General features: G+C 39.1%; 3 protein-coding genes and 1 long non-coding RNA gene across 5 annotated transcripts; 2 read left to right on the top strand and 2 right to left on the bottom strand.

Moving 5' to 3' along the window:
• Positions 1 to 32,167: 32,167 nt before the first annotated feature.
• LOC144702669 (uncharacterized) lies at positions 32,168 to 33,575 on the bottom strand. Its single transcript, XR_013581322.1, has 3 exons — positions 33,138 to 33,575; positions 32,922 to 32,986; positions 32,168 to 32,439 (listed from the first exon to the last, which is right to left on the bottom strand). It is a non-coding gene; the product is annotated as an uncharacterized LOC144702669 (long non-coding RNA).
• Positions 33,576 to 34,024: 449 nt separating this feature from the next.
• LOC144702558 (pathogenesis-related protein 1A-like) lies at positions 34,025 to 34,588 on the bottom strand. Its single transcript, XM_078574606.1, has 2 exons — positions 34,217 to 34,588; positions 34,025 to 34,054 (listed from the first exon to the last, which is right to left on the bottom strand). Exons 1-2 carry the CDS (start codon positions 34,586 to 34,588, stop codon positions 34,025 to 34,027), a joined length of 402 nt encoding a protein of 133 aa, XP_078430732.1.
• A 14,466-nt stretch (positions 34,589 to 49,054) lies between these two features.
• Positions 49,055 to 49,797, top strand: LOC144702368 (uncharacterized). Its single transcript, XM_078574388.1, has one exon. It carries the CDS (start codon positions 49,162 to 49,164, stop codon positions 49,573 to 49,575), a length of 414 nt encoding a protein of 137 aa, XP_078430514.1. The 5' UTR covers positions 49,055 to 49,161; the 3' UTR covers positions 49,576 to 49,797.
• A 5,373-nt stretch (positions 49,798 to 55,170) lies between these two features.
• Positions 55,171 to 59,791, top strand: LOC144702367 (70 kDa peptidyl-prolyl isomerase-like). Of its 2 annotated transcripts, XM_078574386.1 has the most exons (14): positions 55,171 to 55,432; positions 55,516 to 55,602; positions 55,703 to 55,957; positions 56,047 to 56,124; positions 56,243 to 56,323; positions 56,908 to 57,102; positions 57,195 to 57,284; positions 57,362 to 57,537; positions 57,622 to 57,744; positions 57,818 to 57,964; positions 58,060 to 58,187; positions 58,314 to 58,434; positions 58,526 to 58,655; positions 58,996 to 59,791. In XM_078574386.1, exons 1-13 carry the CDS (start codon positions 55,213 to 55,215, stop codon positions 58,637 to 58,639), a joined length of 1,815 nt encoding a protein of 604 aa, XP_078430512.1. In that variant the 5' UTR covers positions 55,171 to 55,212; the 3' UTR covers positions 58,640 to 58,655; positions 58,996 to 59,791. The 2 variants fall into 2 exon arrangements, with proteins under 2 accessions (XP_078430512.1, XP_078430511.1); XM_078574385.1 differs by lacking the exon at positions 58,996 to 59,791 and having other exon boundaries at positions 58,526 to 58,807.
• Positions 59,792 to 72,089: the final 12,298 nt, after the last annotated feature.

The following is a 72,089-nucleotide window of genomic DNA, read 5'->3' as shown; positions in this document are numbered from 1 at the left end:
AATTTACCAATCTGAAACGTTGTATAAATATATAATTTTTTAATTAGATTTTGAATTATACGCAATGCCGTATCGCTTCCTGATTGGCTGGTAAAATTTTAGACTCATTTTGGCGGGTTCTTCCTCGGTGCGCCACATACCCACTGTCCAAAATAAGAGGGAAAAAAATACACACAATACATTGCAATTTGTACTTACCTGCCGTTTTAACCACTGCCATCCAGTTAGATATTTCCATGTTGTTTCCTATGCATGCATCTTTGTATGCACAATGTGGGCGGTGCACTTGCCGCCCAAAAGAAGGACTTCCGCTGACCGCATTAAAGTCGCCTGATTCCAGTCCGATGGCCAAGGATTTGCCACATGGCATTGCTAACTCGATTTCTTCACATATTTAGCTAAACTCCCAACATAAATTCGCCGACGCCAACTGATGCCACCCAAAAATAATTGGAGATAACCTCGCTGATTTCTCTCTCCTTGATATTTCTCTAAACAAATAGAATAATTATAGAAAATTTCCAATTAATTCAGTGAAACCCATGCAAATGCTTTTATGAGGTTTTTACGCCTACAAAGCGAGACCATGATCTTTTTTAAGGGCATAGTTGCAACCTACATTTAGAAATAGTCCCTAAAACTATAGAAATTACTTTAAAGTCCTATTTTACATATAATATATCCTTTTCTATTTAAAAGTTCATTTCTTCAGCGAATCAATTTCCTACAAAATAAATAAAATTCCAGAAAACTCAAGAAAATTCAGTAATTCATCCCCACATTATTTAACATTAAAATTAATTTTTAAACATGCCATTTCCATTTAAATCGAGTTATTTCAAGCTTAAATAAATTTCATAAAATTCATAAATTCACAGAAAATTTAGGCAAAACTAAGAATTTACTTGGAATATTAATTAACATGTAAATATATCATAACAACTTTATTTTAAACTGTTTAATGTATAAAATTGTTCTAGTTAGTTGAATTAGCACAGGGTTTAGGGTTTTATCAATAGCTGCCGCCCTCGCTATTCAATCTAACTCACCGACTACAAATGGATTAATTGTTATCCTCAGAGCGATAACAAGACATCATGATATTGTCTTACCCGGAATCTAAGAATCAACCATGTTTCAAGTAAAAAATGTCATCTCATCACAGCAACAGACTTCCATCTACAATGCTGGTCAAGCAATGAAGATCAAGCTGACTAAATATTCAACCATCCTCACTCGCAACACAGGCCTTCACCATGGCTGCGCTCGTTGATCCATCCATGAAGGTATGGTTAATTGATCGTGAATATCGAGATGAAGTCATCAGTTATGTGCATAATTTATTATCTACACATGAGGGCGGAAATGATCAAAACATGGCTGATTCAGCTCCTTCTGAGTTTATTCGTCCTGCCTGGACAACCACAACTTTTTTCAGCGAAGCACTTGATGAGTGGTTGCCACAGAATGATCATTCACCGACGACTGACCAAGTGCACGAGCTAGTTGTCTATATTAGCTCACCTCCTATCAAGGGGATGGAATCGTTACATTGGGAAGGTCATAGATGAGCACTCGTATCCAGGCTTAGCAGTAATTGCGAAAGAGTTCTTATCAGTCTCGGCGACAAGTGCACCCTCAGAGAGATTTTTCTTCGCCGGTTGTGCCGTCATCAACTAGAAGCGAACAAGTTGATAGTGGAAAGCATCGAGCTACTCATGATACTAAAGTGCTGGTGGCCAGTGGAAGAGGATGCCAATGATGGTAGCAACAAAGATGATGAAGATAGCGACGAGGATCCAAGGGTTGATTAGCATGTTGATATTTTGGAAAAATGTTTCGTATACTATTTGGTGACATGCCACAACATTTTGACTTCACTTTCTTAAACATTTCATAATTTGGAACATGATGCCCTAATATTTACAACCACTAATTATCTAGTTTCAGATTAGATTTACAAACATGCTATTTAATTTCTAAATCTAAATCATAGTATTTTTTCTAATAATAAGCTCACCTAATGAATAATGTTCCAAAATTTTTGAACATAATGCTCTAAGATTTACAACACTATAATTATTATCTGGTTTAAGGTTAAATTTACTAATAACCTATTTCATCTCTAAATCGTAATATTTTTTCCACTAATAATCCCACCGAGCACATATTGTTTCTAAAATTTTTAACATAATGCCCTAGGATTTAACATCTTTCTTCCAACAAATTTGAGCGTAATGCCGTAAGTCTTGAAAAATAATTTTCTTAAAATATTTAACATAATGCCCTAACTTAGGGCCCCTTAGTTTGAATAACATTATATCTTTTTGAATTAAAAAGTACTTCTTGAATTACTTATATAATTATGAAATGCATTTCAAAGGAATGATTAATTTATGTATATATATAAATATTATATTCCAAAGCATATTATATATCTGTACTTATACAAAAATGAAAAAATGACACTAATGGGCTTCAAAGGTGTGAATTTGTGCAATGACTAATGCAATTTTGTCACACAAATTCGCACCGGCTATCAGACAGTGATTTTTACGATAAAAAAATAGCATACCGGCCAAAAAAATTGGACCTGACCACATGACCAACCCTATTTTAGGAGTCTCCACTTGCACCTGCTATTGGAAAAAGACTAAAGGTAGTAATTACCATATTATATAAATATATTTTACTTTAATATTCCCACAGTTGATGTGGCGTTGTGTCACACATGCAGTGCCAGCATTTTGTTTTTTCTTTTTCACTCAGCTGCTGATACGCGTGGCCACGTTGCCTGACATTATTTCAAAGAAAGAAAACAAAAAAGGAGAATTTTTTTTTGTCATTTTCTGCCTCAGCCCATGCGCGCAATTATTGCAAAAAAAGGCATGCTTTTTTTTCTTTGTCCACATTATCCCTGCACCAGAAAAAAATGAAATTCGTTACTTGTATGGCATTATGGCATAGCTTTTCGTGATCCCACAATGGCGTAGCCAAATGATTGGCTGATGCCAATCATTGACTGAGTTAATGATTGGCTGTTACCAATCATTATCTTTAGTTTTAATTCATCTCCGTTTGAGAAATGGAACGGTGAGGCATGACCGTGCGAAATAAAGACTTAAAATATCTTCTTAAATTTATACAGAATAAAATAAAAGCCTAAAAACACATATAAACATACATTTTGACTTTAAAAAATTATATCTGTCCAAATTTGAAGTCAAAAAATTCCAGAAAAATCACATGATGTCTCAAAAAATTATATTTTTGTAATCTAATGTCATAAAAATCATCAAAAACACATACAAATTCAGAAAATTTAGAAAATCATTCTAATAAAGGGTTTTATCATATTAAGCTTGAAAACATGCAAATATAAGTAATTTAATGCAACTAAATGTGTAAGTATGATCAGATTAAGGTACTAAAAATGCATGTTATCATGGTAGCTAATGATTTAGAAGGTGTTTGAGGCTGAGTTGGAGGGGGTAGTTCCATATTTTGTGCCTCTATCTACATATGATCTTGGATGTAGAAATATACCCCTCATCCTTGTAAAGAAAATGTGTTTGGATTTTGTTTTTAATTATGATTAAAAAAGTCATTTGCTTATTCAAAATCTTGTTTGGGTCCATTCTTGTGCTCTAAGCGTGATTAACGAAGTGTAATGCATATCAAGAAACATGAAGAGAAAGAAGCACTCGGTTCATTGTTCGCATAATGACGAGGTTAGTGTAATCTTTGACTTCTTTTAACTCACCTCTTTGTCCTTTTCCCTTGGTTATCATCAATGATGGCTTAAGTTTCTACAATCACACATGCAACCTCCATTTCCACTGATCACACGCATATCTGCCTCCATCTCCATCATCATCAGTTGGGTCAAAGTCCGTATTACTCGCCCCCCCTTTGAATCATAATATTATGGTCAATCAATAATATTATTTATGATGAGATCAATCCATATATTAAAGGACAAAATCACGATTATGATGATCCAATATAGAATGAAATTTTCTATCCTCTTGATTCCTGTTAAAAGCCATATCATTCTTATCATTGACATCTTTAATGAATTTGTCTAAAATTTCATAATCCTTGAAAACTTTTCTAAAAATTTGTTGCATAATGGTAAATCTTCATTTTTTCTAACATATGAATATTTTAATGGACTGATGAATAATTATAGGATATTTCAAAGCATTATTTATTATCTTGACGGTTCTTTTGAAGGTTATTTTTTAGGAGATAATTTTTATTTAGTGAAGAGAAAATTTTTACATGACTTCTAGAAAATGGCTACTTTAATGTTTTCTTGAAATCGTTGATTTATATGGGAGAGGGGAATATTTTTTCAAAACCATTGGGGGTTAGAAAGATATATATTTTATTACTAAAAAACATTAACAAATGCGGTCACTATGAGAAATTCGATTGTGAAAGGAAAATTGGGTGCATAAATGGATTTTTACATCTCTTTGATGCACATAATTATGTAATGGAATCAAATAAAGATGGAAATATTTTAATTAAAGATTAAAACTCATTTTTTAGGAAATTTGATTCTTGAGGATTAGAATTAAATAAAACTAATTTTCCATACTAACAAATATATTACGTGAAGTAAAAACCAATGGTTTTATGAGGGTATCAAATTAATGAGTTATTTTGAAAAGACACTACTCATAGTGGAGAGTAAAGGTTCTGATGAAATTGCGATTGGATTTCATTTATGTCTTTGTGGTGCCATTTCTGGTATTCATAAAGTACCTTTTGAATTATTAAAATATAATTTTTTTGAATTTAGATGAAGATATGATAATGATATTTTTTTAATTGAAGTAAAATATGTTTTTAATGAAAACTAAGGGGGAAATGTGGTATCCCCTTTTAATAATATTTTTAGGATTCAGTTGCTATTTTTGAATGATCAAAGTTATATTTATATGGGTGAATATTGTGATAAATATGTGAGTATAGTTTCTCAATTTTTAAAAAAATCTTCAAACAAACTAAGATTTATGGAAGTTAACCCCTGATTGTGGTGGGATAATTTAAATATCAAAAGGGATTTGAACTGAGGGTAATTTATTTTTCATAGCTTGAAATGATCGTTTGGCTCTGTTGGTTGTTTTATTTTAAATAAAATGACTACAAGATTTTCAATATGATTTCATCACATTTCATCCTACTAGCTTTTATAATTAACCAGGATTTTAAATGGAAACCATATCCAAAATGACCACATGATTTGAGGTTTTTTAACTCTAAAATTTCTTGCTTCGGGAAAATGTATGTTTAAATTTATGAAGAGAGAAAATTGTATTTCATTGTCCAAAAAATTATATTTTTATAAGATATGTGCATGTATAAATTCCGGGGTTCATATAAACCTTGTGAAAGTTTGAAGTTATGAAAAACTATCTCAAGTAATTGAATAAAATCCCACCTGTCCCAAAGACATGCATATAAAAGTGATGGTTTTGTAGAAGATCAAAGGCATCTTTTGATAGTATGAGCCATGGTTTTAAACTGACCTCCAAGTTGATAAAATATCTCATAGGGTGAGGAACAGACATGAAAAGCAAAGTGCGGAGTTAAAACTTTCTTGGAATGGAGTGATGAGTGACTGGCACACACATTTGAAATTTATTTTTGCTACTTGAGAGGATCTGCGTTGTGTTTCCAATACCCTCATCAAGTACAATCTTGATATGGGGCGGGAACATTCATTATTTACATCTCAATCATAGAATCTCCTTTGATGGAGTCAGTTAAAATTAAATTTGAAAATTATATTTACCATCTTTACCTTAATATCATTACCAACCATCACAACCTTAATTCCCCATTGCTTTTCTGCTCTATTTTTTGCTTTCCTATCTCTCGTAGGAGGCTCATTTTGAACCCATTTACTTCATGAGGTATGAGGTGCATAAACTCCAAATTCATTTATTCTCCCTCATTGACCCTAGTTCCAATATTTTGCCCTTGATTTTCTTATAATTCATTTTTTTCTTTCATTATTTCATTGCTGATATCATGAAGAGGGATTTTGTAAGTATGAGTTAATACATATATGTTTTTTATTATGCATTGAAAAATAAGTAAAAAAATTATAATAAATATCAGAAGTCTCCTCACTTAAAAGACTAGTAACTAGTAACCTTGTCCATCAAGGTGCATTCCTGTTCTATGACACAATATTCATGTGAGGTGTACTAGGAGAATTCTGATGAGTCACAATGCTATTTTACTTCATTGTCCACCCATTAAAACCTACAGAAATAAATTCTACAATTGGTGAAGTAGGAAGAAAATTCTCTTAATTGGGTAGGTATAAGATCAAAATTTCCACAATGTACATGAAATTGCTTGATAAATAATGTTTCAAAATAATGATATTTCTTCATGGAACCTTCAGACTTATTTTTCCCACAATGATATCAGCAACTCATGAAACATCACAAAACTTCCTCTTACTAACATTTGAAAAAAATAGAGATTTGAAACACATCAAGTGTGTAGCAGCCATGATGTGGAATCTCTGCATGACAAGTATTCATCACATATATTTGTGACGAATCTAAATGTTTTTGGAAAATAATTCATTGGGTACCTTCCTAAATTACCTTTTACAGCTGCCCATCATGTCATAGGGAAAAAATGTGCCAATCTAGAGTGCATTGTCTCTTTGAACTTTTAGAAGGAAGAGGATTCTGTCCTCTTCTTGTTGGTCCAAAAAACTAAAATGTACTGGGAATGACCTTTTAAAGGTTTATCTCGATAGTCATAAGCATGTTCAGCTTAGGCGAAGATGAACAAATTTTGTTCATGTTACGATTAATGATTGAAGGGGAAAAGTTAGTTAGGGGTTTGTGGATGAAGTTTGTGCTCATCTCAACAATGTATTAAAATCTCAACAATTTTAACTTCCATCTAATGAATCACCTTCAGATAAGGCCCCATATGGACGATGATTCAACCATGAGAGATATGAATAGGCTCCTAGATATTCTATATCTATGATTTATATTATGGTGATCAAATATCTCCATCTGATCAAGCAGCATGCCCCTTTTACATCTCATGCAGCCTTTTCAACTCACTGCTCAAAGAGGCAAACATATTACACTAGACCATTTTGGAATCATCACTTTATTTCTAATACTTTAATAGTTATCTTGGGGTATCATCTAATGAGGGAATGGCATTTTCATTACTGCCCAAGACAGGAAATATGTTGAGACTTAGACTTAAAGTTTCTGGGCAAAAATTTAAAGTTTGGGTTAGTTAACAATTTTCACAAATTATGGAAAAAGTTTTAGGTTAGAAAATAATATTTTTGTCAGTAGGGTGTAATATATAAATAATGACTAACTAGTTTAATTATATTTTTAAATTTCTGTGAGCTTAAATAATATTAATGTAGGATCAGAATCTCAACCACTATGTTTTGACTTGGAGCCACTAAAATGGTTAAGATATATTATTCAGAACTTACTTCTGTTGGGTTTTGGTGCTTTGACTAGGGAAACAGTTTGCTACACAACAAAAGCTACAATCGATTCCAAATCAATCACAAAAACAAAATACATGAAGGTTACATTGTGGGTAACTTGTTCCACCATTGATTTCCTCCTTTGGACATTTTTATGAAGCAGTTGATGTGTTCCGCCTTTAGAAGTATCCATGCAATCAATGTGTCGTTGGATGGCCGCGTCATCTTGCCAAGTTTTCTTGTAGCTCTTATGATTTTGGCTGGCCTAGGTGCCTGAAATGAGTGGCCCTCCCTAATTAATACTTCAATTAAGATTTTTTCATAAAAATATCTCAAGTAAAAGTCTATTCACAAATTCCCTATAATCTAATGCCTGTGACCATCTAGGCCCATGTATCACTCTAGTTCATAAATTTAATTCTCCACTAACATTTATTGGCCAAACTTAGTTTTCAATTATATCAACATATAAATGAAATAAAAGATATATTTTAGCCCAATTAATATGTTAGGTTTACAGAACGTGGGGTGACAATCTACACCTCGTGCTCGACAAGATACAATGTAGTGTTTGAAGTCCCTAAGAGAACCTTTACAATCATCAGTTACCATACATGTATAATCCTTCATCCACATGTGACTCCGAAACAACTTAAAGTATGGTTAGTTGTCAAACCCTAATCTGCCATTCAGTTTGTAGTCATGCACAATTGGGATTATTGGATAATGATATCTCAAATATTCTCACTTCTTTGGCTAGGGATTTATCTGCATCTCCTTCCTTGAGTGAATATCCTCTTCAATTGAGGGTGAATGATCTCATCTTGAGAACTCAATAACGTCCATGTGCTTCTTACTATATCTGAGCTAAGAATTGTTTGACTCCCATGCTTAGAAACTCGTAGGCCATCGTTAAAACATTGTCATTCATTCACGAGATTTATGCGATGCCTTTTTATTAGCTTAATGTAACCATATTTTTATCTTTATCTGCATTAAAGTAACTAAATTTTTATGCTATCAAGCTTAACATTATTAATTTTTTTAGAATTATCTTCTGAACTTTTGGAATTTTCACGTATTTTGGGGGATTTTTTGACATTAAATTCTTAAAGAATATACATTTCGGAGTCTGAATATAATTTATCTGGAATTTTTTCACATTAATTTGTAAAGATATCATTTTTCTAAGTCCAAAAATATATTAATTCAGATTTGTTTGACCCTTATTTTTTTCAATATGAATTGTAAAAACTTTTTAGCCCCTTTCTTTTGGCGACGCCACATGTCCCCATTAGATTCATTAATGGACGACCGATGACAAAAAATGATAATGGTTATTGAAAGCCAATCACTAACCTAGTTAATGATTGGCATTAGCCAATCATTGAGCTAAATTTTTATGGTGACATGATTAGTGATGTCATACTGGCACTCAATGATTATTGGTTTTCTTTTTACTTTTTGTGGACAAGGTGAGGTGGCCCAAACAAACAAAAGGGACACTTTTTTTTGTAATCCAAATGCAGCAAAAGAACCAATGGGTCAGGACTTTCTTGCTTTCTGACTAGTCAATAACAACATCTATGTGACATGTCAGTGACACATAGTGCCACATAGACAGTGGCGATCATGTGCACACGTGACACATGTTTCAGCCCCATATTGGATTAAAAAAGAAATGCATTGATTTGGTGCGCACTAACACACTGCCATGTCAGCGGTAGCATAGGTATTATTAAAGATATTTAAATAACATACTTTTATTGTTTTATTTTCTCTCTTTCTCCAGAGTGACATGTGTGACAAGAGCCGTCCACCAGCAACGACAAGGACAATCTTAACCATTCATCGCATTAAATGCTACGACGTGAAAAACCTTAACTGAAGGACATGACGGCGCTGAGGAGGATGAGAAGAGAGAAATCCTTTGATTATGTCAAGGACACTAACGAGGATAAGGAGAGAGAAATTGTTTGATTATGTGAATGTCTAGGAATCAGCCTGGCTTGACATCTTACTATTTAGAACACGGATTGAGCTGAAAATTTAAATGTAGCTCCATTTTATGTCCTCTATTTATTCATATGGTTGGATCAATAAATTGACTCCTAATGTTTGAAAAAAGCATCCTTAAGCTCACATCCTCCTGGAGAGGCCAATTGAAATAAAGTGAACTTTTGAAGGTCCATCAAGGGTGTCTTGGTGTTCTTAGTGCTGGAAGAGGATCAATAGAGAGGTGGGGAAACTGATCTACATTAGGAAGTGATGCAGGACAACTAGGGAGCCTGACGACTAGGGAGAGGGGAATGATAATGATGGTGGAGAATGCAGGACGGGTTTGGGTAGAGGGATAAAATAGGCCGCGGAATTCACACGATCGAATTCGAAAATCTAAAATCGATGATATAATGGTGGTGCAGCCTCGTTCCTCGTCGAGGGTGGGAATACTGTCTTCAACCACCGCGACGATGACTAAGCACCAAATCCAATACTCGAATTCATGTTCGCGGGAAATCTCACGAAACGAAGAATTTGTGGAAGTTTCAAGAAAATCAAATCAAATCTGATGGCGGTGCAAGAATCCTCGTGGAATACTAGACGAAGAACACACGACACTAAAGGAGTTCAGGCGTACCTCAGCACCGTAGTGCGTGATGAGGCTGCAGGAAATTTAGGTTGTGACACAACTGGGCGATCCGAGCGTTGTATGGCCCACTGGACGAAATATCTGGGCGTTCTGGGCGTTGAGCAGCCTTGGCAGTGGGACGGCTAAACTAAGCCTGGTTGCTCGGTGGCCGGAGTGTGTGGGCGTGGGGCATCGTTGGCAGGACGATTGACGTGCGCTTTGACAGGGTGTCGTGGATCCAACTACGTGGTCAGTTGGTCCCCCGACACCTTGTAGGGTGCGGGGCAGCGCCCCGACACCAAAACGGTATGCACGACAACCTTTGGCGGCAAAGACGTCCGGGATGTGGGCGTCTGGGTTGGCGGCCTGCGCGGTGTCGCTTGCCCTGCGGTCGGTGGCAGTGCCTAGGGCGTTGGGTGGCCTAGCGCCTTGGTGCAGGGCGGCCAGGCGCTAGGGCGCGGGGGTGGCCTGGTGTTGGGCAGCCTTGTGCCTGGGCGCAGGGTGGCCTGGCGTTAGTGCGCGGGGGTTGCCTGGCGCTAAGGCGCTGGGCGGCCTTGCGCCTGGTTGCGGGGCAGCCTGGCGCTAGGGCCCGAGGCGGCTAGGCGAGTGGGCACCGGGTGGCCTTGCGCTGGGCCGCTAGGTGGCTTCGGACGCCGGTTGGCCTGGTGTGAGGGTATTGGGAGGAAACGAGGAGAGAAGAGAGGGCGAGAAAGAGAGAGACAGAGGTGGAAGGGGCAGCCAGCGATGCATGGCGTCATCGACGGCGGTGGCGGTGAGGAACTAGAAGATGGAAGATAGGGGAGGCTAGGGCAAGTCCTCCAAGAAGAGTTAACAAAACTCAATTCCTGAATTATGACTTGCCTAACTGTTTCTTGAAACATTGGCCTATACATATAAGCCTTGGAGGAAAGAGAAAATACAGTTAAAAGAAATAAAAATAAAGACGAGCAGCGTGACGAATGACGTGGTTTCGTGTCACGTCAGGGGGCAGTTCTGGATCTGCCTTTGGCGACGTGTCAAGATGCATGAAGGGGCGTGAGTGGGTGGAGACGTGCCTGATGCTGGCATGTTGACGATGGCGGCATGTGCTCCGCGGTCGTGTTGACTTCAAATGACGGGGGTGACGCGTCCAGTGTCGATGCGTTGGCATCGTTGCCACCAGGAAGACACCTTGATAGGGGGGAATATAGTGATCTAAGGTTAGCCGATTGCCTTACATTGATTTTTTTTCAACACATTTAGCTATCTTGTTTACCATCATCATCCATTAACTCCATCTATCACCATCACTCAACCGCATCCATCATCATCCATTCCTATCTAACATACACTATCATCCACTTCACATACGCCCTACAACATTTTGATCTCGTCACTTATCTCTCCTCTTTTGTGTAGTAAAACATACATCACTATCTCTCCCATTTTAATCATCATTCTTTCTTATTCTGACTACCAATATCACTACGCCTTACACCCTCACCTTCACTCCTTCTCTTCCCCCCATCTTCATATATTATAAACCACAACTTAGAGAACTCTAGTTAGTCCCCTCTCATCATTCATTCATCCCCATCTTGTCTCACACCACCATTCTTGTCCACCTTTATCCTCCGTCCTATTCTAAAATCCATTACTAGTTCAAACATGATACTCATCTATCTTTGCCCATTCACTACTTCGTACACTGTTCGTAATCCTTCTCACCCTTGCGAATTCAACTGATAAAGAGAGCTCCTTCCCTAATCCCGGTTCCCTATGTAGACGACCCTTTCACTTCAGTAGCTTACTAAATTATTTTTTGAGTAAAGATTTATAAATATTATTGATTACACTCAATTTCACAATAGCATAATTTTTACCCTAATTTTAAGTATATTAGAGATGTCCTTAGTGTCTAAGGTTAATGGATCACCTATATAATCGTGACAAGAATCAAGCTTACTATCATTTAAGAATAATAACATTCAGAGGTTCATACATATTATTTTAGTGAACTCTTTCTCTAAAGAGTACTCATCGTCTATCCTTAGTGTCTCCATCCTATTGGCCACAACATAAGCCATACTTATGATATAAGTATGACCAGATAGTGCTATTCTATCTGCGTTATTTAATGTCCATCTCGAGAATCCATTGAAGACTATGATTACATATTTTATTATTATTATCTCATCCATCTTGTATTATGATCTTATCCCAATTCACTAGATCATGGAACATATTCATGGACTTCATTATAAGGATCACACTAGAATGACAATGAATACATATTTTATTCAATGAACTGAAACATGGGACTCAAAACATGGTGTAATTGTCTTGATGGCCACATAATATCCATCAATGGCATGGGACCTAAATTTTCTTGTAATATGTGATTGGCTTGATGTCCATCTAGCTCTTACTGATTTAACTTAGTCCAACAAACCACATTAGGATATTATCAAATCTAAATCAAATAAAAAATGAATCTAAAGAGAAAGGTTAATCACAAAAGCAGAATTTTAAGCCAAACATGAAAGTGATGCGTCTAAAGTTAAGAATAATATTTTAAAGAACTTCAAAAATCAGCACACACATTTTATTGACTAAATTTATTCAATTTACTAACTAAAACTATACTTTTCCCAATGTATTGACATGGAATCTTTTATTTCTCGATCAAAAAGTATGTTTTTTCCTAATAACTATTATAGTTTTTTGAGTGAAAACTAAATTAATATTATTGATGTTAATAAAATTTATTGCATATTTTGTAAATTATTTTAGATTTACTTTGAATTTAATTAATTTATCTTAATTATTTAAATATAGATTGCCTCAATTTGAGATATGGAAAAATGAATATATATATATTTCATTTCAAATTGCGATCCATAAGCTTGTGCCATAGGAGTTTCCTTTGGGGGCTGGCCACCTTGGTTGAAGTTGGAATATTTCACAACTATCCAAATTCATGCATCATGGTTTGTGGCCTAGTGAGCATAACTTGTGGGACTAGCCTCCCTTGTGGCTTGATCTTTCCACATGTCAAAATAGCCCCACGAGTATTTGATAGTTTGCTCAAGCCCCCTTCATGATGTTTGCTCAAGCCCCCTTGAGCAAACTATCAAATACTCATGGGGCCATTTTGACATGTTGAAAGATCTGTGACATCTGGAGACGTTATCCACATATAAAGCCCTTGATGTTGACCACCACCCTAGATACCATTCAAGTGGCTGTGGCTATCCTCTTGGATGGTTACCCCGTGGTCTTGGACATCCATTTGGAATTCAATATTCTTTGTATCCCTTTAGTTATTCATAGCACTAACCCATATCTTATGAGGATCATATTTTCATATCATGTAGTTAACGTAAGGCAAATGTCTCCCTTCTAGGTTCTTGAAGGAAGAATGTAACTAAGAGAGATTAAGCACCAAGTAGCTGCTACTCGGGAGAGAGCAACCTCAGTGTGATAAATGTGAGGTCCTCCATAGATACAAAAGTGAGCCACTTTTGGGGTCCTAATGTCATATTTAGACACAAGTACATTTTTTTATCTAAATTCACTGTGTGCCCCAGAAAGGACCTACATTTTTTTGATTCTCGTACTATTGAAACTTTTGGGATCCAAATATTCGCCGTGTGTTTTCATTTGGAACATATTTCTAAAACTTCATTCAAATCTATTTTTGTGTCAAGGATTAATGAATGAGTTGAAGAGGACTCATGGGGCATCCCTAAAGACGTAGAACTTATATGATTATAATAGCATGCAAATGACAATAGAAAACTCCATTCATATTTTCATGATATCACAATTGTTTGAGTGATGAAGTTTTCAAAGTTACTTTTTTCTTTTATATTGATGAACCTATTTAATGATTTTTCTACCTAATTTTTTAATGCTGTTCATTCTGATTAAAAAGATGTTTCATAAGTATTATCTTCAATGGAGTTAATTCTCCTTCTAATCGGGTATTGTACATTTTTCAGGAAAGAATTTAATGAAATAAAATGAAACAAAGATTTTATGAGGCCAAGAGCCAGAAGCTGAGAGAGACTCTGAAAATGCCCAAGACAGCTGCAACCTCGAAAGCATAAAACACTCAAGCTAGCCAACAACCTGCAAGCACTGTCGTAGAAGGACTACCGGGAGGCCCGTCGAAGGAACTTACTGAATGCCCACATTTACAATGCCCAATATAGATGCACCCATGGCATGCACATGGCAAAAGAGGGGAAATAATGAGTTTAATTCAATCAAGTTCCTGACCAAAATTTATATGGAAATTCTATTTTTTTAAAGTTTTGATATGACATGATGTGTTGATGGATTCCTTCAACACTGTGCTGCCCAGCTGGGAAGCAACAAGAAGGATTGAGGGCAATTTGGCTGCAACCTTTAGCAAACTACGAAGGAAATATGGCTGGGATTCAAGATGACCCGGTCCAAAACCTATGGCATAATAGGTGGATTTTTAAGTTGGGTCTCAATCGACCATTTGATATTTGTAAGGACAACAAATTATCTTTTATATCTCATTTTATTTTATACTATTTCCTTTTTGCCAGCCTCTTATTTTTCAGTGACAGCTGATGAAGATGGTGAGGCCACACAATAAACCAAATAGAGAGAAAAGTGTTTATGGGAACAATGTTGGCAGAGCGCACAGGGGTACATGATAAATCGATGGACCCATAGCTGCGACTTAACTCTAGCTATTGGACCCATCTGAGGGAGATCAGACGATTAGATATTGATAAGGACTTCATGAAGACCTATCAAAGAAAGCATAATAGAAGAGGGTTTGCACGCACCAACCAGTTACATGTGGAGGCATTACGCACTGGCGGACCTAGAGAAGACCTAGAGAAGAGGAAGAGAAAAAGAAAAGTGGTATCGCCTGAGCAAGGAGGGATGGCTGGAGAATCTCCTGACCAGAGGACCATGCTTGATCTGGCTTGCTCCATGCTACCTGTTTTCGTTATTCCATTCCCTTTTCCTTTCTCTGTTTGACTCTATCCCTTTCCATTCTCGATTTCATACTATTGATCCATGGATCGGTTGCGGTTATTATCCCAAAACGTTGGGTTTGTTTTTAAGTTCTTGTGAATCTCCTTGAACTCTAAGTTTCGACATCGGTGGGTTCTTCTCACTAGTATCAGAGCCACCACATCCTTGGAAACATTTCTGAGCAATCGATTTTCTTGGAATATTCAGTCATGATGGACAAGAATCAAGGAATGGAGCCAGTTCTTGACCCGGTCAGAATGACGAATGTATTGGAGCATCTAATGGAGAAAATCACATTAATTAATCTGATGCTAGAGACAATGCAGAACACGTCTACAGCAACCCTGATGCCAGAAGAAGATCCTCGTCAAGCACCAAGAAGGAATGAAGTTGCACCAGCTCCGCACCGCCAAGATTCTGATTATCAATTCAAGAAGGGCGATCTACCTTTCTTTCAAGGCAATACTCCGGAGGGTTGGAACAAGAGCCTGGATCATTTTTCCCGCCTAAACTGATGCCAGACAAAGATAAGATGCACTTAATTTCATTACATTTGGATGATACTTCTATCGATTTGTTTTCTATGCCGAAGACGAATTTGGGTTCCATGATTGGATGGACTTCAAGAATCAATTCTACAATCATTATGGATTATCTTCGAATGATAAATACAAGTCCTTATTTGAGATTCAACAGACCGTATTTGTCTCAGATTATCAGTCTCAATTTGAAAGACTCATCACTCAAATCCCAGATCTATCGTCAATATTCAAGTAGAGCACTTACCTAAGAGGTCTGAAGCCATTTGTATTAAAGTACAACATTATCGCCCGTATGGCCTCAAGGAGATCATGGATCTCTCAATCAAAGCTGAAATTGATTTGGAGATATTTACTCATGCCGCCTAGAATTCTCAAATTGCACACGTCCCTCAAGGTCAGTTAACTACGCGACGGTGGCCCCCTCAAAATAATCAATTTCGTCAACAGAGTTCTGGTTGGGGTCAATCTAGAACTTACCATATGGGGTCAAGTAGCTCGGTCCCACCACAGATGGTGAAGCATCAGCCAAATCCTTATGAAAGGCCTCACAAGAGACGTAATCTCAGACTTACCGAATCAGAATTCCGGCAACAAAAAGATAGGGGATTGTGTTTCATTTGCAATGAAAAGTTTGCCCCAGGTCATCGATGCCGGAAGGATCTCAATTTAATAATGGTCTTAGAAAAAGATGAAGAAGAAGCTCCACAAGATGGGGTCCCCGATATGATGCAGATGGACGGAGAACCTATTATGCATGGGTCAAGATTTACAGCACAAGTCTCTATTAATATGATGAATAAGGCCCCAAAAATCGGCACGCTAAAACTATGGGGAAGCATACTGGGTTATAAAGTGAATGCTTTGTTCGATGGGGGTGCTACCCATAATTTCATACATCCTGAGGTAAAATCTGCTCCAAATCTATCTGTCATGAAAGGGGGGAAATGTGTTATTCTGTTAGCAAATGGCACTCTGAAGTCATCTTCAGGAGTATGTTTAAATGTCCTAGTATATCTACAAGGGATGGAGTTCACTCAGGACTTTTTACCCCTATCTATGGGGGACATGGATTTGGTACAAGGAATTCAGCGGTTGAAGACTCAGGAGTGGTTCCTCAGTAACTACAACTTCTTGACATTAAAGGTAGTATGGAAGGGGAAACTTTACGAGATTAAATCAGATCCATACTTGCAGCCGAGTGCCTAAACATCCAACATGAATGCTCAAGAGATAGTTAATTGAAAGCGTCAATCCGTGATATCTATAACGCTTGCGACCCTGCTATAACCATAGTATTCAATCTCACACTTCAACCTATTATTGAAAATTTATGGCACCAATATGCAACCATTTTTTAATCTTTTTTTAAATTGTCACCAAAGAGATCTAAAGACCAATGGATCTACCTGTTGCTAGATGCCAAACCCATTAAACTCAGGCCTTATAGATACTCTTTTTCCCACAAAAATGAGCTGGAATATCTGGTATAAGAGCTCTTGTTGTCACAAATTATTTCTCCTCTCTCCACTTCGTTTCCTAGCCCTACACTATTGGTGAAAAAGAAATATGGTAAATGGAGAATGCATATTGATTGCAGAGCACTCAACCGAATCACTATTCCAAATAGGTACCCAATTCCTATTGTGGATGAGTTATTTGAGGAGCTACATGGATCTACCGTATTCACCAAGTTAGACTTGAAATCAGGTTATTACCAAATCAGATTGCATGATGAAGACATTTACAAAACAGCTTTCAAGACCCACCATGGACATTTCAAATTTTTAGTAATGCCTTTCGGACTGTCCAACGCTACTGCTACCTTTCAAGCTATTATGAACTCCCTTTTTGGCCTTCATCTTCAAAGATTTATTCTTGTAATCTTTGGAATAGTGATATTCAAAATACTTCACGACAATCAATTTCATATCAACGTTCAAAAATGCATATTCGAAGCAGATAAAATTGAATATTTGGGGCACTGTATTTCACAGAATGGAGTGTCCACTGACGCCGCCAAAATTCAGACTACACTGGAATGGCCAGCTCCAACTACTCCAAAACAGTTACGTGGATTTCTGGGCCTTACCAGCTACTATCGATGTTTTGTCTCTCTTTATGCTTCCAAGGCTCAACCTTTGACATCATTACTAAAGAGAAATTCTTTCACCTGGAATTCGAAAGCGGAAGCAGCTTTCAACAAATTGAAGCAAGCACTTACATCCACACCAGTCTTAAAACTTCCCAATTTTGTTCAACCTTTTGTCATCGAAACAGATGTCTCTAATCATAGAATTGGTGCAATACTCTTACAAGATCTCCATTCGATAGCATATTATACCAAGGCAATTTCTTCCTCATCTAGAAATAAGTCGGCATATGAAAGGGAATTAATGGCAATAGTGCTAGCAGTAATGAAATGGAAACACTTAGTTTTTCAAAAGTTCTTCATTCATTTATACCAACTCAGCCTTAAGTATTTGAATGAACAAAAGGACGTTGTGCCGCAATACCCCAAATGGATATCCAAATTATTGGGATTTCAATTTGAGATCAGATATAAGACAGGGAAAAATAACATTGTTGCAGATTCTTTGTCTCGGTCTATGGTTTCAGATGAGATCTCTTGCTATCACTTATCTACCACCAACTGGTTAGATCGTCAAACTTTGGAAAATGAATTACTACAAAACCCAATCACAACAGCTCTCATTGAAAAGCTGGTGGCGTGGATGCCAATGCTTCGACACCGGACGCGCCGCCGCCATCAACCAAAGTCAACATCTCCACCACGGACACAACGACGTAGTCAACCAAAGTCAACACCTCTGCCACGAACACGCCGCACCCGTCGTCACGCACATCTCCACCCTCGCACGTCCCTACGCGCGTCTTAACACATCGCCAGAGGCAGATCAACAACTGTCCTTTGGAGTGACACGACGCACGCCCTTCGTCTTTAATTTTCTCGTCTTTAATTTATCGTCATTTTCTCTTTCTTCCAAGGCCTATATATAGGCTATTGTTTTCAAGAAACAGTTAGGCAATCATAATTTCAAGAATTGAGTTTTGTTTAACTCTTCTTGGAGGACTGCCCAGCCTCCCCTATCCCTCCTAACCCTAGCCGTCGCCGCCGTCGCCGCTGTCGCCGCCGCTGTTGCCGCCGTTGCGTCGCCGGCCTGCCGCTTCTCCTCCTTCCTCTTCCCTTCTCTCTCTCTCCCCGTCTCTCTCTCTCTCTCTCTCTCCCTCCCTCTCTCTCAGGCCTGCTGCCCCAAGCCGCCCAAGACCGCCCCTGCCAGGGCCGCCCAAGGCCGCCCAGGTCGGCCCTGCCAGGCCGCCCAAGACCACGCCCAGGCTGTCCCTGCCAGGGCCGCCCAAGGCCACGCAGGCCGCCCATGCTGCCCCTGCAATGGCCGCCCACGAGCAGCCCTAGGCCGCCCCAACAGGGCCACCCAGGCCTCCCCTGCTAGGGCCACTCGAGGCCGCCCAGGCCGCCCCTGCCAGGGCCGCCCAAGACAATCCTTAGGCGGCCCCAACAGGGCCGCCCCAAAGCCGCCCCAAAGCCGCCCTGGCTGCCCTAGCCAGGGCTGCCCAAGGCTGCCCCTGCCAGGGCCGCCCACGAGCAGCCCTAGGCCGCCCCAACAGGGCCGCCCTAGGCCACCCAGGCCGCCCCTGCCTGGCAGCCCAAGGCCGCGCCCAGGTCGCCCCTGCCAGGGCCGCCCTAGGCCGCCCTTGCCAGGGCCGTACTTGCTCCTCCGGCTGTATCCGTCCACCCATTTCGCCCTCCGTCAGAACCTCACCACGACATCAACTCACTACTAGGGCCGTTCAACGCCCGGAACACCCAGACTCCTTCGTCCAGTGGGCAGCTCAACGCTCGGATTCGCCCAGCCTCGTCACGATCAGAATTTCCCGCATCCTCTTCATGCACTACGGTGCCGAGGTACGCCTGAACTCTTTGGTGTCAAAAGTGTTCTCCGTCCAGTACTTTCTCGAGAGGTTTCCACCGCCGTCAGAATTAGATTTGGTTTGGATTTCCCACTTCCTCTCTCTCTTTCGAGTGTTTCTTCGTGACGCGAATTCGGATATTGATTTCGGTGCTTAGGCGTCATCGCGGTGGGTGAAGACAGTACTCCCGCCCCCGACAAGGGTCGGAGCTGCACCACCAGTTTTTCAACGGTTTTAAAGTCCGAATCCGACCGCGTATTTCTGTGGGCTGTTTTATCCCTCCAGTACCCAACCCATCCATCGCCGTCCATCCATCCGCAACATTCGACGTACTCCAGTCATTGATGTAATACGACGTCGGCCGGGATCGATCGGCTCGTATTACATCACAGGAATCGATGAGCAAGTTCGTGGTTTATATGAATGAATGCCAAAAGATGAAATTCCCAAATGAGCAATAGATGAGCGTCCGCAGGTAGGGAGGAGAGTCAACGTCGATCAATGAACGAGATATTGATCCCGACTTAGACTCCTAATGACCCTTAGGACCAACTAGACGTCTAGGGAATGAGGGGCGTTTTACGGCTCAAGGGTGTTCGGCGTCCTGGGACAACGTCTAGCCTTCTACCACAATAAAAGAAAACCTTTCACTCGACGAAGTGGCTATCCTATCAACAAGATGAAAATCGGCAACAGACAAGATAGCAGGTGACGAGACTGTAACAGGTAATAATATTGGGAATTGACAGAGGGGAGACGAATAGGTACCTGTTCTGGCGTTTGTCCACCGCGTAAGATGCGTTCAAGTCAATATCGAAGGATGAACCAGTGGTGGGCGGTGGGTCTGGACGAACGGACGAGAGACCGGTGGACGGCGTGGACAGGACGAGCAGGGCTAGGCCTCTGCGCGGGCGCGTGGGCGGACGCGGGGTGTGGGCGAGCGCGCGGGAGGGTGCGCGTAGCACGGGCGCGGACCGGCGCGGACCGACGCGCAAGGTGCGGACGACCCCGAGGTGCACGGACGCAGGCGAGCGCGCAGGCGCAGGCAGGCGAACGTCACGCGGGCGAGGCAGGCGCGCGATGGGCTCTTGGCTCGCGGGTGAAGGCGGGCGCGCGGCACACAGATGCAAACGGGCACACAGGCGCGGACTGGCGAACGGCGTGCTGCTGAGGGCAGCGCGTGGGCGCGGGCGACCGCGCGACCGGCGACGAGTGGCAGATGCGGTGGGCGAACGAGCTGGATGGTGCGCGGGCGGGGTTGCTCGCAGCGGATGAGCGATTGGAGGCAGGGCAATGGCGGCGAGACATTGGCGGGGCGGTGTTGGCGGCGGTGGGGGAATTCTTGAATTCCCAAGAAGGGACTTCTTGAACTATAGCCACCCAAGAAAACCTTCAAGAAGATGGGTTTCTTGAGCGTTCTTGGAGGCTCCTCTGGTGGGATCCGGGTATCCCGTAGAAGGAGAGTGTCGGCGGCGATTCTTGAACTTATGGCACCTTCGGAGTAATCTCAACGAAGGACCCTTCAGCTCCAGGGGGCGTCAACCTCTTGAATCTTTACTCGTTCCGGAGTGATCTCGACGGAATGTTTGATCACGTCGTCACGGAGTAATCTCGACGTGACGGCGAGGGCTCTAACCCGGAGTGATCTCGACGTGGGCGAGGCTAGCCAAACCTCTCTACACTCTACTCTCTACGATATTGGAGACACAAGTTGGAAAACTTCTTCAACAAATGACTCAACTTTCCACTTGGGCATGCTATCCCCTTAAAATAGCGAGGATAGGTGCCATGTGAATGTGGGGGAGGACGAACCGTCGGGAGACGTGGTTTGGCCTCTCCTTAAAATTGAAAATAAAAACTAAAAATAAAAGGAAAGACAAAGACGAGGCCCAACACCGGCCCAGTTCATGAAATCCAAGAACAAAAACACAAAACAAAACAAGTAAAGATAGGATGATTATGCAGGGTACTTAAACCCCGGGTGGCGAGCATCGGCGCGAGCAGCTCGGTGAGGCTGACGTCGTCCCTTTGTGGCATCTCCTGGATGGTCCCCCATCAGTCATCCATTCCTTAGTCGTCCTACGTCAAAACCTCAAGCAGCGAAGCAAGCAACATCGGAATCATTCCTACCATTAAAATTTACTGTTTTACAAAAACCGACTGGTGATACCCACTGGCTCAACATTCATCAATTCTGTTTTACATGAGTTCCATTATACCAAAATAGAGGGCGTGGAGGTTTTGGTAAAACATATAAGCGTATTTCATCACAGGTTTAGTGGCACGGTATGAAAAAAGATATTAAAAAAATTGTAAATCAATGTCAAATCTGCCAACAACACAAGACATCTGCACTCAACCCCTCAGGTTTGCTCCAACTACTACCAATCCCTAATTAAGTTTGGGAAGATCTTTCCATGGACTTTATCAAAGGCCTACCATAGGCGTGTGGTTAGGATTCCATAATGGTGGTGGTTGACAGACTAAGTAAATTTGCACATTTTTCTGCAATCAAGCACCCTTTTACATCTCAGATAATTGCTGAAGTATCTCTTAAGGACATTATTTGATTACGCATCATACCTAAATCAATTGTTTCTGACCGGGGATCAATTTTTACAAGCCAAGTTTGGCAAGCTCTCCATAAACTTCAGGCAATTACACTTAAACTCAGCTCCTCATATTATCCTGAAACTGACGGGAGACAGAGGTCACTAATCGCAGTCTTGAGTGCTACCTAAGATGTTTTTCTTCTCAATGTCCCAGACAATGGGTATCTTGGCTACCATGGGCAGAATTTAGCTATAACAATTCTTTTCACACTTCCATACATATGACTCCCTTCAAAGCGATGTATGGGTGAGAGCCTCCTCCTATCATACGATATGGCTCTCCTGCAACACCTATTGATTCTCTATACAAAATGCTGCAAACTAGGGACGATATTCTCAACCAACTCAAAATACACCTTGCAAAAGCCCAAGCCTACATGTCCAAGACTGCCAACCTTCACCAGACTAATGTGGAATTCCAAGAAGGTAATTATGTTTATCTAAAGATTCGACCTTACAGCTTGAAATCCATGGTGCAAAGATGCTCAGAGAAACTTTGTCCTAAATACTTTGGTCCTTACAAAATTATCCAAAAAATTAGTCCAGTTGCCTTTAAATTGGATCTACCCTCGTCTACTTCTGTTCATCCAGTTTTCCACATCTCTTACCTTCGCAAAGCTATTGGTCCCAATATTGAAGTTTGGCCATATCCAACTAACATTTCTGAAAATTGGGAATGGCAGGTCTTTCCGGAAGCCATCCTCTCTTGTCGACATTCCACCAAAGGGCTACAGATATTCATCAAATGGCAAGATCTCCCTCCCTATGAAGCTTCATGGGAAAATATTGAAGTGATCAAGAAATAGTTCCCTACTTTCTAAAGTGAGGACAATTTGTTCTCAGGGGAGGGAAGTATTGATAAGGACTTCATGAAGACCTATCAAAAAAAGCGTAATCGAAGAAAGTTCACACGTACCAACCAGTTACATGTGGAGGCATTATGCACTGGCGGGAACTCAAGCGCCAATAAAGAAGACCTAGAGAAGACGAAGAGAAGAAGAAAAGTGGTATCGCCTAAGCAAGGAGGGCTGGCTGGGGAATCTCCTGACCAGAGGACCATGCGTCGATCCGGCTTGCTCCATGCTACGTGTTTTCGTTATTCCATCCCATTTTCCTCTCTCTGTTTGACTCTATCCCTTTCCATTCTCAGTTCCATACTATTGATCCACGGATCAGTTGCGGTTATTATCCTAGAACAATGGGTTTGTTTTTAAGTTCTTGCGAATCTCCTTGAACTCTAAGTTTCTACATCTGCGGGTTCTTATCAGATATAAACCAATTTGGAGTCATTCTTATAAGTGGTCCGGTGATGGGGTGACCACATACGGATCCAAGGGCTTTGAGATAGTCATTGGATCAGGTCTAGTTGATGGGGTCTGATCCAAGATAACTTCTCTCAATCCTTTAAAATTGATTCTTCAAAGCCTCATGGTCATCTCTCATCGCAGAAACTAGAGGGATGGAGAAGACACTTTCAGATTCTCGTCGGTGCATCCCAGGTCATGACAGCCTGTGAGGAGCATCATAGATTCAGGATGGCGCTAGAACAGAATCGGGAAGGCCCATGTCTGCACCAACATTGAGGAGAAGAGAAGGGGAAGTTGTGTACTGAGGTTAGGAGGTGGCTATCGGTGTCTCCGACCCCTACTCTTAAAATCACGGCAGATTTGGTAACTTTCTAAGTCAATCAAGTTCTATCAGAATTCATTATTGTGGCCTCTTTCAGGCATTTCACTGAACAAATACCTAGCATCGCGGGATTTCCCCAGATTTGTCGCTATTTCCTCACAATTCAATACTAAAAATGCTTATTAAGTGTTATACCTATAAACTCACTGTCCACTAGTACAGTTGCACATGTTGCACCCAAATGCAGCAGAGTTGGTCCATGAATCATCTAGATAACAAGGATATTGGTTTTTCCATTAGAGGGGTTTGAACTAATATCTGTTGCATCACTTTAATATGTCTATTATTTTATTTTATTTTAATTATCTAATGCAATGACTTTTTGAGAAGGGTTGGCTGAAATGGACCAGGACACATCCAAAGCATGTACCAAATTCACATCCATTGACCTGGATAAGTGAAGATAATAGGCTAATATTATCCTATTTACCTCTCTCTCTCTCTCTCTCTCTCTCTCTTTCTCTTCATGGAATGAGAAACAGGGAATGCCCAGATGACAGCACCAGTTGGAGTAAATAGATCGAGAGGTTGTTCTGGCCCTTGTCCCCAAAGATGGGTAATATGTTCTAATACAATGTGTTGTTCCAGTTTAATTCTATAGGGCCTAGATGGAGAGCGATCCCACTCCCTAATAGAGAAAATTTTAATTTATGGCTGCCTGTGGATCAACCCCTTTCTTAATCTATATTATGAATTTTACAATCATTTTAAACTTTCAGAAATAGCATAAAGTATATAAATTTATATATTCATAAAGAACCACTATAATGGGGCACACCTATAATGAGGGAAAAAACAAAAAAGAGATTATGTGCAAGAATATTAATTATGGAAATGTTTATTCTTCCTGATATTCTATTCTTGGACCCGGACATTTTTGATTAATTTTTTAATTGGTTGATACCTTCTTTAAGTGATTTAAAGGTCTAATTTTTTGAGAGGAAGTTTAGGAATAAACATACAGGCATAAAATAACCACATTCCCCAAATTGTGTTAAACCCAAAACCAAAATCATTTATTTAAGCCCGGTTGTCCAATTGAATAATTCCATGAAAGTATGAATCTCATGGATCACATTCCACTAAATTCCTGTAATGTTTTCCTGACATCAACTACAGTTTTTTTATTAAACTTATTGACTTTATCGAATTCTATAAGATTTTTTATAAATGTTTGTATAATGATGAATTCATATGTTTTGGTTAATAAATTAATCAAATAGGTATTGAAATATGTTTTAAAAAATAAAATGAAGAATTCATGATTGAGATAATTAAAGACATATTAAATGCATCTAATTGAATCACGAATATTATGTTATGACAGAGTAATCATGAGCTTTAAATTGTGTGATAAGAAATAGGCCGTGGTGTGAATGAACATTACACTTAAAAAAATTATGAACGTACAGTGATATTACCATTTGAAATTTTATAACAAAGTATATTCAAGAACAGAAGCAAATTATAAGTCACATACCATAATTAATGTATTTGCATCCAGAATTATTTGGAAAAAAATGAAATTTTTGATTTTATTTACAAGAAGTATTTGATGTTTAGAGGGATATAATTACCATTATTATATATATTTAATACAAAAAATTCATTAGCTTAGCTTAACTGACTTTGATGTCAAAACAAAAATAAATTAATTGGAGGTCAACTTGATAGTTAATGATTTGTTATGAGTGTCATCTTGTCATAAAATATGTACACAACCAAGCAAACATGTATATAACAGTAATACGTTCTGTGTATCCAAAATTCAGACTTAATTTATTTGTACATAAGTTGCATACTACTTATATAGTGTACTATTTAATGATATAATGCAGATTACAAATTAAGGAGTTAAATATTTATAGCGTATATGTAAAGAGAAATACAAATACATATCAATATGTTCCAATTGTGATGACTATTCATTAGTTTTTATGTCATTATAAATTCCTTAAAAGAATATAAAATTCATTCAGATTTGACAAGTAATGAAACTCAGTTCATTCATGACAAAAAAACTACAGTTTGATTGAAATTCAATGAACTTTACTCCCATATAAAAGTTTCTAATGATGCCCTGTGCATTGATAATACAGGATAATAAATTCAGAGTTTCTGTGATTTAGCATAAAATAACCTTAAGTTACTATTTAACAACAGGTTATTTACTATTACTGAAGAAACTATCCATTTCCTCTTAAAAAAACAATTTGAGCTTTAGAATAAACATTAAAATCACGTCCTCAAGTCATGTGTTTTACCTCTAAATTCTTCAAATTTTAAGATGAAGCTTGGTTTGATCAGTCAAAATTTTATAAGATTTTATTAGCACGTTAGATAAATGTTCTTAAATAGTTAAAGTGCCTAAAGACTTGCATATTTTCAATGGGAATTACTTATATGTGGCCACTGACCAATGGTTATCATATACATTATTTGCTTATTTTCATTGAAATGATCATTAACATATGATATTAATGCTTAAAATGATTTGTTGCACCTTTAGAATCCAGTTCCAATGTTTCTTGATTTATTGTATTTCTTGATTCATTTCATGAATAAAATAATTTTAAAATTCAGAAAATATTTATTTAGAATTCTTGTAATATTTAAAGCGGAATCTTATAGTTTTAGAATGGTACTATGTTTTTATGGATTTTCTAGCATTTTATGGGATTTTTAAAAGTTATATTCATTAAGAAACCAATTTATAAGCCCAAAAATGTAGTTATAATTTTTTAAAAATATTTTTAATGAATAAATTGACTTTTATACTCTTAGAAGTGCGTGACACACTGGTAATCCTTCATACACCATATTATATATATAAATAGAAATCCCCATCCATGCAGTTTATTCCTAATTATGATTGGAGGAGTGACTTGCTCATTCAAATTCTTGTATAGGCCCATTCTTGTACTCCAATAGTGAATGATTGAAGGAATGACATTCAGACCGAGATTTGTGTCTAAAAAGTAGCACTTGGCTCATTGGGCACGTGAGGAAGAGGTTAGTGTGATATTCATCTTTTTCAAACTGGCATCTTCATCCATTTCCATCGCCAATAGCCCAGGTTTAAAGTATCACGCACACCACCTCCGACTCCGCCACTCGTAGGTATGTATCCTCTTCTATCTCTGTCGCAATGGCAATGTTAAAATCAGCATTATTCACCTTGCTCCACTGCTCATTGACGCAGATCCACCATCATATCTGTCACAACCAGTGCGATATCTCTTTCACCTGCTCCACTTCTCTCACGTTCATCTCCCTCAACCGTTGCACATCACTGCGGAATCAATGAATAAGGTATTTAATTGTAATTAATTAATAATTTTATAGTATAAATTTATTTAAAAGTTCCCAAAATTATTCTATAAAATTTGGATATATTAGGTTAAATAGGATAAAAAATTTCTGACCTTCCTAGATGTGTTTTAAATTAGTTTCACTACCTTGCTTTTGTTCAATTAGATTTTTTATTTGAATAAATACATTCCATAAAAATAGAAATCAAAGATAAATTTAATTATTCAATACTTTCTCTCTATGGATTCAACCATTGCTCATCTTGTGCTCGTAAGGAAATTTATAAATAATGTCGCGTACACCAGAAAGCTTAAATGGAAATATAAGCTTTATTTACATTGATTCATTTATTGATGGCTTTGAGATGAACTTGCACCGATTCAGAATGTTTGTTTTAATGGAAATTCAGATGGTTTTGAATTTGGAGTTTGTGTATTAGCATCTAATAAGGATGTTTCCAAAAAAAAGTTTTTATTTTTAGAAAAACAAGGTTTAATAAAGTTTTCATACTGATTATCAGTATTGGGATAAAGCCCTTCATCAAGGATGCGTGAAGTATTAATAAGAAGATATTTTGCTTATGATATCTTCACTCAAAGCATGTGGCAGCACCTCATTTGATCAAACAAGGATTAGAATTTAGGATAAAGGTATGCTACCTTCTAGGCTCCCCTTCCACATCAATTAAATTCTCTAGTCAGGGACCACCACATCAGGTCTCTTGCTCGTTAGATATGTAAGGTAGGGGGGATTTGATTAGCTGAATGGGGGACCATGAATCGTTTTTGCAAATTGGGATAATCCAACTTTTAGAATGTTGGCGGGTGAGGCAGGCAAACTACCATAGACAATGGTCCATGTCCTTAAAGGGTGTTGGCTTATGAGACCGTGATTGCCATGATCCACATACTAAAAGTTGGATATTCCCAATATGAAAAAATGAGTCATGGTCCCATATTTGGGTAATCAAATCCTCGTACCTTACATATCCAATCAGCAGAAAAATAAATGGAATCATAACAGACCTTTAAATAGTTAAAACCTTGATGATGAAATCGCCTTTCCACATCAAATCCTTGATTCCCAGTTCCTCATGTAAGTATTGTTGGGTTGTTTAAGTGTGCAGTATCCGAAGGTATTAAAATAATCCTCAACATGTGAAATGTCCTACTCATTGTGATGAGCCTTCTTATTGGTCTAGCATGAACACATTGCCGTTATGATCACAAAAAGGGGAACACCACTCTAGAAGAAAAGGGAGAAAAATGTGGATACCTAAGAACTCTTGCCTGATCCATTGAAAGTAACTTATAAATATCTAATTGGTCATGCTACTTAGGACTGATGCATTGGGAAACCATCCAATCACTCTTATCTAATATTCTATTGATCTTTCTTCTCTTTTACAAAAGGAAACTAAGTGTATCTTAGGCATTCAACACTCTTCGTAAACTGTTTTCTGCATTTTAGGAACAATATTTTGGGATTCAATGATTTTAACTTGTAGGTCATAGTGAAAAGACAACCATCCATCTACAAGATGTCTCTGGTCATTCAGCTCACAGTTGATTAATAAATCCATGACATTAATCAAATTGAAAAATAGGCATGAATTATTAACTCTAAGATCACCCACCATTAGGCATTGTCTCCACCCTAAGAGATATAAGATTGACCATACTCATCATACGACTGGGACTAGATAGTATTTTTTCTCTCAATATTTTTCTAATATCCCAAAGTATCCATTAAAATAGCAATATTAATAACAAGTTAAAAAAAACTAGTTATTGTAATATGATTCATTCGGTTCTACAACTTTTGAGACTATTTTTGCATCGATACTTCATACCTTTTGAGACTATTTTCCCATTGAGAATAATGTGAACATACCTAGTTATGTAATATCCACATTATTCATAATGGGAAGTTAGATTTAATGCATAAATTAGAACATTGTGTTAAATTTTATTTTTTATTATTTTTCATGATATATATATGTGTTTAAAGACTATTCTCAATAATATAGTTTTTCCATGAGATGAGAAAACCATCACGTCCTTCGTTTTGTGGATGAATTTCCATATTTTTTTTACATTTGACGTCCTAGAGGGGTAGTTTTTTCATCTCGGGATAAACAATGCCCCCTCTGCATCACTGCACTTTATCCATAATGTCCTAATTCATTGGCTAGGGCAGATGATCACACCTCCCTTTAGTAAGCACGTTCAATTGCAATCAATGCCTCATTCCTACTACCAATGTGTTATATAATGTGGTTCCTCTCATCTTATTCATCCATCTACTCTGAACCATTTTATTTATTGTTTTAAGGTGGAGTTGTAGAAGCCTCTACTTTAGAAAATGCAATGAGAATCAATTAATATGGAGAAGATAATAAATCTTCTGTTGCAGAAGAAGGTAAATATTGTGGAGGTGGTGAAGAACTTGGATTCTGCTTCTCTTATATAGAGGAGAAACCTTGATGAAAAAGGTGTGGTTTCAAAACAGGAACCATATGTGCATTCAAAAAATAAAACGATCAAAGAGAAAACATAAAGAGAAGGAGAACTTCTAATCGTACACGGTTGTTTCCAGTTTTTCCTCGAAGCTTAACAAACCTTCCTCTGCCAAGTGATTTTTTGAGAATATTGTCAGATTATTCATATGATGCATCGTGTTCTAAGATTATCCTATTCTCCCCCACACATGCTCTAACATAGTGATTACTTTTATTAAAGCCTGGATTATTTGATAGTTCAATTTTTGTCATGTTGTCAACCAAAATAATCACTAGCTTGAGCAGTACCTTGACTAGTTATTGGATAAATTTGGTCAACAATATACACTGGCCTGTGGTGTCTGTGAGAGAAATGTATTCTGCCTCACACGAAGAGAGAGACACAATCCTATGCCTTTGATAGATCCAAGTCATCATATTGTAACCAAGAAAGAACATACACCCCAGAGGTGCTATTCTGATCATCACAGTTGTCACTATCACTGAAACCAATCATAAAAAAATTTCATTCTTTTTAAATCATAGCCCAATGTCCATAGTTCTATAATTTTACCTAAGCGCACACTTGATTGCTTGAAGTGTTCTATAGTGAGATTTTCCATAAATTTCCATGGGGAGCACACCATGAAAAGTCCATAAAGTATCTTAGATACGATAGAAAGAACATCAAACTCCAAAATTCTGTGGGATTTGCCAACTTTCCATTATGATGACTGAGTTTGGCCGCAAATGGAGTAACATAAGGATTTGATTCTGCCATTTTGTACAGCTTCAAGATCTTTATAGCAAAAGCATTCTGAGTCTTGGTAAAAAAAATGACATGGGTTTGAAAACAAGAAACACATCATCCTTCAAAAAATAAAACAATAAAAGAGGAAACATTTAGGGAAAGAAACCTTATGATGCTCCATACAACTTTATGTTTGTTTTATTATTTCAATGAGCAGGTAACAACCCTTCCAATTGATGAAAAGGTTTGTGGGAGTGAGTGGCATGAGAGGAGAGATGTGGAGGTGGTATAAAGTGTACCCAAATGAGAAGAGAAGGAACTAAGACTCCTCCCATAGTTGAAATATGATTTCTCTTCATCTATCTATTTTGATTTTCTTTGGTGATTGCTGCATCGTGCAGGATAAAAAGGTATGCAGGGCTCAATCCAACAGGGTTCCACTGCCTCATTAGAATCCTGCATGTGCTGCAAAATATATTGTACACTCTCTCTCTTTTGAGACCCAGCTGCATTTGATGTGGCCAATTTTACTATACATAAGATATAAATCATATTATCACACTCTCTCTATCACTGTATTAAACTATTATAAACTAGTACTGTTAGCCCATTGTATTGCATATTCAAACATATATTTTTTATTAAAGTATACCAGAATACTCACATTCACCTTTTATTATAATTCGATATAATATATATTAATATATTATATAATATGATATAATATAATATAATATAATATGATATAATATAATATAATATAATATGATATAATATAATATAATATGATATAATATGATATAATATAATTTAATTTAATATGATATAATATGATATAATATAATTTAATTTAATATGATATAATATAATATAATATAATATAATATGATATAATATGATATAATATAATATGATATAATATGATATAATATGATATGATATAATATAATATAATATAATATAATATAATATGATATGATATAATATAATATAATATAATATAATATAATATAATATAATATAATATAATATAATATAATATAATATAGTATAGTATAGTATAGTATAATATAATATAATATAATATAATATCATTAAATTACATGTAACTATGGATTGTGTGAAACTATGAAACAACCACAATTTAAACCCCACTTTCGCCCTCCACTGGATATAGAGGTAAACAACCTTCCAATTTTATCCTAGTCATGTCATAAACTTTTAGTTCGCCAGAACCTTTTAGAGTTTTTCAAGATTTTGATTGGAATTCAAGCTGAATATCTCAAGTATAATTGTCAACCACATTGGTTCGACTTGGTCTTGAGCTGTACTATTGGTAAGATAATGAATCTCATTACAATAAACATTGTCACTCTGATTCTTAAGTCGCATGATGAGAAGAAAAAGTTGAACACTAGCCAAGCCAGAGGTTTCCATATCAGAGTTGGAATCTTATTTGCGATGCCTACGGATCTGTACAATACTGTAATCACAAGGCTTTACTCTATTTAAGACTGAATGATGATGAGACTGTAAATCTAGGTTCATCTAGTGCTGATATCTTTGTAACCTTTTAGTGGTAGGGAATGCCATCCTAGATTGGGTATGATTGTATGGCTTTCTCATTCTTTGTGATCCATTGGGGCAGGAATCGCATGAACAACAAGGTAAACACACATCTCAAGTGGAATTAGATAAGGAACCTTTCATAATGAGAGTACGTAATTTTTTTATTCCTTATCCCATTCCTCCATCGCGCATAAATAGTATTAAACGGTATATGGTCTAAGTTCACCAAATGCACGCATAGTCCATCAAACACTTGAGCGTATACCTGTAAGGTAACTCCTTTAGTACCTTGTACCTTGTTAGCCCGTTCAGATTATGCTTGCTTGAATCAAGGATTTGCTTTTTGGAATAAAAGACAGTCAGAAGAGTCCCTTTGTACCTATTCCAAACCCTATTGTAAGAAGGTCCGATTCGTATAGAACAAACTATGGAAATAAATCTGTCTTCCTTTTTTTCTCCGTTTCGAAACAATTTAAGCTTTTGTAAAAAACTAGTGCACGAAAACTTCCACACTTAAGGTACAAAATAAAACATTGTGAAGGTAATTATGTATTTGCTAGCCATAAAATCTTTAATGATGGTATGAAGCTTATCATATTTTCAACGTTTTACTGATAATGACGTTTATTTTAGGTGAAATTCTTTCTCCAAGTCTGAAAGCGTCAAGCGTTGTCTGCTTGTTGATCTGCAAGTTGGGTTCTCAAATCATTTAAGAACCTGTCAGTTCTCCCATTGAAGCTTGATTTAATGGAATTTATTATTACCTTTAATATGATTATATTTCTCCGATATTAACTTTTAAAATTATATTGCAACGTAATATAATTTTAATGCAGATGGATAGGAGTGGGTCTTGCTGACCTTGGTAGTTGAGACTTGTTTATCTGATGCAGATGGGGCTTGGGAGTCTCACGCACTGCCTGATCCTGGGGCATGTCATATCATAAAACTATCCATCACCGAATTTATGACTGTTGAAACTCGTTGAAGAAAACAACGACCCAAGACGCTATGGTAGAAATGCGGAATCAACTCGGACGAGATAAATGTTGATGTATATAGACAGATAACAAGAACCTCTTTACATCACCAGCATGACGTCAATATGCAAGGCTCTCGGTGCAGGGCACTAGCTTCTCGTGTGGTGCAATAGAGCAACTCCTTCAACTCCCAAGCCAAGGGAGTAACCACTAAGGAGTGATGAAGATAAAACAAGGGAGATGGAGAGAAGAAGAGAGGAAGAGACAAGAAGAGTAAACAAGGAAAACACTTGACAGCTGCAAATTCGGATTAGGGTTCAAGGGGGGTGAACACCCCTTTAAATAACAGAGAAATGGGCCCCAAGATGGGTCATTTCTCACAAAAGGACAAGAGGGGAGGGGGTGCACCGCGATTCCTGTGCCCCTCCATTATTGGGGCCTGGACCCCCCTCTCCCGCATTCTCGCGGTGGGGGGCTGACAAACCCCAACAATAACTGACCCGGTTTCTACATACTTGCACCCATAGAATTATGAATAATGCCTTAATCCCTATCTTCATAAAATTATATTAATTAGGATATTGAAACTTCGCAAAAAAAATTGGGGAATAACGATATATGTGTTAACCCATATTCAAGATCTAACGTAAGCTAATTTCGAGAATCGTAAATGGTTTTTTGACTAGCCTATGACTACTCTAGCTGTAATAGAAATCCTGAATTCCTTCCCTGAGTTGGGATGAAATTTTCATACTCGTTCGTCCACGTACTTACCCAGGTATGATTCTGACTTATTTTTCTTTGACACAACCTTTTTTAAAAGAACGTCATCAAGATCAAAACGAGTAAAACTTTATAATTGGAATATATAGCTGTCCTGATCCAGACAAGAACAATCGCATCGATATGGGAAGTCGTGACAATATTTTATTTCACGGAAACTTTATTTTATTTAACTGTGATAACCCGAACTTCATCGCGCCTTCATCCGACGAAGACCTTTGGACTGGTGCTCTGCAAACAACATTCAGAATCAGCAAAGAAAAAAGAAACCTCCTAATAAGGCCGCTGGCGGACAATGTTCCCCCCAGGACTGTAGTTGCAGATGGTGAATATGTTTCCGTTGTTGCATTTGATGCGCGCGCATCCTAGCTGAATTGATGTTTTCCAAACCACCTGCGTGTAGTGGCCGCAGGCCTTCCCCGCTGCACAAGTATTGGTGGTGTAGTTGTAGTACTGACGCTCGTCCACCCACCGCTGGACTGCCTCCGTCGGCGTCCACTCTTTTCCACTTCCCAGGTGGAGGTTCTCGCCGTAAGGGCCTTTGGAGTGCACCATAGTGCAGTTGACTATATTCTTATCGGCGTAGTCCTGGGCGTATGCGGCTACAGTCACATTCCACACCATTGGGCCGACCGGTATAGTAGATCGGGCTGTGTTGTGGGCGTTCAAGAATTCCTGTGTAATGTTTTGCGCTTGAGTCCCCCGTATATTCCCGAAGACGGCAACACAAGCCAGCAGCACAAGGAGAAGATGGGGAGCCGCCATTCTTGCAGATAACATGAAAGGATGTTGCAACCGCAATCTGATTTGAAACAAGTTCTTATCTACGTCTGTTTAGAACTCTTGGATGTCTTTATATAGGCGAAAAGAAGAGAGGATAAGAGATGTTATATGCCCACAATGACGTATCTCTTGAATCCTGACAACGACGCAACGCACAACCGTGGCCAACCGAATCCCTCGGGTCGTTGCATTTGCTGGAACATTGACTCATCCTTTTTTTAAGAATCATTGCATGCTCCTCTGATGGGAAGATTTTTAATGTTTAATTGGACGGTTTGGAGCAAGTTGGGGGGAAATGTATTAGTAAGTTATCATTTGGGTCACCAAGTCGTAAGCGCTGACAGCAGCACAAGAACGAGGTCACGCGGAGAGAGGGAACACCATCAAGGACATAGAATCAATGTCATAATACAAAGGAAACTCCAGGCGTCTTTCCATGGATGGTAGCCGCCGTTCAGTGCGGAAATTGTCCCCCTGTGGGCGAATTTCAGACCGACCCAAACCCATGTGCGGTGAGAATTCGAGCTGCCCACAACGTAAAACCGCCCAAGAAAGAGAGACGAGGGACGACTTACTCGACAAAGAAAGAAACTAGAAATGAGAAACAAGAGAGTAAGTGAACAACAAGAGAGAGAGATATCAGAAACGCGAAACAAGAGGGAGAGATGAGCAGCGAAAAACTGTAGCGAGAAATGAGATAGAGAGAGCGAGACGAAAAACGAGAGAGATAGATAAGACAGAGAAAAGCAACAAGAAAGTGTGGCGAGAAATGATAAAGAGAGAGAAAGATGAGCAACAAGATAGATAGCGAGAGAGAGATAGAGAGAGAGAGAGAGAGAGATAGAGAGAGAGAGAGAGAGAGAGAGAGAGAGAGAGAGAGAGAGAGAGAGAGAGAGAGAGAGAGAGAGAGAGAGCGGGTGGCCTTGAGTTTTTTAATTCGGACATGGTCCCATGGGTCCCATCGCGGTGGGCCAGCTCAAAATTAAAAATGGCTGATACCCATGAGAGGGTTAGAGAATAGTTGGCAATGAGCACCATGGCTGTCCTCATGTGAAGGCGAGCCTTAACATGACGGCACCACCGGGTCCTATCGTAGAAGAAGGTTGCTTTCCCTTCATCAATTCTTCTAATCCTCCCCAGCGATGGGACCCTGGACCAAGGACCCTCATTTAAAGCCGCCAGAGTTCCAGTCAAACCTGTGGTTTCCACGTCGGTGTCTGACTGTCTGCTTCAAGTTGCCGGAGCCGGTGGGCCAAGATGAAAGGCGACCCCCCACCGTCCGCTGGCATTTTAAAAGTTCTTCGATGAACAGATCGAGGAGAGAGAGCATGCTGATAAGGAGAAGAGAGGAGGAGAAGAAAATGAATAAAAATCAAAGATAAGATTCTTATTGGTCGTATAAAGACTGAAGTACGTATGATGTTTAAGAGACGTACCTTTCTCTTGAATTAATTGTTCATGTGAAGAGCAAGAGTAGGCATGACTTGGAGCATAGGAACGATGGTCGGGGGCGAGAGGAGCCCGCCAGGCCACAGACGTAGAATAGACTACGGCCAAAGTTAAACCGGAAAATGTGATAGGGATGCGATAGAGGTAGAATGTATCAGTATGAATGACAGAAAGTACAACCCTCTTATGTAGGGCAAGGAAGAGATGCAGAAACAAACATTTGAACAGAGAGAACGATGTCAAGAGACACTGATAGATTGTTACATTAGGCCTGCCAGGCCTACCCACAAATCTTATTTTTGATAGACTCCTTCAAGCTCACACTAAAAAATTATGTCGAACTTGCCTCAAAGTCGTAAAAATATTTTCCAGGGTGGAGCCTTGAGATGAATGGGACTCGGAGGTTTCTTGGGCGCCATGCTGGACTTCCTATGTCCAAACACTAAATGTTGTGTGAAAACACTATCTTATCTTGGCAGCTTGATAAAATGGCGCATGTATCAGACATTTATGACATTAACATCATTTTATTGCACTTGAAAGTGAAGTAATACGTTTGATGATTAACTTCAAACATAAAATAGTTAATCATGCATAAATGCAATGATAATTGCTTTTGTATTAGCCTAAGATTCTTAAAATTCTTATGTATGAAAGTGAATGCCAGAATTATTATGGGCTTTTAGTGAGATTAATTTTTATTGATATTTAGGAATTTGATAAACAAAGTTGGCATATTTTACAATGAATTGATTATTGAAGTTGGATATGTATTTAAAAGAATTTGATTCTATTAATTTTGGCATTTGTGATATTCTAAGATCTGCATATCAGGTCTAAAAGTAGGTTTAGTGATCTAGCAAGAGTAGGTCTATAGGCTGGAAGTAGGGGGTCAATGGACTAGCTGAGTGGGTCATATAGTGCAGATCACATAAATTGGCTGGCAGATTAGGCTAAGGGCCCTGAATCATACTGGTTAGTTAAGATCTGATTGATTTAATTTACAAATAAGTTAGATTATGGATTTGCCTTTGTCCATCCAAAGAGTATGCATCCTCCCCATGATAGAATGACACCCCAATTGTCTACATTGCCCTAAAATGTTAGTCTAACGCCAAAGGTCTATTCTTACTACTTATTGGTGATTTGAATTATTCCATCCATTGTTTTCATGTATGCTTTGCCGTTGTATCTAGTGGAATAAGTTAATGCTTCACTCAATCAACCACTTAGGATTTTAGATTTCAATCTTTGTTTTGCCAAGTGGTTGTATGATAGTACTTCAACACTCCACTGATTAAAGGGTCTGCCCCATCAATATTTTTTCCTAATTAAAGGTTTGAACATATTGTGTTGATTTTTGGCTTGTTTTATCCATCCCCAGGTGCCTCTTAGTTACCCCCTCTCCAGTCATTCTTATTCATCCACGTGAAAAATCTACCCTGAGTCCTAGCATATTGTTTCACTTGTCAGAATGTTAATATTCAGAAAAATCTATTCAGCGCTAAATTATCTCAGTTTGTAAAGAGCTGACGGAGAAATTTCTCTAAGAACCATATATCCAGTGTTTGTAATTAAAAATTCAATGTCACCAGTCTGAAATATAGAGTCGATTGGCGGAGAAACCAGGTTTATGAGTGAGTTATGCTAAATCTGTAATCATTTTCAACTATAGATATCGCAGGTGAAACTATTATTTTCCTCATTTTGTGTTGTTCTTACATGTGGAAGATTAAAGTTATTTAAAATTTCATGTAGGTGTAATTTTTTTATGCAATCACTCTTAACCAAACCTTTATGCATCTTCCCATATTAAAGTAAATTTCATAGAAAATTAAAAATTGATCAAACTGCCCTATGGGATGACTTCATCATTACTTCCATTACACACCACCTTTTCTCAGTGATTCGAGATTCCAAATTTAATGAATAGTTTGAAAAGCAACATAAATAATGGTAAACATGCCTTATTTGATCACAACTCTACAAACTGATGAAAATAATATGATTTTGAAATTCATTTATTATTAATCATGGTTTAAATACCAACTTACAATGGTGGATCCAGACATACAAAATTGATTAAGAGGAATAGTCCAAATATTGATTTATAGCTGTATGGATTCACTTAAGCAAACTTATGGTTACATACTAGAAATATTCATATAAATAAAATAAAATATCTGGCCGAGACACTCACCCTAAAGCTGGATCATGAATGTCCCTCACATTCATCTTGCTTGGTAGAGAAAGGAAAGATGGACCAGGGACTCCTTACATAAAATATCTTATGTTTAATGAAATGAGGGTGTGTAGGAAATTTTGAACATCTCTATTTCAAGATTCTCCTTCATAAATACTAATAAACTTAAATAAGCATTTTTAAAACGCGGTTCAATAGGTCACTTACGTTACAAATGCGGTTCAATCCTTTTAGAATGCCTTATATCCAAACGCCAAAAAACATACCTTGTGGCACGACCTAAAACTTATTTTCTTTACTAGATTGTTCTGCAAACTTCAAATTCTTTCTCCACCAAATCAATGGTGACATGTTCACCGAATTCTATCCCATACGATTAAAATGTTCAGTTGTAGATTTTTCTTGTCCTCCAACTGAACAATATACATAGCTTCTGATTATGTTGGTTAATGAAAGTAGGCCAATTTTATATGTCCATTAGTTTGATACAAAATTTTGATGTCATGTTTGGATAATTGATGCAACCTTATCATTGTGATATCATTCTTTAACATAATGAATCCAAACCAATATGATCTATCATAAAGTAGTATTTCCTCGTCGAACTTCTCCATGTAAAATGAATTATTTTTTTCAAGTTGATGCCATGATGATCATCTAGATTGAAATATATGCAGCCATAAAGTCAATCACACATTCCATATATCGTTCAATGTTCAAAGATACAATATCTAGTAATTGAAACACGTGTGATGCTTAATAATGAAGTCCATGAATACTCGAGATTACCAAGTGAATTATAATGACAGCATAATATGGAAATTTCCAGTCTTTAAAAATGTATTAAGAAACAATTCCCATTCAAAAGATACTTTAGAAGTACATCTAGATACATGCTTAATGACTAGTGATTTCCATATTATGATCTCATTATAATTTACTTAGTATTAAAATATATTCCCATTCAAATGATACTTGAAAAGTACATCCAGATATCCTGGTAGAATAACACTATCTGGTCTGAACCATATGATGATTATAACTGATCCCAATTGCCATCAGTGTGGAGACAGTAAGGACATAGCAGATCCTCTTTAGGGAAAAGAGTTTATTGCTCTATATAAACCCCTCAATGATATATTAACAAATTGTCAATGAAGATGATTTACATTATGGTCGTATGAGTGGTCCTTACACTTGAGACACTCAATACATCTTTTGGATGGATGTTTGTATTTTGGTTGATTTTTCATATCCTAAAAGGCATTTGTTACCTGATGAATTGGATAGGGTCTAGAAATCAGCAGCGCTAAGAGCATTTAGGCCATGATGGAGCAACACTAACCCAATACTGGTTTAGTGATCGCCCAATGCCAGCATGTTATCAGCCCAATGCCAATGCAGTACATTATGAGTGAATCTGGTTTGAACCAATCGACCTAAGGGTGGGGCACACTAATGGCTGGAGAGCACCACTTGTGCGGACCAGACGAGACCTGATCTAGTTGCATTGTTCATGGTCATTATGGAGAAACCCTTCATTACAGAGATATATTAGTTACATTTATTTACAAAATTTTTTGATCAGGTGACATGACAAAAGGTCTTCTAAAAGTGGAAAAAGTCTTAGAAGTGCATTTGATTGATTCAATATTAAGAAATTTAGAAAATAGGGCTAAATCATGGATTGAACATATATCAAGAATTATGTAAGTGCCTTGGGGGTTCTTGATCTGCACTGAGCTAATGGTCATCGAGGCAACCCTAGCCGCAGTCAAATCAAGGCCAATTGGTGGGACCACATGGACACCTAGGCCTAGATGGCATCCCACATGGGATCTCACAGCCATGTTGTGGGACCATATGTTTGCTTAGCCCCACATGTCAACTTAATGTAGGTTCTCAGGATTATGTAGCGGTGCCACAAAGTAGCCACGATCCTAGTGGTGGCTTGCAGGGCATGCCACAATGTGTGAAAACATAAAAGCTTACTTTTGTGCCCTTTGGGGTCAAACCCATAACCTATTGGTCGTGCACTAGATCTCATGGTACTAGGCTATTAATGTTGTTTTCTGATGTATCCACTATATAAACAATAACAGTAGGTGATATTTTAATGATCAAAATTATAAAAAAGTCAATTGTTTTCAACATAAAACCAATTTGGAAATAAGCTAAAACTTAGAAAAGTAATATTATTTATTTATTGACATAAATAATTATAAAATTAAATTTGTTACCATGAACTTTTCATAAATAAACATTTCCCTCTTAGTGAGTCGAATATTTTAAAAGTTTAATTATTAAGTGTCAAATTAAATAAAAATGAAAATCAGTAAAAATATGTATTAATTTTCACTGATCTAAATACATCAAATCGAAATAATTTCATGTTAAACCCAAAAATTTAAGTAATGTAAAATTTTGCAATTACTGAATGGAATACTTTGATATTAAATTATAATATTTAATGACAATTATTTTTATCATTTCAAAATTTTCAAGTCACTATGTCAGGAGTTTCAAACATGATTGTCACATTTTTTTTTGAAGCATTTAACACATGTACAATTATTTCTTTCTATTACATTATCTTATTATACTTATAAAATGTAATATTGTTTTCTGAATGTTAAGGGAGTGAAAAAGATAGAAAATTCTTACTGGGCCTCACATACAATAAAAGGTTCTTTTGACTAATATGGTTATAGTTTTGAGTATGAATACTAGTCAATATGCACTCACATCCATGAGACATATGGTCATATGTTTCAGATTATGACATGTAATATGATTACCCGGTTGATAAACGCTAATGCTTGGGTAAATATCACTAATTCAAAATCATTTTATATGTGTATTAGTGAATCTCGACTTCATATTCTAAAAACACTTTTATTTTGAGTCAGAATATAATATTTGATAAAATTTTTGACATAAAAAATTTAAGACGTTATTTCTCTCCGTTCAAAGTTATTTATTTTCAAGAATTATATTTAATTTTATATCAATTTATTCAGGATTTCGTGTCCTAATTTTCTACGCTGCAACGTGTCCCCATTTGATTTGTCAAATGACAACCAATTGTTGCTTCCCATAATCTTTACATAAAGATGGCATTACGACATCACATATTGTGATGCCATATCAAATAAAATTTTAATTGCATCAATTAATGTTGACTAGTAGAAAAATAACTCCAATTTAAATTGTAATAAATGCACATGTAGATAAGAATTATTTATTAAAAGGATTATTTTATTCAACAAAAGGTAAGAAATATGGATGCATTTACATGCATGCAGTTGGCATGCACATATCCATACGTGAATTGTACAAAATAAAAAAATGGGTGTGATCACCATATCCATGTTGTCTTCCTTCCTCCACTGCCACCCAATCACATCAAGGATTTCTATCATTAGCCTTTACCAAATATCTCTGATCATTGGTGTGAATTTTTCATTTCTAACAATATCTATTGCCACATTATTCACTTTTCTCTAACCACATGGGGCCACGTGTCCATTCACCATCAATGAAAAAGATAATAAACAAATTGACAATTTATGTGTGATGTAACAATGCATCAGCACACTAGCATTGATCTAGTTTCAAGTCTTGATATCTGACAATCAAAAGGGGTGATCGTATAGAAAAGTTGAGGATAACTTCATCTTTTTCACTCTTTCCATCCATGCCTCAGATATATAAGTCGAGTGACAATCGACGTAAAATCATATATGAACTTTGTACCTAAATTGGTAGCCGTACTAAATGAAAAATATATCGAGGATCCATTGAAGGGGGTGCCAAATAGAGTGGAGTGTAAGGACCTAGGTCAAGTCTTTTTCATGACGTTATCACATCTTAAGAGGAAAATCCATGGGAAGGTATAATTTTTTTTGCTCTTTTTATTTCCTTGAATTTTTATTGATTACCATTTTACATTGAACGGCTGAAGCTAACTTAAACAGCATGACACAGGAAATGAGACAGAGAGAGAAAGATGAGCAACAAGAGAGAGAGAGAGAGACGAAAAATGAGAGAGATAGATAAGACAGAGAAGAGCAAAAGGAAAGTGTGGCGAGAAATGAGACAGAGAGAGAAAGATGAGCACCAATAGAGAGAGAGAGAGAGACGAAAAAGAGAGAGAAAGATAAGAGAGAGATGAGCAACGATAGACTGAGCCGAGGAACGAGAGAGAAACAGAAGAGAGACTAGAAACGACAGAGAGATGAGAAACACCAGCGAGGAGAGAGAAAGAGATAAGAGATGGGTAACGGGTGAGAGATGATACACTACAGAGAACGAGAAGATAGATGAGAGAGATATGAAAATGGAAACAGAGCGAGCGAGAGAAAAAAAAAAGAACAGCCCCAAAATCGTACAACCGGCCCAAAGTAATCACCCGAGATGGCTTGAGTCGAGCGTGGTTCGAACATTCAAATGACATCGCGCACATCGCACTCCACAAAAAAGACAATACCTTCTTCACACGGCAGACTCAACGTCAACGAGTTTCAAGTGGTCTGATGAATGTTTAAATAATTCACAGTTGGAATGTTTAATTATATTTTCTCTAGGAGAGCCCTATATTAAACACGATGAGTTCACGCATTAAGCTACATCTCCTTTTTTGATAAATGTTGCTGTCCCAACCATTGAATAAGCGGATACATATTTAGCGGTCTGTATTTTCCTCATTTTGAGAAATATAACAGTATTAGCAAAATATATCATCCATTGTATAGGTAAACCCTAAATGTTTGGGTTTACTTGGTTGCTTCTAAAGAGATCCAAACAAAAGATGAGATGATATAAAATAATGAAATAATAAAATAATCAAATATTGCATTTTCTACAGTGGGTTCCCCTTTGACTCAATCAAACAGATGATTAATTATTTATGTACTTAATAACAAAACTGAATTTAGGTAAAATCTTGCTTATAGAGGACATGAAAAAAAGGAAAAAAATGATGAAGATAGAGGTTTTGACAAGAAACTAGGTCAAATTCGACCACACTTTTTAACCCGTTCAACAAATTCAAATTGAGCAATTTCCTGCAAAGCTATTTGATGGACTTTGGCACTCAAATAAAACAAGGGAACACAACTTCTAATTATAAATCTGAAAACTAATCGTGCTTGAATCAAGAGTGGTCAAAATCCAGTGATATGAAATAGGACATTTAAAGCCTTCACCTACGTTACTTTGTTAGAGATGTGAAAAATCTAGGGCTGTTTTTAAGGCTGGTTTTCATTTTACTCTACCAGATTCTGCACGCTAGGTATTCATGAATCCAAACTCAACAATCAGCAATGGCTATGAAATAGTTAAGGAGAAAATATTGACATCGAATTGGAGATCTGATAGACCCAAAAGGTCATGAATTATGATTAGATCATAATAGAGTGATCACTAGTCTTTAAAAATGTATTCCAAATATTCCTATTTGATGGATAATTGAGACGAACATCAAATTATCCAGATAGAATAGCACTAGTTGATCCTACTTGAACCATAAGTATAGCTGATCTTGTGGCTATTAGTGTGGTGACACTAAGGACAGATAGTGGGTGCTCTTTGGAGAAAGAGTTCACTGAATTGATCCATACGAATCCCTGAATGGTATTATACCTAAAGGTCTATTAGGTTGATTCAAGTCACTGCTATATAAGTGATCCACTGACCTGAGACACCAAGGACATCTCATGAATGGATGACTATGTTTTGACTATGAATTACGCATCAGTCCTAGTCGAATGACAAATTATGGTTTGATGATAAGCCATACCCTAAGTCGTTCGAGAGTCTCGCGCGGATGAGATTATACGTATACGGTAATCGATGATGGTAAAGGTTCCATGAGAGAGTTCGAGACTACTCGGTATCTACTAGAGCATGAGGTGTAGCTTGGCACCCCATGGGCTGGAAACTTAACCTATCGATTGGGTTAAATTGATCCTTATTTAATTAATTTATATGTTGATATAGTTAATTAATAAAATTGGTCAATAAATGTTATTGGGCCATTAAAGTTATCAACTAGAACGATACATGGGCCTAGAGAGTCACACTCACCAGGTCATAAGGGCATTGGTGGATATATTTTACTTTGGAGGGCGTCTAATAAAAAGCTTAAGTGAAATATAAGAGGAAAAGGGATCTCATTTTATGTACCCATTCAAGCCTGATTTGAGAACCACTCTCCCTTTCTCCACTCTATTCTCCACTCATCCAAGGAAGAGCGTCTTCATGGTGAAGAGATCTTCAAGATTTTCAAGAAGAGCTGAAGAAGAAGACGTGGAGATCCAAGCGCTGAGTGATTGGGTCGATACTTCTAGAGGCCAGACGCGTGAATGGTTCCAGAACAATCTTGGAGCGGTTCTTGTTCCCCAAAAGTTACTTTTAATGTTTTGTTATAAAGATCGATTGTGATTCGATCGACGTGCTTCTGCATCCATGGAACATGTCTTTCATGGCTGAACCAAGGCAGAGAACCCAACAATAACGAGCACCCAAACCAAAAAAATTGCATTATCAGGTAATAGACATCAAATTTTTGGAAAACTTTATAAGCATCTATAATGATTGTTTGATTAGAAATATACTGATTTTAAGATACGCAAAATGGAGAAGTTACATGATTTGAATTCAAAAAGGTTACATGAACCCATAGTGACGATGCTTGAATATAAATTCATTTTTGGTGTGGATTCAAGTATGTTACATCAGCAAATAGTAATACATAAGGAAGAATTCAAAAACAGAAGCAATATGATTTAAATTGAAACAATTACATGAACCCCTAATGATGGAGTTTGGATAGCTATAAATTTATTTTTTGCAGTGGATTGATGTGTGTTATACTAGCTAATGGTAATACAAAATGAATAAATGTTCTCAGCATTTGAATGGATAATTTTAGACAACATTAAAGTAAAGTAATACCACATTGTTCCAAGCTCTCCATAAAAAATAAAGCATATAATACATACTTCCAGGTCATAAATTTAGGTGTAAAATGAATTCAAGACTGACAATAAGTTAATAAAAAGATAGGAATATCTATTTTTAATAGTCATTTTTTAAAATCTTGATTGAATGAATTTCAATGCTCATGCTGCCAACAAGTCACTGCTCACAAGGTCCATCAGGAAAGAGGATGCATCTGACACCCAGTCACTTTAACATACTCGCTGCCTTGTGCTTCCCTATGAAGGTCCCACTAATGCCCATCTATCTTGTTTCTCTCCACACCTATCTATTTTTCTTTGTGCACATTTCATGTTATGACCTAAACATGAGGAGCTTTGGTCTACCTTCTTCCTTGAAGTACAAAGAAGTTACTCGGGAATCCCCACAAACTAAGTAGCCATGCTTGTGAGAGAATGACCTATATTTTGAGAGATGTGTGACCCCTCTTATCCAGAGCTGTGAAGACATTTGTCGATCGTTCTATCATACTGGGGGATGTTGGGTTTTATTCTCCTTTCCATGAACTCTTTCCAACACCCTAAGGTTTTGAAATCTTTTTTCATTAAAGTTAAGTTTGGCGCCAAATATTTTAGGTAGATGATTTTTCATACACGTCTTCTAGTTGAGCACATGAATCAGAATTCCTAGATTCACCCTAGTCATCCATTCCAAGTAATTTCTTTAAGGGGAAAAACTATATGATTTTGTTTCTCTCACTTTTGGAAGCTCCTATGGTTATCACCATAGCAACTCCTACCCTTGCAAAATATCACTTGAATTGATCTATTATTGATCCACAGTACATTGGAGACGAATTTGAATGGGGCTAATTTGAGTATTATGGATTAGAACACCAATGGGGCTGGAACTAGCATAAAAACATAGTTCTTATCATTTCTCTCCTCAATGGTCCTAAAATATCATTCATCATTAGTCTAAAAAATTGCATAAAATGATTCCTCATATTAAACTATCTTCATCAAAGCCATGCTTCTACATGACACAATGCCAAAACAATTCAACTTGAAGCCTGTATCCACAACCAGAAGCACACTTCACTCAAGTAAAGAACTTGGAGTTGCAGCTTGCTGCTGCCGCAGCCACCATTCGAGCCATAACATAGTGTATGTTGTGACCTCTCCCTTTTTTGCAGTTTTTGTGCTGGCTGCCATTTTCTGCAGATGCAGCTGCTTTCAGCTGCCATCCACCTTTGGCCTTATATCTCTGCTCCTGGCACAATGCATTGTTACCCTCTCCCTTTTATCCTCAAAGATCTATTATTTTTGTATACAATAATCCCAAAATAGTATTTAAATCATCTATCATTAATGTAACTCAGCTATAGATATCAAATTAACTAAAGAAACACACACACCTTTATAAAATTTATTTTAAAAAATATATTTTATGTATTTTACTACTATTATCACAACACCCTTGTTATTACAGTGACATATTAAGTCATAAATCAATCATATTATGATATAACTTTGCATCTATTGTCCTTGAAATAATTATCTACTCAGTACCTTCAATCCCATTGCATTATACATTTGTCTAGGCTGCCCTGAGAGAAAACACCTATCTGTCTAAAATATGTAATCCAAAGAAAAAGTGTAACCTCTAAATCTGGTTCACCTTCAAAAGCGTGATACTCCAAATAGTTTTAAGGAATACCATTAAAACTTTCTTATACTAGTTTTTTTTATAAGATCTATATTGAAAATGTTTGATCTAGTTCTAGAAATACATTCATGGAGAAGTTACGGGATAAGCGTATGTGAAGAACATATAAATGGGATATGAACTGTTAACAAAATCTACGTATTCTGAACATTTGGTCGAGTAACCATGCAGCGTTTTCTGATAATCTCAGTACACAAATATCCATTTTTTCCATTCCACTCTCAAGTTCCAGTTTACAGTTGTGAAATTCCCGGTAAGGGGAACATTTTTATTTGAATAACAATGAATAACAAGATATCCATGAAGGGTAAATAATTTTACCTTTTTCATTACTGAGCCATCACTATTCTAGTGTCGCTAACTTCAAAGGTTATTGAGATAAGTTTACCTTTTTCACTATGAATATATTGGTAACACATACGATTATACTTGCTTTTGAGCTTTAAAATCCTTCATAATAATATATTACCGTAACCAATAACATTAACATTCATAGTGTATTCCCATTGCACTGCTTTCGTGAATAATCCAGTTTAACAGAATACTCATGCTTATCATGGATTCGTTACTGTTAAATTTCATTTTAAAAGTTTGGGAAACGGTTTAGGTGGCCCTCCCTGTCATCACCCACCGCAAGCTTTGGACACTAGTGAAAGGAGAATACAAATGTACGTAGGAAATTTGGCATTGGGCTCACACAAATTTATTGCATTCATATTTCGCTTTGCTTGATTCTTGCCACCCTCGTTGGACATTATTTTGACTTCTAGATATTCTTGCACTTTTGATTTAAGGGGTTACTTTTAAGAAACTTAGAGAGAGGTAGGGCAGGGTAGAGGGAGAGAGAGAGAGAGGAAGAGAAGGGGAGGGAAGAGAGAGGAAGAGAGGGAGAGGGAAGGATGGAGAGAAAGAGAGGGAGAGGGAGAGGGAGAGGGAGAGAGAGAGGGAGAATGAGAGAGAGGAAGAGAGGGAGAGGGAGGGATGGAGAGAAAGAGAGGGAGAGGGAGAGAGAGAGGAAGAGAGGGAGAGGGAGAGAGAGAGAGAGGGAGAAGGAGAGAGAGAGGAAGAGAGGGAGAGGGAGAGGGAGAAGGAGAGGGAGACTGAGAGAGAGGGGGAGAGAGAGGGAGAGAGGAGGGGGGGGAGAGGGAGAAGGAGAGGGAGAGGGAGAGAGAGGGAGAGGGAGAGGGAGAGAGAGAGAAAGGGAGAGGGAGAGAGAAAGAGGGAGAGGAGAGAGAGAGAGAAAGGAGAGGGAGAGAGAAGAAGAGGGATAGGAGAGAGAGGAGAGAGGAGAGAAAGAGAGAGAGAGAGAGAGAGAGAGACGAGGGAGAGAGAGGGAGAGAGAGAGAGACGAGGGAGAGAGAGGGAGAGAGAGAGAGAGAGACGAGGGAGAGAGAGAGAGAGACGAGGGAGAGAGAGGGAGAGAGAGGGGGAGAGGGAGAGAGAGGGAGAGAGAGAGAGAGAGAGAGAGAGAGAGAGAGAGAGAGAGAGAGAGAGAGAGAGAGAGAGAGAGAGAGAGAGAGAGGGAGAGAGGGAGAGAGAGAGAGAGAGGGAGAGAGAGAGAGAGAGAGAGAGAGAGAGAGAGAGAGAGAGAGGAGGGGAGAGAAGGAGAGAGAGAGAGAGAGAGAGAGGGAGAGAGAGAGAGAGAGAGAGAGAGAGAGAGAGAGAGAGAGAGAGAGAGGGGGGGAGGGAGAGAGAGAGAGAGAGAGAGAGAGAGAGAGAGAGAGAGAGAGAGAGAGAGAGAGAGAGAGAGAGAGAGAGCTGATTTCAGAGAATCACCACAGGCTCAGGTTTGCGTGTGCTAAGCCGATGCTGAACTAGTCCGAAATTTGGATTTCCGTTATCCTGATAATGGATGACGATATCGGGCTGCTACAGTACCAACATCGAACAACATCATTTATCAGTCTTCGTCTCAATTGTTGGATGACGATATTGGATACAGACGTTGGTCATCAATTTCTAGATGTCAGTAGAAATATAAACATGATTTAAATAGATATTTTGCTGGGACGAATCTTTCTTTCAAAGAGTGCAGGCGGGGATGACCGGCATTCAAATAACTACGGCGTGACCAAGAAGAAAGCCCACAGACTTTCGATACAAAAGATTAACACAAGAGCACGGCCAACGCGTTCTCCACAAAACCTACTTCCATAAAGCAGGCGAGACGGAGACATTCTCAGCGCTGATTCTCTTTTCCTTGTTATTTTTTCTTCTCGTGGGTGGCTCCGCCATGAAGAGACAGAGGCTGGGCCGAGTGGTGAGAGCGCCGTTCACGGCTCTCCGCTTCTTGAGAGACTTCTACGTGCGGAGTATTACGAGCTGCGCGGCGAACGGGCGAGTGGGCGTGGTGGCTGGCTCGGCGGGCTTGCCCCGGAGCTACAGCCTGAACCCGTCGAGGGTCAGCAGCAGCAGCGAGACGGACCTGAGGGAGCTCGTGCGGGCCGCGTCGCAGGGCGCCATGGGCTCGCTCAACCGGGGGGTTGGGTTCGGGCCGGTCGTGCCGAGGAGCCAGAGCGTGGCCGTGGGGAGGATCGACGAGGACAAGCCGTGCGACTTCTCCGGTGAAGTCGGGCTCGGACCGTTGGTCTTTCCCAGGAGCCGGAGTTGCGCCGTGCCGGTGAGAAAGAGAGGGTTCGCGGCTTAGCCGAACCGCTGGCGCGCCGTGGCTGAGTCGGGGTTTGCGTTGTCCGACCCGGTCAGCCTAGTAAAGCCTATTCTGCTGGTTTTTTTTTTATTTTTTTATTTCTTATCATGCCCATTGGCGTATATACGTTTTCTGTGTTGTTTTCAAGTTGTAAATGTTACAAGAGTTTATTTGTATATGAATTAATTACAGTTGAATGGGATGAAAAATTGGGCTGCTTCATTAGTCAAGAACAAACATAGTGATTCTTGATCAATATTATTTAAATATAATTTAATAAACATAAAAATGAAACCCAAAAAATATGCTATACTTATTATGATAAAAAACATTTTCAGCTGCTCGAAGGCTATCCACATGAACCCATCAAGTCTAAAATGTTTTAAACTTTCAATTGAAAAATAAATTTATCACATGACTTCTTCAAAATTTTGACTTTGATTTTTATCTCAACTCATCCCCAATCAGTTTCCCACTACAACTCATATAATGAAATGATCTCAAGCCAGATTTCCCTATGCCCTACCAAGGAATCACCTTTGCCTCTTTTTGTTGAGTTTAGAAGTGTAATTGATAATAAACATATCATTACGAATACTAGTATGTCATCAAATTATATCTGGAACGAAATAGGATCCACAAAGCAATCCATTATATCAAAACCAAAATTACTGATGATAAAATAATTGTGAGAGGAGTTGAATCTTATACCATTTGGTTCCTCAAATAAGTTGTTTTAAGCTGCATAAATCCCCTACATTTAGACATATATCTGCATCATTAGTACTTTTGATGTTCTCATCTTGATTTTGATCAGTGTTGTTTGAGATCAGACAGGAGATACTCACCATTACAATCACAATAGATGGGACGATTTCTCAAAAAAAAAAATGAAGTTGGGAATCTAAATTGAAAGTTCTATGATCGTAGCTCAATCATGGCTTACTATTATGTTATACTTGATTGAGTTATTTTTAAACTTTTAAACTTTAATTATATCCTCTAATTTAACCAGCTTTATTCTTATAACTCCATAGGACTATATACAAATATAATGTAATATCTCAAATAGCCCAATAACTCCTTATTACCTGCCCCTTTAATTGTCTATATTTCATATATTACTTAATCTGGGATATACTTAACCTAATTTATATGTCAACTTGCCAACACTTAAGGTGATAACCTATATTTCATGATATAAAGGGTAATTTTATCAGGGCTTTAATAAAACCTTTCTATGACCCTTTACCATGAATGTATTATCTCATATCCCTTTGAAACTCCTAAGATGACTCACATCATGCTCAACTATCAAACCATAATTAATCATCCCATTTAGGGAAAATGCTTTGGGAGATCATAGAAATTTTATTCTTTAGTACTCCCACTACCTCAGGCAAGCGCTCCGTTGCATCATTTTATTTGATTTTGTCTCTCATTATACCGCATTATTGCATCTGGAATACACAACTACCTTCATAGACTTGTTGCTGCATTTGAATTATGATTATTGGGATCCCATATTGAGGTCATCATTAAAATATGACAGCCCATTTATATTATATATTTGGTGTCTTTGGTCAAAGGATGGACGTCCAAGTGTCATCATTGATATGGTTAAAATTCAGGTGTAACATCTTTCAGAAGTTAATGTGTGTTAATTTATGAACTCTTCCTTTTATACTTCCTAATATGCCGACAACAAAAGGGGATAAACAATTGTTAACATATGATCTCTAGTAGATATTATTAAGTTCATACATACCAACATCTTTATTTAATATCATGCAAATATAAATGTTTATCCTTCATGTTTAAAGTTAAGTAATCATCCTTGTATGATATCATCATCTTTGACATCCTAAAAACATCGAACATCAATAATAATGAACATGACAGAATGAGATGTGGAATGTGATTAGCTTCTTGGGTATTTCACCCTTTTTCAGGTATATTTAGTTCATGACACATAAACTTAAACTAGTTAAGTAGTGACACATAATGTAGAAAACCAATGACATATTTCTTAGTGTATTAACCAAAAGTTAGAAGAGCTAATAAATACAAAGGATAACAGTTGTTAGAGTTGGGAAGGGTAGATCTAGGGGATAAGTTTAGTAGATCAATATTTACAAGGTATGTTGATAATGAACAACCACAATAAATTTGACATGAAATGGTTAACATTGTCTCAACCCATCTTGAAAAAATAAGAATTTCAATTCATAAAAAGCAAATTAGAGCAAAGTTGGGGAACAGTACAGTTATAGTCTTTCTTCAGTTACAGTCAAAATTACATTTGGTTATAGTGCCAACCTTTTTCACATAATAATCATCCCCAATCTCTACAATCTGATGTCATACTTTAACTTTGAAGCGATGAAACTTTAGGTGGAATCAATACATAGTGTTTGAACATTAGAACAAAATCTTTACGCAAAGATTTGGTGACATAACTCCTCAAAATTTTCGTGGAGTTAATGGGTATCTATAATCTATATACAATGAAAATAACACCACATTATCCAAAAGTCTAATAAGTTAGGTCTAAAAACTTCACAGAATGATATAGGGAGCTTGAAGCCCAAATGATAACCCTTCTATACCAATCACAGTTTTTCTATTCGATACTATGAACTTAACACTATAAAAGTTATGACAATTCATGCAAATATTTTGTGAGCTTATTCTTCCAATCACTTCTCTCCTACAGCCCAGCATAGTTTTTCAATTGTGGAATAGAACCACACCTCTAATGTAATGTACTTTCATCTAAGTCAGGACTAATTCAAGTATAAATTCTACACACATATTGCAGATACAGTGCAGGGGCGTGGACGAGACCCTTTTTTCATCCCAGGCCAAAAAAATTGTCCCCTCCACAAGATTGGACGAAAAATGGAACAGAAATTCCTTCCAGGATGAACGGACGGGACAGTTTTCGTATCGTCAGATGAAAAAATCGTCCCGTTTGGAAGTCTCGGACGATGGACAGTATGGGATGGACGAAAATCCGTCGGAATCCTTTCAAAGGTTGAGATCTTGCCACGTGGCATTGCTTAATTAGTTCCTTGAAATTTTGCATCAAAGTTCTAGTTTTTTATTGGCGCGAGAACTGACATCGCCTAAAGGTAATTATAGTTCTAGATCATCCCGAACGTGGACGATGGACAGGAGGGATGAAGGACGGGATGAATTTTCATCCGACGATATGAAAACCGTCCCATCCAGTTCTTCCAGGACGAATTTTCCTCCCGTCCAGTCCTCTTGGGATGAATTTTCGTCCAGTCCCTCGTCTGGACGAAAAAAATCCATTTTGTATTTTTAATATATTAATATAGATTTTTCTATGTTTTTAGGGAATTACGGAGAAGAGAGAATGCCAAGGGCCATAGGTACAATTATTTCTGAGCGGCGTCAATTTGCACACACGTAAAAAAACAGGGACTTTGATGCAAATTGTCATTGCAAGGCCACGTGGCTCCATCTCAACCGTCGGATGTGAATGCAGCGGTTTTCTGTCCAGATTCGTATGTCCAACGTCTGAGTCCTCTGGACGGACAGTTTTTCCATCCCATGGGACGAAAACCATCCGGTCCGATGGTCCCTGGGATGAATTTTCGTCCTGAAATTCGTCTGTAGCTTTGGGCGGGATGATTTTTTCGTCTCGGGATGAAAAAATTGTCCTGTCCGCTTCCCTGCACTATAAAGGTAATTGTACATAGGTCTCCCCACTTTTTCTCTCCTCCATACTTCCCTAAAAAAACTTACAAAAACTATATTAAAACTTAAAACCTGATTTTTTTTCGTCGGGGACAAGGGAAGGGACGATTTTTCTCTATACGGGATGTAACTGGCAAAGTTGGGATGCGGACAATATTTTCCCTTAAGGGACGAATCTCTGGACGGGACGGTTTGGATGAAGTCGAAATATACAGACGTCGAACGGGATGATCTTTGGAAAACGGAGTTTATTCCAAAGAATGCTACAGATCGGCGTGTGCTGAGAGCTATCTATCATGATCTTTCTTTGCTGCACGTTCAGAGGTCATCATTTTGAAATGCTCGATATAAACAGCTACATTTTGGAGAAATCCAAATTCGTCAGACGCAAAATGGTTAGGACTAAGAAAAAGTTTGACCAAAAGTGAAAACTACATTCTCTGCAATCAAATAGTTCCCAAATATCAAAGCAATGTTTGTTAAGTCGGAATCAAAGGTCAAAAGGCAAAAAGAAGATCTATATTTCGCATATTTTCTCCTCGAAAATCTAAACTCTAATTGAAGAAGGGAAAAGAAGGCAGATCTTCACCTTGGAACAGCGGGCGATGGAAAAAATGGTAGAATATGAAGAAAAATGCGTAAATTGAAGATCAAACAGAGCGAGAGAGAAGGAAGACGGTGATCCAGAGTATTTGGTCTTATACAGTCATTTTCGGGGAAAAAACAAAACAGAAATCATCAATCATTATAATAGTAGAGATATCAATAATTTGCCGAAAACGGGAAGAATCATCTCTCTTTTTACTCCCGTATAAAGTGAGACTTTTGTTTGATCAGAATTTTTTAGAAATATCTCGAATCGACTGTTTTTCTTGTCAAGAATACTAATCGCCAAGGGTAGTACGTACTTTCTGGCTTTTGAGCAGCGGAAAACCATCTGAGCTTTCTAAATAAAAGACATGAGTAATCACGTCGAAACTTAGAACTCCGCAATAATTGTAAATCAATGAAAATTGAGAACGAAATATGAAATCTAAAATAGAAATATGAAATCTCCAATTAATCCAAACACGGAAAGCAAAAACAGAGAAAACTCTCTTTAGAAACATATCAATAATTTGACGAAAACGGGAAGAATCATCTCTTATTTTACTCCCGTCTAAATCTCTGGAAAGAATCAAACGTGACAGATATCTACGATTTCAAAAAACGTAACAGATTTCGGAAAACGTTACAGAATCAAACGTTACAGATCTCTGGAAAGAATCAAATTAGATGATCGGCCCACTTTTTTTCTGAGAACTCCTGAATGTCATTTTCAGAGAATAAACAAAACAAAAATCCGACGAACCTCCTGACTCCCACTGTCTTCTGCATGACGTAACCCCCCGGGCTGAGCGCATCCCTGAACAAATGCTTCTCTCACTTGTGCATGACGTAACCTCCCGTAACCTTTTCTCTCTCTCTTCTCTCTCACTCTCTCTCTTCTGTCTCACTCTCTCTCTTCTCTCTCACTCTCTTTTCAACCAATCAGAGGCCAGAAGGGTACACCAATTCCTATGATAGTAGTATACTCTTCTCTCACACTCTCTCTCTTCTCTCTTACTCTCTTTTCAGCCAATCAGAGGCCAGAAGGGTACACCAATTCCTAGTATAGTAGAATAGATTCCTCTTCTTCTTCTTGAGTCTCTTGAAGCAATATCCAAATCTTACAGACAGGACAGTTAGGATGAAGTTGAAATGTCAGGACGTCGGACAGGGTGATATTCGTCCCGTCTCGTCCATCGTCCACATCCGGGACGATCCGGAACTATAGTTGCAGATCAGATGAAACTCCGAACACTATAAATACCTCCCAAAGCTTTGCTCATCGTCTCTCTTCTGTTGATCTGAAGGAGTTGTCCGTCGGAGATGTCGAGGCTCACCTTCTCAGCGGCGGCGGCGAAGGCGGCTGTGAAGATCCCCGGCGGAGAAGATAGCGATGAGGAGGAAGAGCCCGGCGAGGAGATTGAGTCTGCTCCGCCGTTCAAGATCGGTGAAGAAAGGGAGATGAACGCGCTGGGACTCAAGAAGAAACTACTCAAAGCGGGGCGCGGCTGGGAAACTCCTTCCCCCGGCGACGAAGTCACAGGTAGTCCCACTCTTGTGAAGATCCCATTCTACGCTTGACTCTTCCCAATCCGTCTCCCTTAATCCACTCTTGTGTGTTTTTAGTTCATTATGTCGCTCGTTTACCCGATGGGAGGCAGCTCCATTCCAGCCGGGACAGAGGGGATCCGATTACTTTTAGGATTGGCGAAGGTGAAATTGCTGAAATCTCTCTCCAAATAACATCATAAAAAACTACTCTTTCCGCGGCAGTCGGCTCGACAAATGCTGGATATTTGTTTATGATTTGCAGGGAAAGTTCTGCCCGGAATGGACCATGGCTTGGTGACCATGCGGAAGGAAGAGATATCGCTGTTTACTTTGCCCTCTGAGCAGGGTTATGGGGACGTTGGCCCAGATTGCATTCCTCTGGGATCTGATCTTCAGTATGAGGTAGAACTCATCTCTTGGCTGAGCGTGGTTGATGTCTGCAAGGATGGGGGAATCGTAAAGAAAATATTGCTGAGAGGGGAAGGGGGAAAGCCCGGGGATTTGGATGAAGTCACAGGTGCCAATTATTCTTTTATCTGTTCTCATAAATTGATTCCAAGTTCAGGAATTGACTCTAATTTGTGAGATGTGGCGGTTTATTCCCAGTGAAGTACCGAGTATTGCTTCCTGATGGGTCTGTGCATGCTGAAGCTTTAGACGGAGTTCAGTTTTACATAAATATGGGTAACTCAACCTACATTTTTCCACTTTAAGATCTAAATTGAGAAATAAATTATGCCTTAGTATGTTTTCTTCTTACGTAGTCCGGATTGATTTTCCTTACAAATCTTTACTATTTCAGGGCACTTATGTCCAGCACTGCCAAAGATTCTCAAGACTATGGAAAAAGGGGAGAAAGCCACTGTCACAGTTCAGCCCCAATGTATGTTCCACAGTCATTTTGATCTCAAAAGGAGCCAGATATGAGGTGGATGAAATATGTGGATGGCCGTACTTATTCAACAAAGATCAGTTTTTACATATTTATTGTTCATCGGCTTCCCTATATGTGTTTGTTATTATTTTTATTGTCTCGGATATATTCCCTTAGCATGAATACCTCTTTAAGGGCTTCGTTATTTATGTAATATCTGCCAACCGGTTTATGCAACTTTTAAGCGTTTTCTTCCGACCTTTCTTTCTCATCCTAAATAACCCTTGCAATTTAACCTGTTTGGTTTGGTAAAGATTTGTGTCATCTATCTTTCGTTTTCTTTTGTGTTCACCTCTATTTATTGGTTTCTTTGTAACTTATCGGCCTCTTTTTTCTAGATGGAATTCCAGCTTTCCAATTGTTAAAGTCGAAATAAACATCTGCGAAATGAAGAAGTAACCAGTTAAGATATTGATGTGAAATAAAGTGGCATGTTACTAATTTACATTTTTCCTGTTTTATTTTCATAATTTCTGGTAAATTTTAGTGTTTCTCCCTCTGGTTTTCTAACTTCATTGGGATATTGGTGCCAGATGCTTTTGGGGAGAATGGAAGAGATGGCCTGAATAGATGTTGTTCAATTCCACCAAGTACGGCTGTGCTGATTGATCTTGAGCTGGTGAGCTTTCATCTGGTGGTAGATGTGGTGGGCGACTTAAAAGTAGTTAAGAAAATCCTTAAAGAAGGAGAGGGCCATTGCCTGCCAAATGATGGAGCAACAGTGACTGGTTAGTTGTCCCTGTTAAAACAAAACCAATAATACATTCCATTATATAATTACTACAGTAAATACTCATTGGCTTTTATTACCATAGTTCAGTTAGGTATACAGGGAAACTAGAAGATGGGACTATATTTGAGAAGTTTGGTTTAAATGGCGAGGAACCGCTTCAGTTCATTTTAGATGAAGGTGAATTTTCTTGAAAGGGTTTGTTACTGCTTTGCCAGAGAGAGATAAAGACTAAAAGTGTATTTTCATGGCCATAGAGCTCGTGATTACAGGATTAGACCGCTCCTTAGCAACAATGGCAAAGGGTGAAGTTTCTCTAATCACTGTGAAACCGGAGTATGGTTATGGAAGCTCTCTTGCTAAAGCACAACTCTCTGATATCCCTGCATCCTCGACATTAATTTATGAAGTTGAGATGCTGGACTTCACCAAGGTATATTTCACCTGTACAATCTGTTTGCAGAGAATAAGACGTCTGAACTTCTGAAGTTGTTACCTTCTTTATTTCTTTCTACAGGAGAAGGAGCTTTGGGAGCTGAACTTTCAAGAGAGAATTGAAGTTGCCGAGAAATTAAAAGAAAAGGGAAATTCTCTTGTTAAAATAGGTCGGTATCAGTTGGCAGCCAAGAGGTACGATAAGGTACTCTCTCCGTGCACAGACTTTTGCTTGTTAGTTTCTTTACCTTTTTCACACCATTTCCTTGCATGCCCAGGCTATCGAGTCCATTAGTGACACTGGACCATTTTCTAGTGATGAGGAAAAGCTGTCTGGAGCACTGCGGGTTTCCTGCTGGTTGAATAAGGCTCTGTGTAGCCTTAAACTAAAGGACTTTCGTGGTGCCATAGTCTCCTGTTCAAAGGTAAACCAAATTTTTTACGACTTTCCTTCAGTATACTTCTGAATCTACATGCTGGAGCTCATTATTCAGCTTATCATCTGTTTTCCCATACTCAGGTTCTTGAGGTCGAGTCCTGTAACGTGAAAGCACTTTTCAGGCGGGCTCAAGCTTACCTTGAGAATTATGACCTCGACTTAGCAGAACTGGATTTGAAAAAAGGTTTAGAGATTGATCCGCTTAACAGGTGATCTTCAACATCATTCACGAATACATGAATCCTTGAAAGATCCTCTGGAAAGAGTTATCTGCAGTTTATTCAAGGGTTTTTTTCCCAAGAGTGTAATAAATTCTTTGGGCACACTCATCCCAGGGAAATGAGAGTGATGCATAAGCTGGTCAAGGATCGTAGGGTGGAGAAAAACAAGACTGATGCACAGTTTTTTGCGAACATGTTCCCGCAAGAGAGGAAAAATGTGGATGCTGCTTCAAAGGTGATTAGATGATTCTCATTAGCATAGCTGAATTCTCAATTTATGGACTATGATTGATCTGAGCAATGAGCATTGTGCTTCAATTTTTCAGAGGCAGAAGGTGGAGGAGAAAGCCGAGGAAAGGGTAGTGAGGTCAGACGACGTTGCAGAATTTGGCATGACCTCTTCCACAGATGCAATGCTCGTAAACCCTTCTGAACAATGATAATCTTTTCTTCTGGGTCAGTAAATGGAAACCGTAACAACAATCTTACTGCTAGAATTTACTGTTCCTTGTTTTCCACTCCTCGTCACACCTTTCTTCTGGAATGTCTGAAGCTTATTTCTGGCTTCTAGATTTTTGGAAAACAAGTAAATGATCCTGTCACTACAATTTTCTGTTTCAATAGTTAGAAAACATTTTGACTCGTGAGCATGACAATAGGTCAAAGCAAAAGCTTTATGCTCTTTATGAATATGACTCTCTTTATGCATTCTTTTGAAATACCGTGCATTCTTGAATTTGCATTGATAATATTGAGCTGAGTCGGTATACCATTATTTTGATATTGTATCATACAGGGGTGTCAATGATGCAGTTGTCGGTGTGTTCGCTCAAGTAAGAACTTGAGGAGTCAGAAGAGCTCCGCATTAAGCATGCCTAGATGGGTGATGCCCAAACCTTGTAAGGTGTTACGATACCCATATTGAAATATATACAAAAGAGTAAAGGACAGAAAACAGGTGTAGGGACCAGTAAAAGGGGTGTTAGCTAATACATACGGTGATACGTGCTGGCGGCAGGAAAGACTGCCAAGTCTTTTGGGGGGAAATGTGGTATTTGGATAAGGGAGAAGGGGAAGAAAGGCATCAGTGGTTTCCTGACTTCTTGGGTGAGGGCTTATTGACTGAGTTGAAGTGCACTGGAAAGAGGCATCTTCTCGCAGTGGACGACTGTCATCTGTCAGCAGGCGAGGGGGAGCATCCTTTTCAGAGTTGATCTACATCAGCACGAAGGTAACCTATATCCAAGGGAAATGCTAGACATCAAAGAGGTTGGAAGAGCATCACACATATATTTCTTGCAATATTCCTGTTTTGCTCTTACAGAGTTGAAGGGAGTATCATAAGGCTGGCCTGTTTTGGGTTGGTGGCTCCCATGAATGATGCACAGGTCAAGAACCCCAAGTCATTTGGTCGCGACTTATATACTTTGGGAACTATGCCGATTTCATCATTGTCATCATGATAACTACAATTTGTCACTGTCACCAGCATCCATCGATAATGAGTAGGCAATGACAATGATTAATTCATCATTGACAATTGGTTGACAAGGAGAATGATGATTGTTTTATCATTGTCATAATCATCATAATCATCATCTACTCGTCACCATCTTCCTCGTGAGTGAATTCTATTTTGAGAAAAAATGTGGATATTTTGGGATAAAAACTATAATCTACAAATGTTGTCATCATCATCATCATCCACAGCTTTTTGCATCGTCATCCATGATTTGCGTGAACAAACGACGATCACAAATTTTTCATCAACAGAAGGATGTGTTTATCATGGAATATTACATTGATGATCTTGTGGGGATTTCTTGCAAATTCTGAAGTCATGCACATTCTTTATGGTTGTCTAGAAACAATACTTGCTGATGCAAACATTTCTGTTGGATGACTGGATGAAAAAAGGGATACGCAGGGAGATCCTTTCTAGAGATGAAGCTCAAGTAGTCAACATAATCTAGGCGAAAAAATTAGGGCTATATCTTTGACGAATGTGAAAAAAAGATTTTGCTTTACTTTGAAATAAGGTCAACGTGAAAATCTTGGCATCAATGCACCTCATTATTTTCCCATTTACCTTCTAAATATACTTTCCAAAAATAATAAGGTTTTGTGAAGAACATCAATTTTTCTGGATTTCAGGGATTCTCATGATAAAAGTTTTCATGGTGTTGAAGACGATGATTAGTTTCGAAATTATTTAGGTAATTATTTAATGTGAAGAACTGTTCAGTTTTTTTACTTATAGAATAATTAAAAATAAATAAAGTGGAACACGGTATAGAAAGGAATATTTTACCATGTTGCTGCTTCCTCATTCCTGTTTTAGTAAATGCTTCACCTTCTAAAGTTGATTAATTAAAATGTAAGGTGGTAGGGAGAAATGAAAAAAAAAGGAAAAAATAGAAATCAAATTCACCTGGGAACCCTAGCAACAGTACCGATTGATTGTTCAATTTAGGTGTTTTATTATCATTGTTTCAATTCTGACTTAGCATATGATCATACCAAGTTGATATTTATTTTAGAAAATTATAAATAAGGGTTTGATCCATAGGGAAGCACGAATTTTGTTTCATATTTTTAATTCATAAATAGAAAAATACATCTACAATAGAAAAATATATGGTTTGTGTTTTGAGTTAAATATATATTTATAATCTTTTAGGATTTTAAGCCGTACAAAAAACAGAATAAAGATAAATAGATAGTTTTCTAAAATACATTTACTATTTTAAGTTTGAAAATTTATTAAATAATGCTTCACCACTGGTCTGCACTAGAGGCGTGGGTTTTAGAAGTGAAAGGTTGTGGGCAGTTGGCACAGAGAGAGCATGGAGTGGGGAGATTCCCCACTGCTGTATAAATCTAGAATATGAGGAAGTATGCAGCATGATGGCCCACTGTTGTTCTAAATGCAAATTGGCAGATCATTAAGTATAGTTTATTTTATAAAACTATACTTACTGATCTAAAAAAAAAGATAATTAAGTATTTTTTGAAAAAAGGGAAAAAAATACTTCAGCTTCTGGCAATGGCAGGTGGTGGGTATAATTTTTGGAACAAAATGGTACAGGTCGCAAAGTAACCATGGTGCCAAAAGCTGAAGAAAATATGACGTAGGACGGCTAAGGAAAAGGGCGACTGAGGAGATGAATGGGATGACGACGGGTAAACGGTGATGGACGGGTTTGGAGGAAGGGATAAAACAAGCCACAGAAATCACACGTTCGGATTCGGACTTTAAAACAGATGAAAATCTGGTGGTGCAGCTCCGACCCTTATCAAGGGCGGGAGTACTGTCTTCCCCCACCGCGACGATGCCTAAGCACCGAAATCAATATCCGAATTCGCGTCGCGAAGAAACACTCGAGAAAGAGAAAGAAGAAGTGGAAATCCAAACCAAGTCTAATTCTGTTGGCGGTGAAAACTTCTCGAGAAAACACTAGACGTAGAACACTTTCGACACCAAAGGGTTCAGGCATACCTCGGCACCGTAGTGCGTGAAGAGGATGCGGGAAATTCTGATCGTGACGAGGCTGGGCGAATCCGGGCGTTGAGCGGCCCACTGGACGAGAAAGATTCTGGGCGTTCCGGGCGTTGAATGGCCCTGGTAGAGAGTAGATGGCGTCGTCGCAGAGTCAAGCAAGGCGAATACCTGCGCTGCGCGCTGAGCGCGAGCGCTTATCGTGAGCGCTGGAGCGCCGGCGCTGAGCGCGCGAGCGCGGGCGGCGCGCGCGGCATCGCGCACGCGCCGCGCGCTCGCGCTCAGCGTGGACGGCGCCGACGACGAACCGTTGGACGGCCTTGACGACGTTGATGGCGTGCGGGCGTGGCGGCAGCTGCGCAGCGCGGCGCGCTGGCGACATGACGACCGTGCGGGCGGCGGCGCGTGCGCAACGCTGGCTGGCAATCGACGCGGTGTGCACGACGCAGACAGGCGGTCGGCGCGCGGCGTGCGCGGGCGGCCAGGGGCGGCCCTGGGCGACCTTGGATGGGCTGCCTGGGCGGCCTAGGGGCGGTCTTGGCTGGGGCGGCCTGGGCAGCCCTAGCGGGGCTGCATGAGCGGCCTTGACTGGGGCGGCCTGGGCTGGGGCGGCCTGGGCGGCCCTGGCGGCGCTGCCCGGGTTGCCTTGGGCGGCCTTGGCTGGGGTGACCTGGGTGGCCCTGGCGGGGCTACCTGGGCGGCCTTGGGCGAGAGAGAGGGTGAGAGGGAGAGGGAGAAAGAGAGAGAGTAAGAGAGAGAGAGGGTGGTGAGAGAGGAAGGAGAGATGGTGGAAGGCTGACGTCGCTAGGCGGCGGCGACGGCTAGGGTTAGGAGGGATAGGGGAGGCTGGGCAGTCCTCCAAGAAGAGTTAAACAAAACTCAATTCTTGAAATTATGACTGCCTAATGTTTCTTGAAAACAATGGCCTATATATAGGCCTTGGAGGAAAGAGAAAATGACGAGAAATTGAAGACGATAAATTAAAGACGTGCGCTGTGTCACGCCAAAGGGCAGCTGTGGATCTCCCTCTAGCGTTGTGTCATGACGCGCGTAGGGACGTGCGCGGGTGGAGACGTGCTTGTCGACGGCTGCGGCGTGTTGAGTTTGGTGTTGACTTCAGTTGACCGTGGCGGGTTGACTTTGGTTGACTTCGCCGTTGGGTCCATAGAAGCCGTGTTTACTCCGGTTGACCGTGGTGACGCGTTCGACGGTGATGGGTTGGTGTCCTCGCCATCAAAAAATTTGCGTACGAATGAACTTTTCTAAAAGATAAAATAGAGAGGGAATGAGGGTTTTAGAGATTGAAAGTTGTGCATTGTGGAGGGCGACATTTGTCGAAAGTGCATATGGATAGATAATACCAAGGAGAAGTCAACAAAATGAATGAGAGTGCAGGGGAAAACTTGGATGAAAATTCCAAAAGTTGTGGATATTTTTGCCCTGAGGCATTAGTGTTTTTGTTGAAACGAGTTTATTTTTCAAAAGATCATAAAATTCAGGAAATGGTATTGATATAGAGTTTATGAATTATAAATATACTTTTAAAATAACTTGATAGGTTCACTAGTAAAATGTCTAATATCACATTAAACTTGGGTAATTTTTAGAAAAAAACATAGTTAAAAACTTTAATACTCAATAACAGCTTATCATTGAAATTACGACAAGCATAAATTATTTCTCTAAACTCCCTGATTACATTCAAATGCAAAACTATGTCTATGTATGCCATTTGCTTTGATTCCATTTGATTATATTATGATGATGTAATTGACAATAAATATTCATTTTTTTCAGTTTCATAGGTCCGCTAAATTTTATGAAATACTAATAGTTATTATAAATAACTTAATCTCATAAAGTTTTACTAATCCTAGCATCTTAGTATGTTTTTAGCACACATTTGTTTTCATGGGATTTTAGGAGTAACTATTTTTCGCTTCATAGAAGTCAAGTAGCATATTTAGTAGTATAGTTTTATATTAATTATGTTTTAAATGGATAAATGTTTCCCAACACATCAAATCTGAGTTCTGACGAGTGTATTAATCATTTTATACCTTAATTCTGCTTTGGAAAATACATGATCTTAGCGGATTATTCAGTCCTAGGTGACGAGAAACATGGAGACAAAAAAGAGAGAGCATTCCAACCAATATGTATATAAAGTCATGTCCAAAATCATATATTTGATGTTGGTTTATAGGGCTTCCATTTGAATGAAAAACATAGCAAGATTCACAATAGAAGAACTAAACGAAATTGTAATGGTGAAACTGTCTCCATGATTTTTTTTCAGATCAGTAAGTGTAGTTAAGCACTTCCTAGCTAAAAAATAATTGTCCTAAAAGAAATATTGAATTTAGTCCTGTTCCTGGTCATCTAAAAATTGTTTTACCTTAACTCTATTTATGTTGTCTATTTTTTTGTCATATTCTACTATTTTTCCTTCATACGGTCTTTACCTCAATATCTTGCTATAAGTCAATAAAATAAACAAAGAAAACTATCCTCACTGGCTTCTTGTAATTCTAGCTTTCCCCTTCTACCCCTTAAAATTGACTAGCGCTGCAGAATTTTTAACTACATGACTCCTGATTTGTATTACTTAATTTTTTTTCCTTTCAAACTCTATGTCCTCTTATCACTGTATATTGTATATATTTCCCCTCGACCCACACTAAATTGTACATCTTGCAACAATTTTACTGTAGTGGCAGTCACACATTCTATAACAAATGATTTTACCTTGTTATTTTCTCAATCTTAATTTTTCTCTATTGTTGCATAAAAATAATTTTGTCCAATACATAATAAAGTTTAGATTAAACAACTGACGCAATTTACCCTAATTTGGATCAACTTCTCCTAAATATCTATTTTCCAATTGAAACATTTTTCTATATTCTTTTTATGATTTGTTGTTACTCAAATTTGATCTAAACAAAGTTCGTTAAATATGAATTTTGTATTTTCGTAATGGAGGAATAATATATCTGTTGATGTTAAAATTATAAGTCAATATTTTATGTATGTTTTTTCGAATTCTTTTTTTTTCTAATGTATCAAAATTTTGATTTATGTGACTCATGATATCTTAATTTTTAAAATTTTTGATGAGGCCTTGGATGTGGATGATGCTCCTTTTCATACATTCTGACTTATAAGTCAAAAGTTTGATGACCCCTTTTTTTTATAGACTCGTGAACTAGAGACCTTCCTTGATAGACTCATCTTGCTTGAACAATGCAGTTTGTCAAGGGCCGACAGATCCAGGACAGTATCACACTAGTTCACGAGTAAGCACAATCACTAGACACTCATATTCGACGTTGAAAAGTCATCATCAAACTCGATAAGGATAAGGCTTTTGATAGAGTCGAGTGGAATTTACTAACCATAGTGTTATGTTGGTTTTGTTTCACCGATGCATTCATCACTCTTGTGGATGCTTGCATTAGAGAGAACCATTTCTCTCTCTTAGTGGAAGGAAACTCCACTGGCTTCTTCACTGCCATGCGAGGTCTATCGACTTCACCGCACAAAGCATATCGACTTCACTGCCTCGTAGAGGAGCAAACTATCACGTATCATCATAGTCTCGGATGTTGTGTTAGTTTGTATGCTATAAGAATATGACAAAATGAAAAGAATACTCCCTATATGGTCTCGGAGAATACAGCCTCCTTTGGCCAGTCTTGTGTTCCCTTTGGCCGCACCGTCCACATTCAGCTTGAGAATGCCTATTGGCAACATATGCCAATAGACAATTTGTAGCCGAGTGGTGATGGGGGTTAGAGTCATCGGAGTGCCCCAAGTGTGAAGAAGATCACACAAAAGGCCGGAACTATGTGCAAGAGGTGGTAGGAGATGATGGGTGCGCTATATCCATCGCTTGGCTCGTCGCATGATATCCATTGCTCGCATGGGTGTCCCTGCAAAACGAGAAGAATTTTTCCCTTTCCATATCTCCCATAGTAAGTAAGCTATACTGATGTGAAGGTAGGGGCTCCGCTTAAAGTGTGTAGGCGAGATAAACATCTTGCCAGAACACTCTAACGGTTATAGGGAAGCATGGTTGTTGGGTAATGGGCGCCAATGATATGTAAATTGGCGCCAATAGTGTAGAGTGATCACACTATGGAAGAAAAGGTGTTCCATAGTCTCAACCTGGGAAGAAGTGTGGCAGCAATGGCAACGCGAACTGAGTGAGTGACCGATACAGGTCACTCGTTCATCACTCGGGAGGCCATGATGCATGAGTCTCTAAAAGGAGAAGGAGACGCGAGTGAGAATCTTTGGATGCCAGATGCGGGGACCCTAGGTTTGTGGAGGGGATTTGTCATGAAAATGGTCCCAAGGCGACTAATAGGAGAAGGACCCATCGAATGTCAGCGTCCAAATGGGGTGATCACTAGAGGTTCCTATAGTAGTATTTAGAGCATGTGGTAGTGTATCGAGTGGGAGGCCGTGATGTTCCCATAAGTGGCGTGTGTTGCCCATGAGCAATTGTGTCATAGTCAGCCGCGGTCTATGTGATACGAAGTGGGCATGGCGGGCTAGGGGCGCGTCGGCGAGCCATGTATCATACCATGCGCTCATCGTGCCTTTGGCTACATGCCAACGTGTGACAATGGATGTCGCTATCCAATGTCTTTGCCAAGTCCGCCACCTTTTGTGGCCCCGAATATCCGACGCTCTACAAGCCCACTTGTTGTACTTGGTTGAGATAAAACTCCCCAATGGGGAGTTTGTGATGTCTTAGACGCCCTGAGGCTACCTCTCGTCCGTCAGCCGACAAAATTTCTTCCAAGAAACCAGCGAAGGACCATGAGTGACAATGAATGGATCACTAGGGTATGTGGCGGGATTTTCATGAGGACGTGCTGAATAAGTTGGATGCACCTTTCAGGGGAGAGAAAATGAAGTTTCCATCCATCCAGTTTCTTTCTCAGCTTGGCAACCAAGGCATCAAAATATGATGTCGCAAAAGATGGGGCATCCAAGAATGTCAAAAGCAAGGCATCCTCATGAGTATTGTGTATAGTGTTGCGTAATATGGGAGTGCTTTAGATTGGTGGATGGACCAACCATAAAGCTACTCTTCGAGGCATTGACGAACTGACCAGAAGCCTGCTCGCACGTAGTGAGTACACTCATAAGTTCCTTAATGGATTTTTTAGATCCATTTAGGAAAAGGATGGCATCATCTACGAATAGAGAATGAAAGAGGATAACCCCTTTTCATAAAATATGGTTGGATGTGGCCTCGGATGATGGCTCGTGTGAGTGATCGAATAAATACATCCATCAATATGAAAAGGGTTGGTGAGATAGGATCACCTTGTTGTAGACCTCGCATGGCAGTGAAGAAGCCAGTGGAGTTTCCTTCCACTAAGAGAGAGAAATGGTTCTCTCTAATGCAAGCATCCACAAGAGTGATGAATGCATCGATGAAACAAAACCAACATAACACTATGGTTAGTAAATTCCACTCGACTCTATCAAAAGCCTTATCCTTATCGAGTTTGATGATGACTTTTCAACGTCGAATATGAGTGTCTAGTGATTGTGCTTACTCGTGAACTAGTGTGATACTGTCCTGGATCTGTCGGCCCTTGACAAACTGCATTGTTCAAGCAAGATGAGTCTATCAAGGAAGAAATGATTGTAGTAAATACGTTTATGACGGAGAAATTAAGAATGTGAAATGATGAATGTAATAATTAACTTGTTGATGCAGTCTTTAATAGAATTTAATAAATTGTTCACTGATTAAAAAGGCGTAGTTTTATTTAATAATGAATAATATTAATATAATAATTTAATATATCTATGGAAAAATGAAGGATTTAGTGAATCACCAGTCACCAAATGACTTTCATTTCCTTTACTAGTGATGACTTTCTTCAATGTAAAAATGTAATAAAGTAATGTAATGATAGAAAAAATGCCAAAATTTTCTCTTTCAAGAATAATGTGGAATAAAAACAATAAACACTCACGTGGACAAAGCAAAATGAAGATTTACTGTCCAACGGAAAATAAAAAAATTTCCAACAAGTTTGCAAATCGTTACAACATTTGAATGTTTACAACTTGGCCGTTAAAAAATTCAAGAGGCAGTAAATGCTATTTCATCCACAAAGATTCCTGGGTACTTTTGCAGCATTGGGGCAGCTTGGTCCAGGCCTGGGATTATAAGTTATAAACCAAAAAATTATATTGTATTTTTATAATGTTTATACCTCTACAAGCCGGTGGTGGAATTATCGAATTATTTTATTCTTTCAAATAACCCTAAACTATTTTTAATAATGTTAATGTCCCTAAAAGGCCACAGGGTTGAAATTATAAAGAGGCACCTCATAGAGCACGATCCTCTATAAATACGTCACCTCCTTTTCGAAACTAACAAATTTTGCCAGTTTGCGAATTCGATTTCTCGATTTCTCGATTTCTCTGATTATTGTTTGCAGATCAAGAGTGGCAGATCTGTTGCAAGCTGCAATAGAAGCTCGAAGAACGTAGAGGAGAAGGAAGAAGAGAGGTGATTGTTTGGAGAAGAAGGTTTGTGTTTTTCATCTTGTCTGGGAACCTGTTCGATGGAAGAAGGACGTTGAAGAAATTCGTGCACAAGTTGCTTAAGTTCCGGGGGATCAGTGATGAATGAGAAAGAAAAATGGCAAAATTTTAGTGGTTTCTTTCTTTCATTGCGCAATTGACATATAGGTAGCGGACTTTCACTACTATTGACGAGCTTGGATCTTAGCCTCGTCAAGCTGTGAAACAATCCAGCGAAATGCAACACAAGAACCACCGATTTGATCTACCATTTTTGACTCAGATGACCAATGAAGATACAGGTTACGGCACACAATTGACGGATCGGCCCCAGGAAAAAAATCTTTAACTAATGAATGCGATGATCTTACAAGGAAACAAAATTCTGGTCTTCAAATAGATTGCTCTAGAATTTGGACGAAATCCCATGACTTTCTTCTGCACGGACCTAATTTTTTAAAAATTAGTGTATAATTAACCATGGTTTAAGATCTTCATGTTCCCTATACTTCGATGCATAAAAAACTCCGTTCTTAATGGAAAACAGGAAACACTTTGAAAGCGTCGTAGCATCCTTGGACAAGATATCCAAAGATGCGTGTCAACTATCAAGGTCAGAATCAACACCCATCTCCTGCCAAATTAAGATAGGAATCAAACCAAGCCTCACAGATTGCGTATATCTCTTTCTCCCTATCTCAAATTTCATGGAAAACAAAAAGAATTTGCACAACTCACCGTGAGAGAGCGAAGAATTCCAACTTGTGAGAGAAGATCAACGTGATCTTTGACAGTCAAAGTTCTAACTTTGAGTTAGACTTCGATAGGCTTCCATCTTGGAAATTCCGACTTTGACTTGGCCATTGGCGACTGGCGAGTTCTACTTCGACTCGACCTAAGGGGAGTAGGGAACTTCGACGGTTCGACCAATTGACAGTTCGATGGATTTATTTTACTATCTTAATAAAGATAGTAAAATAAATTACATTATTTCCGTCACCAGTGACAGTGACGGTGTCACGGTGACGGTGACACGACGGAACAAGGCTCAACGGTGACGTGACGAGAACGTGATGGAACTTTTATAAGCCCTTGGACGCGTGACGAGATGGTGACGTGACGAACATTTCATCACGTCACCGTTCGTCACACATCGTCATTCGTCCCATCACATCTGGGGCGTCTCATCCCGGACGTGCCGTTCCCTAGTGGGGGTGTGGTGAGGGGGTGGAAAAAAAAAAGTTCTTAAAAAATACAAACTGGTACCGGTCCGGTCTGACCTTCAGACCGTATCCGGACCGACCGGCCAGTCCCCAAGGAAATGGCGGAATGTCAGTCCCAGTTCAGTCCTGTCCAACCAGTCCCCGTTCCAAAATGTCAAAGCCTACTAACACGGGAGGAGTCTATGAATTATCCGCTGACACCGCGTTTACCTACCGACGTACATACGGCAGTTCTACGTTCTTACGTCAAAGCAAACCGTCGTCCCCTGCCTGACACGGCCAAGCGGGGGTTCTCGCACGGTCCTTCCTAGGGAAGGACATGGTCTGACCAGAGTTAGGTCAGACCGGACTGAACTAGACAGTCGGTCAGGCTTTCTAGGGTTGACCAAACCTTCTGGTCGGTTCAGGTTCACACGTCAAACCGCAACAAAGACCGTTCCTCTCTCACCTGATCCCTCTCCTTGTCCCCCTCTCTCCCTCTAGTTGTCTCCCTTTCTCTCTCATCTCACCTGCTCCCTCTCCTTGTCCCCCTCTCTCCCTCTAGTTGTCTCCCTTTCTCTCTCATCTCACCTGCTCCCTCTCCTTGTCCCCCTCTCTCCCTCTGGTTGTCTCCCTTCCTCTCTCACCAGCTCCCTCTCCTTGTCCCCCTCTCTCCCTCTGGTTGTCTCCCTTTCTCTCTCACCATCTCTTCCACTCTCGCTCTCTCCCTCTCGGCCTCTCTCACTCTATTCCACTTTCCCTCTCATTCTCTCTCTCTCTCTCTCTCTCTCTCTCTCTCTCTCTCTCTTCCGCTTTCCCTCTCTCTCTCTCTCTCCCGCTTTCCCTCTCTCTCTTTCTCTTGTCCTCTCCCTCTCTCACGTTCATGTTAAGGAGTCAGCACCAAGTGCGCCAACTCGCTCAAATCAGAGGCCTGCTGAATAGGGACAAATCAAGATTAGTTAGTAATTAAATAACTAAATAAATATACTCGTTAGAGAATTAGTGGCCAGGATCTAATATAGGATCAAAGATAGTTTAAGATTCAATAAAGAGGGCCAGGATTTAATCTAGAGTGTTAGGATCAAATCGTAGATAGAGGGAGCACGAGATTGACTCAATGGTCGAGATCAGTGAACCTACTTTTATTATAACGGTCAGGATCTAATCCCCGTTATAACAGGAAAAACTGGTGCACCGATCAACGGTTATAATCGGTGCACCCACATTGGTTATAACTGTTGAGATCAAATCGGCCTATTCAAATATATAACTGTTGTATCTGTTACAACGGTTATATGATTAAAATGGAAACTTACTATTTTACGATTATGGTATTACATTATAAATATCAAACCCATGTTATCCAAAACGATTCGAGGAATACAATGATCTAATCTCCATCTCTTTTCTTGGTGTGTTCCTCTTTTTCTTCTTCTTCTTCTTCTTGTCTCTCTCCATCTCTTCTCCTTCTCTCCAATCTTTGTCGAAGATTCTTTACAGTTCATTCTATCTCCCTATCTCTTTTTTGTTCTCTCTCTCCCCCCCCTCCCTCCCTCTCGCCCTCTCTCTCATTCACATTCTTTCTCTCTCGTTTTCTTTCCCTCTATCCCTCTCTCCCCCTCTCTCTTTCTTGTTCTCTCTCTCTCTCTCTCTCTCTCTCCCCCTTTTCTCCCTCGCTCTCTCTTCCTCTATTCTGGTCTCACTCTCCCTCTCGTTCGCTCTCCCTCCCTCCCTCCGTCTTGCCCTCTCTCCCATTCTCACTCTCTCCCTCTCATTTTTTTTCTCTCTCTATCTCGTTGTCTCCCTCTTTCCTGCTCTCCCTCTCCTCATCTCTCCCTCACTCTCTCACCCGCTCTCCCTCTCCTCCTGTCTTCCTCTCTATCAAGGTCCTCTCTCTCTCGCCCTCTCGTCCTTTCTTCACTTCTCTCTCAAACTCTCTCCTGCTCGCCCTCTCCTCCTCCCTCCCCCCTCTCTCTCTCTCCCTCTCATTCTCTCCCTCTCTCTCTGTCACCGTCTCTCTCTCTCGCCCTCTCATTCTCTCCCTCTATCTGTCACCCTCTATCTCTCTCTCGCCCTCTCATTCTCTCGCCCTCTCTCTCTCTCTCACCCTCATGTTCTCTCTCCCCCTCTCTGTTACCCTCTCCCCCGCTTTCACCCTCCTCCTCTCTCCCTCTCATTCTCTCTCTCTCTCTCCCTCTCATTCAATATCTCTCTCTCCCTCTATTTCACTCTCCCTCTCTCCCTCACACACACACACTCCCTCTCTCTCTCTCCCAATATCTCCTTATTGAACTCTCTCCCTATCTCAGTCTTGCTTCCCATATCTTGTTCTCCCCCTTTCGTTCCCCCTCTCTCCCTCCCTCTGTTCCTTCCTCTCTCTCTCTCTCTCTCTCTCTCTTGTACTCTCCTTCGTACCTGCTCCCTCTCTCCCTCTATCCCTCTTTCATTCGCTTTCTTAGTCTCGGCTCTCACTCTCTCACTGTCTCTCTCTCTCCCTCTGGTATTCTCTCTGTGATGGCGTGGCACCGTCCGAGACCGCAGGACCATCGCTTGAGGAGTCGGCACCACCTTCGGCCTCGCCACCGACTCGCATCCAGCCCACACGACAAGGAAAAGTGACGACGT

The sequence above is a fragment of the Wolffia australiana genome, chromosome 4 (assembly GCF_029677425.1).
Source record: "Wolffia australiana isolate 7733 chromosome 4, ASM2967742v1".
Lineage (NCBI taxonomy): Eukaryota > Viridiplantae > Streptophyta > Magnoliopsida > Alismatales > Araceae > Wolffia > Wolffia australiana.
Note: the sequence above shows the minus strand (reverse complement) of the source record. Positions and strands in the feature narration are given on the sequence as shown.

Excerpts from the sequence above, each read along its gene's own strand:
- LOC144702558 (XM_078574606.1), bottom strand. The coding sequence starts at position 34,588 with ATGGCGGCTCCCCATCTTCTCCTTGTGCTGCTGGCTTGTGTTGCCGTC. Across the intron at positions 34,055-34,216 it reads CCTGCGGCCACTACACGCAG|AGCACCAGTCCAAAGGTCTT; the intron begins GTGGTTTGGAAA and ends TGTTGTTTGCAG.
- LOC144702368 (XM_078574388.1), top strand. The coding sequence starts at position 49,162 with ATGAAGAGACAGAGGCTGGGCCGAGTGGTGAGAGCGCCGTTCACGGCT.
- LOC144702367 (XM_078574386.1), top strand. The coding sequence starts at position 55,213 with ATGTCGAGGCTCACCTTCTCAGCGGCGGCGGCGAAGGCGGCTGTGAAG. Across the intron at positions 56,125-56,242 it reads TCAGTTTTACATAAATATGG|GGCACTTATGTCCAGCACTG; the intron begins GTAACTCAACCT and ends TTACTATTTCAG. Across the intron at positions 57,103-57,194 it reads TGATGGAGCAACAGTGACTG|TTAGGTATACAGGGAAACTA; the intron begins GTTAGTTGTCCC and ends ACCATAGTTCAG.